General features: G+C 40.8%; 1 long non-coding RNA gene across 1 annotated transcript; it reads left to right on the top strand.

The window, feature by feature from the left end:
• The first annotated feature begins 22,549 nt into the window (after nucleotides 1–22,549).
• LOC132015207 (uncharacterized) lies at nucleotides 22,550–43,891 on the top strand. The gene is made up of 3 exons (XR_009403588.1): nucleotides 22,550–22,697; nucleotides 34,354–34,432; nucleotides 43,773–43,891. It is a non-coding gene; the product is annotated as an uncharacterized LOC132015207 (long non-coding RNA).
• Nucleotides 43,892–72,089: the final 28,198 nt, after the last annotated feature.

Below are 72,089 nucleotides of genomic sequence, written 5' to 3'. Positions count from 1 at the left end.
TCACATTCTTTTTGCCCCCAAACTGAAGAGCTTTTTTAGATAGTTAATAGGAGTACAAATACTTTTCCAGGCTTCCCGAGGCCCTGCTGCTTCTCTCTTTCCTTATCAAGAGTGGGTCATAGGTTGCACCTAGCAGCTGGAAGAAGTGCTCTTCAAATATCAGAGCGTAAGCCGAAGAGAGAAGGATCACTGGGAGCCCCTGCAGATGGAGAGCAGGAAGTTTCCCTGTAACATGAGCATGTCAGCTGGGAGGCAGCCAGATGTGGAGCAGGTGGCCGACCTCAGGCTTGCTGCATTTGGGGATCTCTCTTGACCTCTGCTCGGAGAGGAGACCCGAGAGACAGTGTGGTGCCACAGAGAGGAGCAAGAGCGTGGACTCTGGACGAGAAGGGCCTGAGCTCAGGTCTTGGATGTGACACATGGTGACCAGGTAACCATAGATAAGCCACTTCACCTCTCTGTTTCTCTATTTTTGGTTTCCTCTTCTCTAAAACAGGTATAGAAGTGGGTGGTTTTGAAAGCCTGCCACGATGGACTCTTAGAAACCGTCAGCTATTATTTCAATAGCAATCGCCGAGGCCTGATGCGAGAAAATAGGTTCTTCCATGAGAGGGCACTTAGAGGTTTTTTAAAATTTTGTTTTGTTTTTGATTTCCATCACGAAGCAAAAATATATAATTTCAAAAATGCAGTTATTAAGATGAAGAACAAAGAGAATCATGACTCATGTTTCACAATTTACAGAGCTTATTTATTGTTTCATGTTCTATAATACTTTGGACAGTTATATAACCTCCCCTCCACCTCACGATGCCTGGATATGACATCAGGAAACTAGGGAGGAGGGGGTTTGGGGTAAGGGGATGATGCTGTAGGGACAAGGCATATGCTTTTTTGATATTAATGTCCTGCCACTTACCTTGGGTAAAGCAATCCCAAATGCTGAGTGATACCAGGAAACAGGGTTTTTTTGGTCCCCCCATTATGGTTGTTCTAGCTCTAAAATTCTATGAGATCTTAAGATGACATTAGGAGTCATTCTCAGCCTGGCCTGTTGTCAGGGACTGGTTTTAAGGCCTTGGTTAATTCCCAGTTGTCCTGGCTTTGAAATCTTCCAGTTCTTGAAGTCATAGCTTGGGCTTCTCCACTTCTCTGGGAATAAATATTCCTTGACACTGGTTCTCCCATATCATTCTCCTTTCCAAAGGCCACCCTCCCCCCACCCCAGTTATCTACCCAGGAAGATAGGGATCGTTCACCAGACTCTCCCATCTCTGAACCTTTGCCTCTCACACACCTTGCCAAACTCTCAGCACCTCCTCTCCTGGGGCTGCCCTCTCTGCCAGCCAGAACCATTTGTGTGTCATTTTCATCTGTGTCATTTTCACTTCCTATCGCCTTGCCTTCGTGAGGGTGACTTCTCTATTTTGCTGGTCTCCATCTTCCTTTTCTGGATTCCAGAAATGGAGAGCATTATAATCTCTTGGCGTCTTGGAAGGATATCTGTTACTAGGTTCACTCGTGTTTGAAGGAAGTACTTTGATACACACTGAAGTTGGACTAAAGGTCTAAGGGAAAGCTCAAGTAAAGGAGGAAGATTGTTGCTAAGTTGCATTTTAAGAGGCAAAGTCTTGCTAATGGAACTTCTGTCCAGCTCCATGACAGCTGGGTATGTGAGTGTGTTGCTGCTGCTGAGAGAGTGTTTAGTTGACGATGTTTAGAAAAGTCCAGACCTGATGGCTCTGGGGTTTCATTCACGGCTTCTCACAGAGACAGCACAGGTCATTAGATGCTATAGGAGTTCCCCCTCCCTGAGGCAGCCTTGGAAGCCTGGGGGCAAAAGCCCAAAACAAACACAAACAGAAAAACAAAACAAACAAGCAAGCAAGCAAATGACAGCCCAGGTAAAAATTGGGATTCTGGTGCCATTTCCCAGAGATCTCCCTGGTTCCCCTTTCTGTGCTACTTCCTGCTTTCTCCCCTGTGTTCTACAATCCCCTGATTTCAGAGAAAGGACCTCCCATCAGCCATTTTTACTTTTGTGGGAATCAACATTCTTTTTAACATCTCCAGTGCATTTTGGTATTTTAAGACCTATCTCCGATCATGAAAGAACAATCTTTCATCTTTGACCCTGTGAAGAAAATCTGAAACATCAGCAAGCATTTGGGGGAAAATCTAGAAAGAAAAGAAAGTAGAAAGGGCTATTTCCTGATAATCCTGAGGTTGTACTGTACCAGAAAACCAGTTACTTTGTCTGCAATCTCCACCTTCTCTTTTTGGCTTAATATCCCCACGTTTAACTTGGAGGATCCTACGTATTGTATGACTCCTTTTCCCCAGTGCACACCCACTGTCCCCACTGTGCAACACAGTAGATTGGACCACAGATGGACGATGGACCCAAATGGAATCAATTTAAAGGGTAGGTTAGGCGAAATAGCTTCTTTCATCGGGGAATTGGGGATGGCGACCTAAAGTGACTGGGACAGTTAGCCATGGGAGCAGAGCAGAAAGACCATGTCACCCACGGCTGAAGCTGGGGAAGGTGGGGGTCAGGGGAGTGAAAGCCACAGAGACAGCCGAAGCTGCTGGGAAAGAGAAATCTGCAGCCAAGAGAAGCTACTTACTATCCTTACTATCCGCGTGCTCCATTTCTGTGAATTTGCTTAGCTGCTAAAATTTGTCACCCCCACATCAGTACTCACAGTGCTCCTGCTTATTTCCAGACATGAGCAAAGCGGTGAAAACTTGGAGTTACTCAGCGCCATGTTTCCAGCTGAGGGTGACCCCGGTGACACTCGCCTTCTTGTTTTAGCTCTTATGCTATAAACATGTGTCCTTCCCACAGTTGATTTAGAACCACATTTTCATGATTTTGTGGGTGATTTCATTGCTTAAAATTACCCCAAACATCGTCCTCAAGTGCCATCTAATGTTACTGAGCTCAAGAAGGCTGTGCTACTCTTTTTTTTTTTTTTTAAAGATTTTATTTATTCATCTGACAGAGAGAGATCACAAGTAGGCAGAGAGGCAGGCAGAGAGAGAGGAGGAAGCAGGCTCCCTGCTGATCAGAGAGCCCAACGTGGGGCTCGATCCCAGGACCCTGAGATCATGACCTGAGCCGAAGGCAGCGGCTTAACCCACTGAGCCACCCAGGCGCCCCAAGGCTGTGCTATTCTTTACAGAGAAAATATGGGTGTTACAGAAGCTTCCTGCAGGCCTGGGTTAGAGTGTTGTTGGTTGTGAGTTCAAGGTTAATGAATAAATAATATATATTTAATATGCCTTAAAACAGAAATACACATAAAACAAGTTTTGCATCATTCGGTCTGCAAAAATGCTAGGACCAGAGGCTTGCAGGACCCTAACCCTGTATTTCCCCTACAACTAATTAGCTCAGCATTTATTAATTCAGTGATTGTGTGATTTTAGAGAACATAACTGCTGTGAATAATGAGAATCGAGGATGTCTGCAGAGAAGAGAATGAAGCGAATTCAGAGGAAAGCAGATGACAGACTGAGCTGCTCAGAGAGACAGAGATGTCTTCTCCCTGGTGGCTCCCAGTTTCAAGCTCAGTTCCCTTGAGAACTAGCTGAAATTCATCTCAATGGCATCGCAATATTTTTACAACCTTTATTTAAGCTTCCTGGAGTTTCCTCTCCTTGCAAACAACAAAGATTTTGACTGAAAAGCGTACTCCTTATATTACTACCCTTAAGAAGCTCCCTTGGAAAGAGGCAGGGTCTCTTCATTTGAGGCCTGGCCCTAGGTCACAATGAAGTCCATGTCTAAAGGCTGCTAAGGCCACAATGGCCCCTTCCTGAGTCAGGTGCTGCATCAGAAAACCAACCCTCCCTCATCTCAGGGAGGTCTGTGCTCTGATTAAATGCTCAATGATACTTGAAAAGAGAGTTGGAGGAGTTAAACTTTAAAAAAATAAATCCAAACTCTGGTTTCAGTGTGAGTTATTGATGACAAATACATTACAGCACTTTGTTTTGGCTTCTAATTTGAAGGATGCCAGTTTTAGAAATAGTTTATTTGTTTTCCTTGTTGGGAGACAAACACATTCTTGAAAACAAGTTCCAGTCTGAACACTCCTTAGGAAGGAACTGTTTATTTGGCAAAGCAGTGTGTCCCCACATGGGAAATTATATATAAAGAGAAGCACCAGACTGTGCAGAGAAGAAAAAAGTTTTAATTTTCTCGAAGGTTGTGACCTGCTTGAGGGATCAGGTTCTTCCCCACATACTTGGTTTGATGGCCACAGAAAGTACATATTCTGAGACAGGAAACCATCGAAATCCTAGAGGAGAACACAGGCAGAAACCTCTTTGACCTCAGCCATAGCAACTTCTTATTAGACACGTCGCCAGAGGCAAGGAAAACAAAAGCCAAAATGAACTATTGGGACTTCATCAGGATAAAATTTTCTGCACAGTGAAGGAAATAATCGACAAAACTAAAAGGCAACCAATGAACTGGAAGAAGATATTTGCAAATCACATATCTGATAAAGGGTTAGAATCCCAAATCTATAAAAACTTATCAAACCAAACACCCAAAAAACAAATAATTCAGATTAGAAATGGGCAGAAGACATGAACAGACACTTTTCCAAAGAAGACTAACAGACACATGAAAAGATGCTCATCATTACCACTCCATCAGGGAAATGCAAGTCACAACTACAATGAGATACCACCTCATACCTGTCAGAATGGCTAAAATTAACACAAGGAACAATAGGTGTTGACAAGGATATAGAGAAAGGGGAAAACTCTTGCACTATTGGTGGGGATGCAACCTGTGCAACCACTCTGGAGAACAGTTTGGAGGTTCCTCAGAAAGTTAAAAATAGAGCTACCCTACAATCCAGCAATTGCACTATTAGGTATTTACTCAAAAGATACAAAAAGTACAGATTCAAAAGGGTACATGCACCATGATGTTTAGAGCAGCATTATCAACAATAGCCAAACTATGGAGAGAGGCCAGATATCCAGTGACTGATGAATGGATAAAAAAGAGGTGGTATAGGGGCACCTGGGTGGGTCAGTGGGTTAAGCCAATGCCTTCCGCTCAGGGCATGATATCAGGGTCCCGGGATCGAGTCCCACATCGGGCTCTCTGCTCAGCAGGGAGCCTGCTTCCTCCTCTCTCTCTCTCTCTCTCTCTCTGCCTGCCTCTCTGCCTACTTGTGATCTCTCTCTGTCAAATAAATAAATAAAATCTTTTTTTAAAAAAAAGAGGTGGTATATATATGTGGAATATTGCTCAGTAATCAAAAAGAATGAAATCTTGCCATTTGAAGTGTATTGGATGGAGCTAGAGTGTGTTATACTAAGTGAAATAAGTCTGTCAGATAAAAACAAATGCCACACAATCCCACTCATATGTGGAATTTTCTTTCAAAGATTGTATTTATTTATTTGAGAGAGAGAAAGAGGGAGAGAGAATCTGAAGCAGACTACGTTGAGCACAGACCTCAACTCGGGGCTTGAACACACAACTGCCAGACTATGACCCGAGCTGAAACCAAGAGGTAGATGCCCAAATGACTGAGCCACCCAGGTGTCCCTGACTCATATGTGGAATTTAACACAGAAAACAGATGAATATATGGGAAGGGGGGGGAATGAAAAAAGAGAGAGAGAGAGAGAGAAATAAGTCATAAGCAACTCTTAACAGTAAAGAACAAACTGAGGGTTGATGGAAGGAGGTGGATGGGGGGTGGGCTGGATGGGTTAGGAGTATTAAGGAGGGCACTTGTGATGGGCACTGGGTGTTGTGTGTAAGTGATATATCCCTGAATTCTACTCCAGAACCCAATATTGTACTCTATGTTAACTAACAAAATTTAAATTAAAAAAAAAAAAAAGTACATATTCAATGTGTCCAAGTACCAAGCCCCTGTCCTGTGGCACCTTTTTAGTTCTCTGTGGTCTCTGGTTTGTGATGACTCCACACCACTCCTCCTTATCTCTTGTTCTTCAAATGCACCATCTCCCTGCTAGTCAACAGTGGATCCCATTGACACACCACACTGTTTCTCTGCCCATGAAGTCTCTCCTGTCTGTCTCGTCTGCTTCTGAGCTGCTACATTCTGCCTTTCAGGGCCAGTGCAGTTGCTCTCCACCAGGGAACTCTCATTGGTTTTATGAGCCTCTTTGTGCAACCACTCCATCCCTTCCTCTGATCCCATCTGGTTCTTGAAGACAACTTTCTCCTATAACCTACAGCATTTCCTAATGAAGCTGACTCTAAGAATAATGAATGTGACAATTCTCAACTCAAGAATCGTAGTAGTATAGAGGGGTAATAATAATTTCAAGGCCACTTACGATCCCTAATTTTCCAAAGCATGGTTGATTTGAGGTCAGTCTCATTTCTTGGGGACCCTGGGGTACATTAGCCCTTATTAATTTCCATGGTCATTCCAGCACATGGAATACGTTAGTTTAGCTCATAGGGGTAAATTTTTTATTCCCAAAGAGTAATTTTGTTAGTGCCAACTTGGAAATAATACTACATTGTCTTTGGGGAAGACTTTCCCCAAGTAATGTAAGTCCCTTTTTTGCCAGTTCATTCAGTCTCATAAAAGCTTTCTGAGGTAGGGAATGACCCTCTCTTCTTTAAGGCAAAGAAACTGAGGTCTGACATGAATAGTTTACACTGAGAGGAAGTTGGAATTAAGAGAGAAAAGACTTACATCTAGGTCCTGATGTAGCAAGGGCAATCAGGGAAGTTCAGTCCCACAGGAGGGCCACCATACAAAGTTGTGCAGGCTGTGCACTGCATAGAGCAGTGCTTCCTGAAGTTGACCTCTTTGGCCAGATGTGGTGGCCCTGCCTAGAGGACCTAGCATGAGAAGGAGTGAAAGCTAGAGATGGGTGTGCTTCCTCTAAGACCTCTTCTTGGACATACAGGATTCCACCCTCCATCCATCCTGACTTAGGTCACAGGAAGGGAAGAGTGCGTGAGGCTTGTCTTCACAATGTCCTCTTAAAAGGGTTTTCATTTCTACAGAAGCACCAAGCCAAAAATTCTTAAAGATTCAGACTTTCAGACACATTTGGTTACTGTGCCGCCTGTGTCAGAAACAGAGAGGCCACATCCCTGAGAGATCTGGAGCCAAGATCTATGCATTATGGACTTAACTCTCGACACATTTGGCTTAAGTTGAAAAACGAAAGAAAAAAAAAATCCCACCCACTGTCTCAAGAGGCCTTGGGCAGGAACATACAAGGCAAAATGTTTTAGTTGTAGACAAGAAAATGCTGGAGAGTTAGCAAGGGATGAGCTGGTCAGGAAATATCTACTTCCTGTGGATACTCCCAACGTTCTCCCACTCTGGCCAACCCCAGTTGCAGATGATAGAGCCGACAAAACACTGTACCCATGTGATCACCCTTGGCTCACTCAGCTCCAGTCAGTGGTGCCATTGACCCTACTTGCCCGTGCAGAACCTTCTGGGTTTCTTCCTGAGGCAGAGGATGTTCCTATAAGCCAACAAGAAAGACTGGGATTAGAAATGTGGCATTCAGAAAGCAAGGGCAGGCAGATGTGTAAACTGTGGCTAAAGATAAATTTCCCGACTCTTCCAGGTGCAAATAAAACTTAGGTTGACTTTACTATGAAAAAAAAAATGGCTTAAAGGAAATGGTTTTTCTTTAATGATGGATGTTTTTCAATACCATGGTATAAGAATCTTGTGCTCACCACCACTCAGATGAAAACCTCCTCCTTGAATTTGTTGCATTAATGGGAATTCATATGCTAAGTCCATTAACCACAATCACCGTTTTCAGGGCAAGTCAGACTTGTCTCTTAAATTAAGAATAAAGAAAAAAAAAAAAAAAAAAAGCAATCACAGCGACGAGTCATGCGGAGATGCCCTGCCTGTAGTGAAAAGGGAAGTATGTTTTCTCTGGGCAGCCCACACAAAATCAGATATTTAATATGATTACTGAGAAGACGGAAAAGGTTTTCAGGAACAATTCCTGTGGCTCAGCTCCTAGTAGCCTGCAAAGGAATAAGTGGGAAGTAGGGGAGCAGCCAGCTCCCCCATTAAAAGGAGCATTCCCCATTAAAAGGAGGCTGAGAGCCAGGCTGCCTGATCCCACTGCAAAATAGAGGGTACAGTGGACAGGAGAGGCTGGCAAGAAATTACATACCAACCTACTAAGCAACCAACTTATTTTTAAGCACATACTACATGAGGGTACTCAAATGCAGGGCAACTTCACCCTCAGGAAGTGGTTTTATTTGGGGTGTTTGGCTAACCAGGTGTAGCAAGGGCAACCAGGGAAGTCCAGTCCCACAAGAGGGCCACCATACACAGTTGGGCAGGCTGTGCACTGCAGAGAGCAGTGCTTCCGAAGTTGACCTGTTTGACCGGATGTGGTGGCCCTGCCCAGAGGACCTAGCCTGAGAAGGAGCGAAAGCTAGAGACAGGGTGTGCTTCCTCTAAGACCTCTTCTTGGACATGCTGTCTGGATGGACATGCTAATCAGGAAAACAGAAAATGAACTGGTTCCACAGGTGATAGAGGAGCCAAGCCAGCAGGACAGGAGGACAGCAGGAGCCCGAAGCCTCTGCCGGCCCCCAGGCTGAAGGCAGGAAGGCTTACTTTCCAGAGGTCCAGGGCCTGGGCGTAGGAGGCAGAAGTGAAACTACAGTGGGCGTGGGCCCAAGCCACGAGGAGGGCAGGACTGCGGAGACTGAAGGAAGAAGCCCGCTAGCTTGCGGTCCACCGCACCGCGTTCAGCCGCAGCTGCCATTGTTGCACCAGCACCCGGGGAAGAAGCCATCCAACAATAGCCCGGGGACGGCTCCCCGGGCAGCGCCCCCTACCAGCAGGGCAGGGCAGGGCAGGGGAAAGGCAAAGAAAGGATGGGGTGCAAACAGGCCCCCGCTGGGCACACGCTTGGATCTTTTTTCTTTTTTTTTAAACCTTCAACCACAATGACTTCACCTCGCCCTGGGCCAGACCATGACAAATCAATCATAAGCCTCAAGTGCTGGCTGGAACGGACTCTGGGGTCAACTTTTGCTTCATCCTCTCACCGGCCACTCAACCCCATGTGGGCCTATCTCAAGACCGACTTCGGAGGAACCTAATCCTTGCATGTGTTAAGGAACTCGAGTACACATAGCCTGACACACATGTTTGTCTCTTCACAGATGCCTTGGAACTGACTGTCCTCACTCCTGTTCCCTGTGGACGATCCCAGGATCTGATCAGCCCCATGGCCAAAACAGCACAATTTGCCTGGCTTCCATTTCATCCACGATCAGCTTTGACGAAACAGGCTAAATGAAGATTCGCAGGCTCCAGCCTGCCTAAAATTCATGGTCTCACTGCCTCTGTGATGGCTAACGCCGCCCTCCCATGTGGATATTTCTCGGAGTTGATGTCACAGGACTTTCTTGCTGAAGTCTATGTTATCAGTATTATGAATTCAGAGCTGTTGTTGGTCCTCAACAGCCTTAGGACCTCAGGCAAGTTACTTATCTTCTTTAAATCTGTTTCCTCATCTATACAATGAGAACAACCCTGGGACTATTGACTGGATTAAAGGAGAGTACAACTAGTAAAGTGTCTGCCTGGATGCCAGGCACAGGAACAGTGCTCCACTCGTGACATGGCTACCACTGTTTCAGTCAAGATTCTTCCAGCTATGAGTGGGACAACCCCAGCTCAACATCATTAAGCAAAAAAGTTCTGGGTTCAGAAGCATCTGGAACTATGGCTCACCCAAGCGTCCTCATTGTGGGTTCTCTCTAAATTGGTTGGCTCTACATTCCTCTGATTGCTTCCATTCTCAGACAGGCTGTCCCCATGACATGACAAAATGGGTGCTAAGATATCCTCCCAGCTGAGCAGCCACAGGAGAAAGAGATACCAAGAGAACCCCCTGGAATGAGATTTCATTAGCCTGGTTAGATCTCATGTGCAGCTGTGAATCAGTCACTGGGACCAGAGGATGGAATGTTCTGGTTGGCCAGTCCTAGGTCCTGTGTCCACATGGACTGAGAAAAAAGGAGGTCAAGTCTCCAAATGGAAATGGAAGAGTTATTTTTTTTTTTTTCAGAAGGAGAAACTGATGCTAGGAAGGTGAAAACAAGCAATTTTCACTATAGCAGTTAGTGTTCCATTATTATTACTACAATTTACCATTTATTATGATAGTAAATAATAGTAAATAGATATAGCAAATACATTAATAAATAATAGTATTTATTATTATGCTTCTATCCCCACTACTACACTCTACAACTATGGGCCTGATGGGTAGATAAAAGGGAAAAAAAATCATAGAAAGTTGTAGAAAAGCTGTAACAGGAGGGAAAAAAAGGGAACCTGGATAGAAGGAAATAAGACAAAAGAGCTCTTAGCAATAGATGAGAAGCTAGAGCAAAGCCTAACGTGATCAGTTCTAGTAGATGATGTTAGCATCTTTCAAAAACTAAAGCTATCTAAACGGCAATGCTGTTTTGCAGTTACTAAACTAAAACCACCACCTCCCCAAGATTGTTAACATGACGCTTCAGTGACCGTTGAACCACGTGTGCTGTACGCCTTCTGTGAGCACGTTGTCTTTCAGTTCTGACACAGGAGTTTCTGAACAAGCCAGCAACTTTCCCCTCGCTGGAAACCCTTGTCCACAAACATTTTGATGCAGACACAGTCAGAAATACATTCTTCACATAGAAGCCTCAGGATGCTGGAACATTCTCATTTTTCCTTTCTGCTATCTTAAGTGAAATACGTGTGGGATGCGTGTATTGAATTTCTGGGAGAAAGTTCAGAAGCTATAACATTGGCTTTTTGGCAATACTACACTATCCTTGAAAAATTGGTCCACTCCAGGATTAATCATGTATACAGGTGTATAAATATAGACAGAAGTCGTCGACCAACTGGGTCAAGCAGATCCTTCCGTTAACTGTAAGCAGACTCTATGTTCCCTGCTTGTTTTGATTTTTTTTAAAAAGTTTCTGCAGTGGTTCTATCGCTTAGGCTCAAATGAGAAAGAACACCTATAAGGTGAACACTTTAGATAGCCTCCTTAAGGGTGTGAGGGGAGTGTCTTTTCTTGACTCATGTAGTTTTCTTGGGAAACTAGTCAAGTAGCATGATGAGGTCTGATAGGTTCACCAAATAGAAAAGAACAATGTGACTTCACATTTCTAGAATTTTTACACTTTCCGACTACTGGAGACGTCGTAATTCTCTCAACCACTCCACAGGCTGGTGGGGCCGACACCTAATTTGGTGCTTTCCCCCTTTCCCCTGGCCACACACACCTTCTGTAATAACACAAACAGAATGAAAACATTCTTCACCCATGTTGAGAAGAGAGAGTCATCTGGTTTTCTAAGACTTTTTTTTCTCCTTTCATATTTTGAAGGGTGGTGTAGACCAGATTAAAAAACATGGCTCAGGGAAGCAAGAAGTCATTCCCCCAAGTGTTTATTAAGTGAATCACAAATTCATTCGGCATGACTGCTCACCCAGAGAAACAAAGGCAAAATGGTAACAAGCTGTGAGCCTCCAAGTACCTTCAACTTTAGGTTCTCCCTGGGAAAGGGTCACAAGTGTAATCATTTCCAGCTGTCCCTCCTCGCTTCCGCTGTCAGTGGAAATACCCAGGCAGGATGAATACGCTTTCTGACTAGACTCTGGACAGACCTAGACAGCTTTTTGGAAATTCAGGATATACTTTTCCTGAAGCTTCTTAATTTCTCCCATCCCTCCCTGATTGAAAACATCATTTACCTCATTACAGCATGTGGAAAGAGGGGGGAGGGAGAAGCAGACGGGATCTGAATTCAGGATAAAAATTACTCCGTGAGTTTATTATTCTCATCCATAACAGATGACAATTTTCATGTCATTTAGCTCTTTCCAGAACGGAATCACCCAGAGAGATATTAAGTACTATTTTTCATACTATTTATCTTGAGGGCCCCAGTGAGACATGTACACCTACATTTAATAACGGGATCCATAGCTTGCCTGTTACCTGGAAATGTTTGGTTAGGCATTATTATTTCCCTGGCCACACGTGAAAGCATTCCCCTCCTTTGCTTATGCTGTGGTGGGTTCCAAAGACATGGACAGTGTCTGAGAACTGTCTGGAGCCCTCAGTTCTAAGGAAATTTGTGGACTTGTAGTTTCTGAAGTAACTCTATTCCTCATTTGTTGGAAGACAGCTACTTTAATGCCGTGACTCTCCCAACAGCTCTTACGTAGGCTAGCCGTCTCTGATTTGGAAATCTCTTTGAAACTCTCAAATGATGTGTCATTTCAAGGGCAAAAAAGCAAAACAGTTATAAACATGGGCAGATGCTAGAGTCCCAAGGACTTTCAACAGGCTACAGGCCCCTAGCTGCTGACATCAGCAATGTGGTTCTTATTACACAGTTGGGTTTCAGACTATGGTGCTTTCCAAGTATCATTTCTACTTTATGTAAAGAACATGGATTCGACACAGCTTCTGTTGAGTTAATGGATGAGAGTTGAAATGGACCTTTCTCTCAGCCATTCCTACAAATCAGGAGAGAACTGGACCACAAACCCATTCCCAGGAACTGAGATAAAAGGGTGAGAATCGAACTCTGTCATTCATCAGAACTGAAATTGTCCTTCAGTGGTTGAAACACCCAGCTGGCTCCAACTCTACTTACTGGATAACTTAGAGCTTTCCAAGGCAGCAGCAAAGGGAAATCAGAAGCAACACTTAAAAAAATAAATAAATAAAAATAAAACAACAATAACAAAAACAGAGTAATCAGGTAGAAACTAACCATTCTGTACAGAAGCAACCTACTCTGTGTCTAAACTTTTTTTTTTTTTAAGATTTCATTTATGTATTTGAGAGAGAAAGCATGAAAGAGGGGAGGGCCAGAGGGAGAAGCAGACTTCCTGCTGAGCAGGGAGCCTGATGTGGGACTCGATCCCCAGACTCCAGGATCATGACCTGAGCCAAAGGCAGTTGCTTAACCAACTGAGCCACCCAGGCGCCCTGTGTCTAAACTTTTAAGTGAATGAGTTGTTAATTTGAATGGGGTAAAGATACAGGCTAAATAGTTCTACAAATAAAGCCCTTTTAAAAATCACCTCTGCAGCAAATACTAATTCAGCAGGGTCAAGCTCCTGGCTAAGTTCTTCATAGGTACCATCTCCCATAATCTTCACAATTGTCCTGTGAGGTGGGTACTTACTGGCCCATTTTACAGATGATGAGATCAAGGCACAGCCTGGTTAGGTAACTGGTCCAGTGCCACACAGAAAGTAAGTGGCAGAGCTAAGAACATGAACACTGTTCCAATTGACTCTAAATCCTCTTAACCATTCTGTTACGCTGCCTTGATGATAGAACAAATGATCTGGCCTCACTGGATTAAAACTAAAAAAGAAGTAGCAATTGTCACTGAATATTTCACTCCCTCTGTCATCTGTGGCTCCCCTTTCCCTCTCCCTGGCCTCCTAGGCTTGTAATGATACTTATATTTGCATTTTTCATTTGGCAAATCTCCTTGTTCATGCTACCTCTTTTTCTTATTTCTTTGCATTTGAGTGATGCATATTTCATATTAGCAACAAAATATCCAGGAGAGATCAGTATACAGCAAGGTGGAAGGAGACTTCTCAGTTTTGTTGGCTTGTAAACTTGACACGTGCCACAAGTCCTAATGGAGCCTCCTGCCTGGTAGAAGTCTCTGGTTTTCCACTCCCAAGATTTCTAGGTCCTCCACAGGCACATTTCTTATCTCCACAGGAGCAAGTTAAGGCTTCAAAGCAGAATCCAATTTTATGATTTTTATGCCATTTAGGAAAATGAAAAAAAAATTTGCTCTTTGAAAATGTGTATAATAAGCTATAATTTCTTTTTTTAATAGATTTATTTATCTAGCTATTTATTTATTTATTTATTTATTTATTTAAGAGAGCATATGCACGGGCATGAGGGGATGGGGGGGCAGAGGGTGGGAGAGAGAGAATCTCCCCACCCCCATAATCCCAGAGCCCCACGGGGACTGACCTCATAACCCTGAGATCACAGCCTGAGCCAAAGCCAAGAGTCAGATGCTTAACAGACTGAGCCATCCAGGTGCCCCAATAAGCTAACATTTCTTACTAAAAAAACAAAACAAAACACACACACACACGCACGCACACACTCACTATAGATACAGATATATGCATTGATATGCCTAAACATTGTCCAGAAGGCTAAACAAGGAATTAAAAGCAGCAGTTATTTCTGGAGCTGTTGGTAATGGGAAGTGACGTCCGAGCAGAGGAGGAATAAGGCATTGGGTGGGAGGGAGGTTTCTCACTCAACACCTTTTCCATTTTTTGATGTTTGAAACATGAGAAATCATGGAATACTCAAAAAAAATTAAGTTGAAGGAAAAAAATGCTCTTTTATACTTAAGGCAATCCAAGTTTACAATGTCACTGTAAGATTAGTTAGTCAGGAGTTAGGTTAGTCTAGAGACAAGTTTTCACAGGCAATGAGTCAGTCAAAAGTCTAAAAAGATGTGTGGTTCCCTTACTGCACATATAAACCATGTAACTCCAGTAAGGCTTTAGGAAGCTGAGATAATAAGAGACCAGAATTTGTCAGATCATATTCAATATTAACAGGTTCTCAAACAACAAAACAACAGGTGGGGACAGCTGCAGGACTTCTCAGAGCCCTTAACACGCCATTATGCATTGAGACCTCAAGAGGTCTTGAGGGAGGAGGCAGTGTCATCTAAGTTTATTTAACAACGGAATTCCACCTTTCTTTAAGGAGTGTCTCACATAATTAATGCTCTATATGATACATTTTGGAAAATGCTAGATTGTCAAAGACCCTTCCACATAAGAGATTCTGTGTGGAATCTTGAGTTCTACAGGGAAGTATTGTTATAACTACCACACTCACTAATGCAGTGTATCTTTGACGAAGATCTTCCTTTGGATTAAAAGGTATACATTTGGGGGCGCCTGGGTGGCTCAGTGGGTTAAGCCTCTGCCTTCGGCTCCAGTCATGATCTCAACATCCTGGGATTGAGCCCCGCATCAGGCTCTCTGCTCATCGGGGAGCCTGCTTCCCTCTCTCTCTACCTGCCTCTCTGCCTACTTGTGATCTCTCTGTCAAATAAATAAATAAAATCTTAAAAACAAAGTATACATTTGGTTCACTGCTGAGCAAGTCAGCTGAATGCTGAGAGACCATCTGTGTAAGGTGCTTGGGGTGCTGGGCCTCCAAAAGGGAGTAACTAAGGTGCCTGACAAGGGGGATAGAACCACTTCCCATAGCAGGGAGAGGAGCGAAGCCATCATGAAGGCCAGGTTCTAATTCTGGAAATGAAGACTCCTTAATTTGAATTTCAGAAGTCCTTATTTGGAGCTGGAGGGCCCCATACCCACTTCCGAATCAAACTGAACATGAGCGCAGGCCTTTGACAGCAGCAGAGCTCATCACCCTTCCAAGGCAGAGCCATGGCAGAGGACAACAGAGCCACAATGGCGGCCTGGGGGTGGAGAGCATTTTCATCTCTGTAAATGGGTAACTTAACTCTCCATTTATGGCTGAAAACCAGAGGGGCCAAGCAGTTTCTCTTGATGTGCACTCTGATGAGTCAGGAGGTAAGTTCCCGTGTGCACGGTGGATGTTATTTGTGTCTGTGGTTCAGCCACACTCAAGGTCCACTTAACCAGCAGGGAGAAGCTAGGAGAGGTGAAGGGGCTTCTCTGTACAGAAGCCTTTTAAACTGATATGGGAGATGGAAATAATAAACAAACAGACCACTTTGATACTTAAGAAAACAGGTTTAGATGGCTCCTTGTCTCTCACAAAGTCCTTGTCACATGCTTGAGTGCAAAGGAGCTTCTCATATTTCCATTTTACAGAAAACCAAACAAAAACTCAGAGAACCTTACTAGTGTGCCCTTGGGTCCACAGCCAGGCACATAATAATGCGGGGAGTCCAGGCCACCTCTTCTGGGGCCAAATCCCACACCCATCTTAGAACACCTCAATTCCATGGTCAGAGCTGCCCCACAATGATTTGTTCTCACCTCTCACTACTCGCTACGGGACAGTATCATGAAATCATAAGGCCTCACCCTTCCTGGGAGAGGCGTCTGCCTTCACGTCAGCCATACTTGGTCTGAAAACCTGACAAATGGCGACCAGAAGATGCATAGATGAGGGCCAGCGAGGTATCAGAGTCTCCGAGTAGGAATCCTATGCTGGGTGAGATGGGGACCTGGCTTTCTTCTAGACGGTGGTTCTTGAACATGGGTGAGCAGCATAACCACCTGAGCAGGTGTCAGCAACGCACATTGCCTGGCTCCAACTCTGCAGTCTGCTTCACAAGGGTTTCTGGTGGAGCCCAAGTCCTGGCATGGTTCCTTTCAAAGATTCTATTTATTTATTTATTTATTTGAGAGAGAGAATGCACACACTGTGGGGGGCGGGGTTGGAAAACCAGAGTTAGTTGGGGAAAGAGAATCCTAAGCAGACTCTCCCCTGAGCCAGGGGCCAGTCTTGGGCTCAATCTCATGACTCTGAGATTATGACCTGAGCCTGAAATCAAGAGGCAGAGGCTTAATGAACTGAGCCACCCAGGTGCCCCTGGAGCATCTGCATTTTGATTGAGTCTCCTAGGTGATTCAGTTCCATAGTCTGAGCCCACCCATCCTCAGTTCTAGGAGCCTCCGGTGTCATCAAAATAAGTCTAATGTTTTAAATAATTATTCCTCCTACTCATCAGTAGTTCTTTGAGTGTGTTTAATTGCACATTCGTAGATAGTCAGTTGGTTGGTGATCAATCAACATTCGATTCAGTTCAGCAAATATCTCCTGTTTACTTCTCGCAAGACTCTATATGAGGTTCTCAGTATATACAACGTGACCTGTGAACTCCACAAACTTATCTTATTAGATTAAATATATATATATACACAAATCACATAATCCAGTGATTTTTTAAAAAGCAGAATTATTGTTGCACTCCTGAAACACAGAAAAGAAAGGACTCACCCTGCTTGGAAGCCCTGGAAAACTCCCAGAGGTGACATCATTTAAGCTGAGCCTGGTTCAATGCATACTAACAGAGAAAGGGCATTTTAGCAGAAGGGAACATTGTGAGCAAAGATAAGGAAATAGGAAAATACAGATGTATTTTACAAACCCTGAGAAGATCATCTATGGTAGAAATAGCGGCAGCTAATAAAAATAGTTTATAGTTTCTTGGCTTTTTACACTATTTCATTTAATCCATTCAACTACCTGTTACATTGGAGAATCATTTCTATTTTAAAGGTGAAAATACTTACTTGCTACAGAAAAAAAGCCCACAGGGCATATAACAAAATGCTAATTTGGGGTGATAGAGGAGATAATAGGATCATAGAATGTTGTTGCTGTTCTTGTCAATGTAGACAAGAGTATTGATGGTTGATAAAGCCACATACAGGAGGAAGAGAAGCATATGGAAACATGCTATACCAAAGTGCAAAATTCTATGCAAACTCATGCCTTCTTTAAAAATGTGCATGTATTGGGGGCGCCTGGGTGGCTCAGTGGGTTAAGCCGCTGCCTTTGGCACAGGTCATGATCTCAGGGTCCTGGGATCAAGTCCCGCATCGGACTCTCTGCTCAGCAGGGAGCCTGCTTCCCTTCCTCTCTCTCTGCCTGCCTCTCCATCTACTTGTGATTTCTCTCTGTCAAATAAATAAATAAAATCTTTAAAAAAATTTTTGAAAAAAAAAATGTGCATGTATTATCCCATTCTGTTAGTTAGTAGTCTCACCACCTTTTTGCATTATGCATTGATAATGCTCAGATTTGGGTCTCTCTTACTTTCCTCCATTCAAGGACCCCAAGATCCTTTGGAAGGTAGTTACTTTCATGTCTTGGGGCTCAGGGAAATGTCAGGATGGGTCTGGGACAGTCTGTGCCACCAGAGAGCATGCAAACTTTTATAAGATGCAGAGGCAATGATCAAAGGACAGAAGAGCCAACTGAAAGGGGCTTCCCTTAGCCAGGCTGAAGCAAGGATGAATTAGCCTCTTGTCCCAGAAAAGAGCATTGACCATGCAGACTCAATCCCTTCTCTCTTTGGAGATGAATTGTGCCAACCAGTGCTTCCTCAACTTTTCATTTTGTAGCACATGTAGGGAGGGATAATGTCTATCTAATGAGATATTAATTTGTGACACTCAAAAGTCCACCCTTCCCTAGGGCTCCTGAGCACTGAGGCTTCAAGCAGCTCAGTGTAGAGGGGGTCTCTGTCTTGGCCCCGTGTAATTCATGGGTAACAGTAGGAAATGGCACAGTAGGTTGGTTGCAAAGTTCTGCTTCAGATGGCCCTTGTAAGTATGATAAAATACCAATAAGATTTATATCCAGGTAAGGTTTATATTCATCTTCAGTAATGCCAAGAGGCCAACTCAATATCTCAAAATGGAGGGACAATGTGTGAGATACGGGCAGGTGTGTTCAGTTAAGGAATCATTTTCAGAAAGGCACTAGGTTTGAAAAATGTAAATCTACATGGAAGACAGAAAATTAGAACTCCTATTTGTAAGAAGTGAAACATAATTATAAAAAGGAACTTGGTTGAAAAACCAGAGAATAAGAACCACCTTAGATGCTGCCGTAGGTCAAACGTCAATTCTTTGATTACTCAGACACCGGAACCAGGTCCTTCTCCTTTGGTCAGATGCTATAGAAAACCACTAAAATTATAGTAACTTTCGGAAGGCAAACCTAGAAAGAAATACAAATAAAATAATGGTATTTAAATCTAAAGTATAACATTACAGTAACTAGCTTTCATTTCGGTGGGTACATCAGCTTTTTATCATTTTAATAGTCCTCATGTCTTTTTTTTAAGTGCTTGAATGCTAAAGATAGTTTGTTATGGTAGAATTGTGGTTTTAACCAAATATTTAGAAGTACCTGCACTAATAATCAATATTTAAATATTTGGGAAATTTTAATTTGATAGCTACATATGTTTTCAAATTTTTCACTTTTGAAGTATGTACAAATATTTAAAGGAATATTGATTGTTTAAGGATTAAAGAAATACAAATTATCTGATAATTCACAAGAATATTAAGCTGGATATTAAAGCACAAATAGTAACAAGTCCCTAAGAATGCCCAAATGTTCAAGAATAATTTATTGATGGTTCCTGGGATAGAGCTCATTTAATTTAATGAGCATACTTTAATTAATTAATTTACTTATTATTGAGATATAATCAACATAGAACATTGTATTCACTTTAGGTGTACAACATAATGATTTGTTTTATGTGTATATTGGAAAAGATCACCACAATATCTTTTGTTAACATTCATGACCACACATAGTTACAAATGCTTTTTGTGTGTGATGAGAACTTTTAAGATCTACTCTCCGCAACTTTCAAATATGCAACGCAGTATTGATAACTATCATCATCATGCTGTACATCATGTTACATCCCAAGAATTTATTTATTTTGCTTGTACCATTTGACTGCCTTCACTAATTTCACCCATTCCCTTACCAGTCTGTTCTCTGTGTCCCTAAGTTTGGGATTTTTTTGTTTGTTTTGTTTGTTTGTTTTAGACTCCATATTTAAGTGAGATCATATAGTGTTTATCTTTCTCTGGCTTATTTCATGCAGCATAATGCCCTCAAGGTCCATCCATATTGTTGTAAATGGCAGGATCTCTTTCTCTTTTTCATCGCTGAATAATACTCCTAGGCATTTTTTTTTAAGTGAGAAAGAAAAACTTCAAAATACAAATTAAAAGTCCTATCCCATTTGCGCCACCCCACTCCCCAACCCAACACGTACTCCCACAAATAAAAGACAGATGAGTGAATCAGCACAGTTACTCAGAGCTGTGGCATCTTCTTCAATGTCTCATGCAACAGTGTGACAGAGGTACAGGTAACTGGGCAGGTAAAGGGGACTTCGTCATGGGAGGCCTTGACAATCCTGATCATCTGACACAGGCAGTGAAATATGGTAGAACATGTACTGAGAAAGAGATATGGTTTATTTTCTTAGGTCTGTGAGTTACTAGTGGGTGACTGGGGGCAATCTATTATTTCCCCTATGCATCATTTTCCTCACTGGTTCAATACAGACTTTAGAACTACATTTACTAATGTGTCTTTCAATACTCTAATTCTATGAAATACGATGAAGGAGGCTGATTAACTTCTGGAATAGAGAGAGCCTTGCAAAACTTTCAGGCCCAGCTCCTCAAAATTTATCAATAGGAGTACAAGTACACTCAAGATGGCCCAAGAAGGTCCCACAGTCTCTGTCCGCTTCAGTTTTTCAGACATTAATTGAAATATTTGGTACCATCTTGGTGTTCTTCCCATACTCTTTGTTCTTATGAGGCTACTCTTTCGCAATAATTTTATTGGGCTTTTGGAAGGCAGGCAAAATGTTTGGGTCAGGCAGCCATCTTAACTGGTCCCCTCATCACTTTATTTTTGAGTAGCATTGCCTTACAGGGGCCCCAATGTCCCACATCCTCTTCCTGTCAAAGACACTTCCACATAGTGTTAAAGTAACAGTCTGAAGAAATGGATAAATCTAAGTTTTATTTATTTGAATTTAGTTAGTTGTGTTCTTTAAAATACAAAGATTTCGCTATCAGCCCTCAGTGTTTCAGATGGTGTTTGCTGGTATTTTTTGGTTTTGGTTTAATATTCCCATTTCTGTCCATTTTAAAGCAAGCTGGGAAGAGAAGGAGTATCACGAATTTTAGAGGCTGTGGTAAAATTGCCATCATAAAGGTTTGGCCCATATCTGTGGTTCTCAAATTTTAGCCTTTGTCAGAATCACCTGGAGGGCTTGTTAAAACACAGACTGCTAGGCCCCAACCCTACGAGTGTCTGGCTCAATATGTCTGGAGTGAGGCCTGAGAACTTTCATTTTTAGCATGTTCCCAGGTGGTGTGAATTATGCTAGTCCAAGGAGTCATAATTTGATAACCATAGGCCTACATGAAATATAGCATTTAAGTACTAAAAGTAGATAAATGATTTATTTATTCATTTGATGAATACTGTTGAATACTTACTCTCTATTGTGCATTGTTACAGGCACAGGGTGATGAGCAAAAAAAAAAAAAATATATATATATATATATATATATGCAGCTTCTGCTCTCGATGAACATTTCTTTTTTTTTTTTTTAAGATTTTATTTATTCATTTTACAGAGAGAGATCACAAGTAGACTGAGAGGCAGGCAGAGAGAGAGAGGGAAGCAGGCTCCCTGCGGTACTCGATCCCAGGACCCTGGGATCATGACCCGAGCCGAAGGCAGCGGCTTAACCCACTGAGCCACCCAGGTGCCCTCGATGAACATTTCTGATGGAATTTTCCAGGTTTCTAAAAAGATTTTATTTATTTATTTATTTATTTATTTATTTATTTATTTGAAAAAGAGAGAGTCTGAAAGAGAGCAAGAGCCGGGAGGAGAGGGAGAAGCAGGTTCCCTGCGAGCAGGCGCTCGATCCCAGGACCGTGAGATCAGGACCTAAACCAAAGGCAGATGCCTAACTGACTGAGCCACCCAGGCGCCCCAGGAATTTTCCAGTTTTTAAGCAGAGGTTTTGATTAGAAGTCTGCTCAGCACAGAAAGTCTCCTCATGGTGCAATAGCATATCACATTCATTCCTTTCCTTACACCTCATTGTGGTTGTCTAATCTGTTTTTCCTTTCAGTTTTATTGAAATATAATTGATATTCAACACTGTATAAATGTCAGGTGTAGACCATAATAACTTGGCATATATATATATATAACTACCAATATTTGTGAACCTCTATCACCTTCACAGGGGCTCTCTTACTCCTTTTAAGTGTAAAATCCCTTCTCTCCAGTAGATCCAAGTTCTACTCTGTCTCTTCCTCTTTCCGAGCCCAGCCCTGGACCAGCTTTGTCCACCATTACCACCACCATGGCACGTAAGTGTTCCTAACATCACCTTTATCTCACACTATTCTATATCTCTGGCTGCTTCATTTGTACCACACCATTTGAAGCCCCTACAAGGCCATGGGCCAAACATTACATTCCGGGGGGACAGTCTGTCCGGGGACAGACGTTCCCCGCTCCCCCCCGGCCCCCGGGCCCACTGCGTCCCTGGCAGCCAGGCCTCCTAGCTCTCCGGCCGGGCAGGCTTTTCGTGGGTGTGTTCGAGACAGGGTTTTTTAAATTTTGTATTGTTATTTTTATTATTTGTAACTTAAACCTGGCGACTCGCACAGTTGTCTTTTCCCTACCTGGAGTAGCAAGACCCTGGTGCTGCCTTCCCTGTTGGGGGAGGGGGAGAAGTTGGGGGGCCAGGGGCCGACAAGCTGGCACTTGGGCAGCCACCAGGACCAAGAGTCCAGCCTGGCTTGGGCCGGACGGGTGGGAACTGGACTCCATGACCTCTGGGAACCAAGCCAGCCCCCACCCCCCGCTACTCCCTCCCCCAGGGCCTCGCCTTCCTCACCTCAGCCTCTGGACCTTGTCTTCCGGCCGGAGCCTCACCCTCCCCGGGGGCTGTCTGTAAAGGCCTGCAGCCTCCCCAGGGCCCTGAGCCCTTCTTCCCCAACCGAGCCCAGCCCTGGACCAGCGTTGTCTACCTTTACCTCCACCATGGCACGTAAGTGTTCCTAACATAACCTTTATCTCACCCTGTTCTATATCTCTGGCTGCTTCATTGCAACTCCAACCTTCAGCTCCTCATGGAGTTAGAAACATTCAAGGAGATAAACATGAGCTTACTGATAGATTTGCATGGAATACCAACCTTTCTTTTACAGGAGCTGGGGTAGAATTGAAATCACCATCACCAAAACAACCGGTCAGACCACATGGTCAGACAGTGTTTGTGGTGGCTGGGGTGGAGCAGAGGGATGGATCAGAGACCAGGAAATGAATGGGTGTTTGGGTTAGGATTGTACTAACTGGAAAGAAGCCAAGAGTAGTCAGTTTCCTTGCAGTACAAAATTCACTTTAGGCACTTTGTTCCTAAAAAAAAAAATAATGTGGTCAGAATGAACCAGAGAATAAGTTATGGAATCAAGTGGCCATCTGTGTTTTCTTGAGTAGTTTGTCTTAATTTTACGGAAAATTAGTTCTGAGCCAGTTATAATTGAATAGATAGGTCTGAGATCACATTTTTATCACAATTGGGTGAACTGGAAATTAACTGCCACAATCTGGTCCAAATATATTCAGATAACAAGGAAACCATGTTCATCCTGAAATAGAAGGTGACAGGAATAGAAGAATAGAATCACTGAGACCCTTCCAGACTAATAGTATCAAATAGTGGTTATGTGTGAGGCTCTGATCTGGAGCCTGGTCTTATCCAAAGTGAATCTTTATTCTGCCTCCTACTATCTGTGTGATCTTAAGAAAGTTTCTTAACTCTCTGAGCCTGTTTCCTTGTATGTGCAGAATTAGAGATAAAAAAGCATCACTTATTTAATAATTAGTAGGAGAAATAAATGACAATGTACATGAAGCTCCTAGTACAATGTGTAGCATATAGTAATAGATCAATAAATGGCTGTTACTATATTGTCCAACACTATCATTTTACAGATAAAGAAACTTAGGCTCAGAGAAATTGAAGTAATTCAAAACAGGGCTAAGACAAGAACTTGGAATTTCTGAATTCCAACCCAACACTTTCTTCAGGGTAATTTACCATTTATCACTCACTCCATAATTTGGATCTTTCAAATATGTAATTTGTGAAAACTTGAACTGGGCTGAAATACATGTTTTCCTACTTTCTGTGCAAACTGGGTTCCAAGTTGGATATATATAACCTACCCATGAAGAGGGCTATTTTCAAGCTCTTCAATAGTATCATTTAATAAATCAACCATAAACATCATTGGAATCAAGTCACAGGTCATTCTTAACTGTTTAATTGAAAAATCTTATTCTTGGTAACACTAATATGAGTGTTGACTATATCAGTCTGAGTTGTGGTACACACTTACATGTGCCCAGTTAAAAACTGATGTTGTCCAGGCATACCACCTAGCAATACAAGAAGTCACCAAACTAAGGTGTCCCAAATGGGAATAGCTGTCTCTTGTGAGTAATTTCAGTGAGAGAAAAGTCCCTACAGATAATACATCTAGTTCTGTGTTTTAACTCTTGTGATGGTCAAAATATCCTTCAAGCTCTCAGATAACTTTAAATACAGTATCTCCTTGGCACTTAATATATTCCAGAAGTTGCAACTATCATTGGTCAGCCTGAGAGTTTCTCCTCCCTTTCAGGGACAGAACACACTCAGGGGATTTGTGTCTGGTTTATTTTGCAGTATAAGCATAGCCAGTGAACCCTGGTAGTTCACCTAGTCCATATGGGAGCCAGTTGTCATGGACATAGGTATTCAATATATAGTAGTTGAACTGAAAGTGTCAAAGATGTGTAGAAATCCATTTGTGTGAGGTGTGCTGATAAAAGTGATTAAAATTTCATTTTAGAGAATGGGGAAGCCTTGACCTAATGAAAGAGAATGAAAGAGAAACAGAGAGCTGGACAAATTTTTTCAAAGACAATAGGATTCCACATAAAAGATGTATTGGCCAGAATAGTTTGGGGCACAAGAGGCAGAGACCTCCTGGAGGAGAAAGGGGAAAGGTATTGGCTCATGACCCTATAGGAAGATGGAAGGGGGCTGGCTGAACTCAGGGCTACTGACCTTCTCTCTCCACTCATTCTCAGACCAGCTTTCCTGCAAAGCAGGAGTCACATCTGCTATCAGTCATGGGTCCATATCCTTGACAGCCTTGGGAAGAGAGAAAATAAGTACTCTTCACCCTGTCTCAGTGGAAATAACTCAGGGGAGGACTCTGAACGGCCTGACTTGGACCACATGCCCACCACGGACAATGGTCAAGACCAGGGATGTGAAGTACCCACGAAAGTGGATACCTTTCTGAGTACCCAATTTGTCTACAACTGTCAGCACTTAGTTTATACTTTATTGGTGCCAAGCATAAAAACTCTTTCAATTGCTTCTAAGTTAAGAATCATGAATATAGGAGGCGTCTATAGGGATACATCAAATTGTTCTGAAGGGTACAAGGGAGACTGCCCTGGAAGAAGAGAGAGGAGCCCTAAATCACCAGTGAAAATGAAAAGCTGGATCCCCCATAGCAGGGTACATCCTCTATTCCTGAATCCACAGGAAAAAGAATGAACTCCAAAGGCGACCCCTTTCACCATCACCCCCAACACCTCTCTGAACTGGAGTGGATTCAGGTTTTAGGAGGTGTAGAGTTTATACAAGTTGGGATACCTCTCTAAGAACAAGGAACAATTTACTTTTGCAAATTTTACAAAAATATACGACCATGCAAAGACAGTATGAATGCCCCTTAGCTGTGTCCCAGAATACAAGCTTCATTGCTTTCCTGCCAGATCCATCTCTGGTAACACCTACCCAGCAAACAGCAGTTGTACCCATATCATTAAATGACATCTAGGACCTCAAACACCCATCCCTTTTTTAGAGCACCACCGAGTAGGACCCCTCCCCACCAGCCCTTGTCTTTTGAGAACTTTTTACAATTCAGGCTCTTTACTAATTGAGAATGTTCTTCTACCTCAATTAACTAAAATTCTGAAAATGCATCATTTTTGTAATTATCTGAAATTGACTTCCCACCCATCCCATACAGGCATGATTTCTCTTTCTTTAGCAAAATATGGTCACTGACTAAGGAGCAAGAGGCTTGAGAACACCATTTATTTCAAGGCAAACACTTTGGCCTCCGTGTCACAGGCTTGAACCTGACATTCCAGCCACAGCACTGCTGAAACTGATAGTCTAGTCATGCAGGGGATTTTCCTGACTCCGTGTCTGTCTCCCATGGCTGTTTATTTGTACTGCTGTCTGCTTTGGTTTGGGACACTGACCTTATAAGCTGCTTCCTCAGCCGAAGCCTGTAGCCAGAAAACTAGGAGTTTCCCCTCTGTGCTCCCCTCAGCCAACTGGAAGGAACTGGCTATTAATTCACACTGTGTAACTGGAGAGAGAGACGGAGAGGCAGAGAAAGAGAGTGAGAAAGATAGAGATTGAGAGAGGGGAGTTTTTTAAAATCCACACCAAGCCAGCTGTGACTCTCTGGACAGCTGAGTCATAGACGACCAGGCAGTTCAGCTGGAAGGCGCACTGTACGTGCTAACTCTTGGGTTCCGGCTAGGGCGGAGGATGGTTCAATAAAAGGGGGGGGGGATAAAATCAGAAAGCCACAATTTAATCTCAGATAGTACTTCATTCTGAGACTTGTTGTTATCGGGGGTGAAGGACAAGAAGCTGGTTCCCCTCCAAATGAGATTCCATCCTCATGTGGTTAGTCAAGAATCAATTACAGAAATCTGCGTATTGCTGTTTTGTTTTTTAATACATAAATTACAATAATTGCTAGAAGATGCTGGCTGCTGACTTTTTATTGGAACTGGCTAAAGGTTGTCTTGAAATGTCGGCCACTGAGTCACAAGTTCATAATCAGCTGTGTCATGGCCAGATTTGGCAATCTCACAATGTATAAGAAGGTCATTATTACAGAAATAATTGGAGTGATGGTTACAGGTCTAAAATTTGTCTGAAATGAAAAAATAACCACCGAAAGATGGCAAAGGAGGATTGAAAAGAATGTAAGGAACATAGATATGAGCATAGTGGACTAGCACTGTCCTGGGCAGGGAATTCATTCCAGGTAGCATTTCCTGGGTAATGAAATTAACATGTGCCCACTTGCAGTGGGATCTGCTCATTGGAGTCGTGACTGCTTCGTTGTGTTTGTAAAACAAGGATGATCTTCAGGGACTCTGTCAACCACCTGCTGTCACCTCTTAGTTCTGTGGCTAGAGAGTCCTCTATGTCAATCTTGTCTAGCCAAAGTTCTAAGTAACTCCCAGTTCTGTTCTTTCCACTCCCATGCTGGGACAATGGTGTGTTTCAGAAGAAAAGCACAGGGCCATGCTGATAGGATTTTCATAAATCCCCACCATAAAATCCCAGATGGGCCCAAGGCTAGGCAGTCATCCCTTAGTTCATCTCTTCTTACTGCTGCCTAGTTCCCACAAGGTATTTCTCCTCTTCTTGACAGACTAGACAGATAAAAGGTGTGTGACTATGTGTGTGTGTGTGTGTGTGTGTGAGATGAGGAGATAGGCACCATGGTCTCCTCTTTGTGGATGACCTGAGAACACTTGCCTGAGGCCTCTGCTGCCAATATCCTCTCCTTCTCCCCAATTCCAATTCTTGTTTTGCTCTAGTTTAGTGGTTCTGCACCCAATTTAAACTAGAATCATCTGGGGTGCTTTACAAAGTAAAGTTATCAGGGGCTCCCTGGGTCGCTTGGTCAGTTGGGTGGCTGACTCTTGATTTGGGCTCAGTTCATGATCTCAGGATCCTGGGATGAAGCCATATGTGGGCTCCATATTCAGCCTCCGGGCTGAATTCTGCTCAAATATTTGCTCTCCCTCGACCCCCCCCCCACTCATGCAAGCATGTGTGTGCTCTCTCTCTCCAATAAATAAATAAATCTTTTAAAAAATTAAAAGAAAAAAGTACAGATATCAGGGCACCATCCTTCCTCCAGCTTCTAGATTTAGATCATATAGTATGACCCCACAAGGGTAATCAGTATTATTTTTAAAGCTCCTTACGTAATCACCTAATGTGAAATCTCGATTGCTTTCTTACTGAAGTCACAGCAGCATTTCAGTGTCTGTCATGTAAAGGTCCTATAACATTTAACAGAAGCTCTTATACAATACATGGAAAATCTTGGTTAACAATCGCTCTGGCTGTCAAAATTAAATTCATTTTGGTTTTCATTTTTTTCCCACTTCTAGGGAGAAGGCAGAAAGCCCAAGTTTTAGTCCAGACTCTGTTGTAAACCTTTGGGCAAGTAACTTATCCTCTTTGGAGCTGCATTTCTTCTTCTAGCAAAATGAATTACTTAAGTTAGGTACGCTTTAAGATTACTTTCAATTCTATGCTATCAGGATTATACAATCCAAAGGGCTTTTTGCTCAGTACTATCATTAAATCAGGCTATCATTTATTAGCTGTGAGATTTTGGGGGTCTCATCCATCTTCTCGAAGCTTCTCAGGTCCACAGGTATGAAATAAGATGGGAAGGCCAGGTCCAGGTTTCCAAATCTGTTGTACAGAACATCCCTAGCCCAAAAAAGGCAAAAAGGATTCCCAGTGTGCAGCAAAGAATCTGACCAATCCTGAAGTAACATACCTAGGTTGACTCTAACTCAGAAATTTCTAGTTATTTGACCATGAAGCTACTGTTTCCTTCTTAAGTCCGACTGACATCCATAGAACTAACTGTGATAGGGGATGCTCAGATCTCTTCCATTTCTAAACTTCTAATGCTTTGTGGTCAAGTCCACAAATCTATTAGATAAAAGAATGAATAATTTACTTGTTCCTTTGACATGTAAAATAAAAGATTATTTGCTCACTGCTCCACCCCAGCTTTTGGCTGGTCAACAGGCAAGGACACAATCTGCATGTTTCAGGGCTTACCTACTTTTGAGAAAACAATGTTTAAAATGAGATGAAAGGTCAGAAGTCATTCTGGTTCAAGTCTAAATGGATTCTAACTCTCTTCACTGTAACTTGTATGAAACAGGTCATGTATGAAAGAAGTAAACAAGAGTTGCTCACTAATACACTTCTTTAGTTTGATCAAATCAGATTAATTTCACATAATCAAGAAGTTCAGAATCAGAGAAATCGTCTATGGAGGCAACATAGAATTTCAACAATGAGTCTAGAGTTAGTCTTGGCTGGCCGGGTAAATCAGCCTCCTCGCTTCATTCTTTTGTGCCTTGGTTTCTCATCTGTAAGATGGAGGTAATAATTTTCCCTAATAAGAGGGCCTTAATTATAGAAATAAGTCACTTAATATGTGTAAAGCACCTAGAACAATCTTAGCTCATGGAAGCACTTAATAAATCTTTATTATTGTCTGGACCATGAATCACCACTTTGTGATCAATGTTAAATATATCTTGTAGATCTATTTTATTCTGACCCACAAAACGAGTATAATTTTCACATTTGAATGCCATTAGTGGGGTTATACTCTCTGGTTTGACTCAGACCCCATCTCTCCCTGTTGTCATATCGGATCACTGTAGGCATGTGTTACCTGCTGGGCCCTGAGTCTAGAACGCAGACTTTCTAAGGCATAAACTCTTTCTAAGAGTTCTAAGATTTGCCTCTTTCCAAGGCAGAAATGGTGTTATGTTTCAATGCTGACTCATCAGTGTTGAACAAGTAGATGGGGCTTTCTTAGTATTTGCTGAAGGAACAAATGAGTACATACACGCACAAACATACACCAGATCCTTTCTATGATATCCCATGCAAGGAACTGTTGAGCTTCTGTATCAACATCTCCATGGTAGGGCATTCAGTATCTCTCTGTATTTGGACTTATCTGCTTGCTGGGAATTTATTTATACACTGAACTGTTTAATTCTCATTCAGTTCTCTGATATTTTGAAGTTAGAGGACACAATGGAGAGAATCTGGTCCAGATCTCTTACTTAATATTTGTTGGGAGGCCCGGTGACTCCCAGAAAGTCATGGCCCATCATTGTGATCCCATCCTGTGAGTATATACCTCACTTATGAATCAGCAGCACCTTTGTAGTATGATTGAGAGTCTCTAATGCCTCAAAATGGCAGTTCCCCTGGCAGTCATTCAGCCATTCTTTAAAGCCTGAAGAACTTTACAAACCTACTCAGTCTTTTCTTGAGATGTAATCATGAGTTCCTTCCTTTGTCAACCAATACCTCAGTGATTAATTGCCAACCAATACCTCAGTTAATTAATCCTTGGGTGAGGATGAAGGTGAACAAGAGGGATGGAACACAGGATAGGCCCTGAGGGGAGAGACACATGTTTGGAGGACAAGGGTCTAGAAGGGAGAGTGAAAGAGGGAATGCTGGAACCAAGGCTCATCTTCTTCACAAGAAGTCCAGGCACAGCCCAGATCCACATGCTGCCTGGTCAGGATATTGCTCAACATTCCCTGGGGAAGAGATGGAAGTGGAGGGATAGGCAGTGGCTAACTTCAGATAATCAGCACGCAATAGGCTTCTTCACCATTAAAGGGAAAAGAAAAAAAAAAGGAAAAAAGATCTATTAGTATACTTTCTAGAGAATCTCAGTTCTAGTTGGAAATTGTTTCAGGGAAAGTGAGATGATGCAAGTCCAGCTCAGCTGGAATCACCCTCATTCCTTGGCTTCCCATCAAACAACAGAAATCTTTCATCAGGGATTGCATCTTTCTCTCTCTTTCTCTCTCCCCCTTTCTCTCTGCAGTAGTGACTTTTAAACTCTTTTGATCATCATGGTCTTCTTGAGGCTGTGGTAAAAGTTATAAATGTTCTCCCAGAAAAAAAATTCCCTAAACATGAAGAATTTTGCACATAACCTCAGGCACTGTTCTCACCCCATAAAACCAGTGCTCATGGACTCAAGTTAGGAATATGTGCTCTTTAATGTCTAAGGGATGTGTTGGGGTCTTTCACCTCCTGGCCCCTATATTACCTTGGGCATTTCTGGAGATCAGAAGAAGGCACGTGGTTCCTGAGAACCTTGCAGTAATGGTAATATACCCAACCAATTCTCTAATCCTTCCAGTAGGGAAGGTCCTTATCTTTATGCTCATGCCACCCTATGTCTTATTCTATGCTAGTGGTGACCACTATGTATTATAACTATCCATTAATCTGTCTATGCCACTCTCTGTGAGCAAGGCCAGACTTTGACTCTTGTCTTCATGCTTGTGTCCTCAGTGATTGAGGACAAGAGCTCACGGAAGGAGGGAGAGATAGAGGGAGGGAGGGAAAAGAAAATGGAGGAAGAACCTATGGGGTTCTCTAGAACTTTTCAAAGCTTGTAATTCAATAGTGGGGAAGTAGGTGAGAAAGACGATCTAGATTCACATCACAGATAGTCCTCTGGAATGTTAATATGGTTGACCATCAGAGTGATAGAAGGCTAGACATTGAGCTATATATTTGTTTGTTTTCAACAATATTCATGTCCTTGGAGAAATAATCATGATGTGGGACCTATTTTTAAGCCTGTAAAAAGAAAGAAAAATTAGCTGGAGTAGTTGAGAATGTACCAAATAGGATTAAAGCTTTTGAAGAATTTGGCGGCTGCCTTGCCTTCTCCCTTTCCCATCCCTTGATTCTGTCTGGGTGGTGATGATGTGAGAAGAGAACCTATGGGTGGAGGTAGGAACTCAATGGGAAGGCATGGCTGGTGTGTGGTAGAATTACTCTGAGTCATAATAGGAGTTGGTAGATCCGTGTCCGGGCTTTACTGGCTCATCTCCATTAGCCTCCTTAGCATAAGTGTTGGTTTATTTTCTTAGCATCCATTCGTACCTACACTGGCAACAATACAATAGTTTTTCCTTTGGAGAGTGATTACACTCAAATTCTAAATCCTAGATCTGGATTGTTATGGTCATTTGACCCTTTTTTTCTAGAGATGACATGTGGACCAGATCTGCTTAATCAGTGCATTGCAGCTTTTCAATCATTAACAATCCACTTTCAGGAGCCATAAAACTTAAGCCCAGCCAATGATTCAGTTCTGGGATGCTTGTAGGAATTATTAGAAAGAGAAGCTCTCTCTCCATTTGACTAGAAGACAGGAAGATATTAGCCTGATTCTTCTGGGAGCCATGAATGAAGAAGGCAGGTGTGTGCATGGAGCCAAGACAGAACAAAGTAGGGCAGAAATGGAGAGCAGTTAGTTCTTGGAGGCTATTTGAACCCTTGTATCCAACTCTTCTGAAATTTTCCAGACTGTCTTTTCTTTGGTGAATGTTGAAGCCTAAAACCCAGTTTGAGTTGGCTTTCTGATCTTATAAATAAAGGAGTCTTGTCTGCTATTTCTCTTTTCTGGCCTCTTATTTTTTTATAAGAATCTACCATTGTGACTCTGAGTTTTGTAAATTTCCTCTTCCCTCTCCCTATCTTATTATATTAATGTTATTTCCTTGGTGTCTTTAATAAAGCTATTTCTATTGTGGAATATGGATAAGAAGGAAGTGTTCAGAGAGTGACCATAACCAAAGTGAGGTCTTGGGTTAAACTATCGGCTAGGAAACTGTCCCTGGGGTTTGAAGTGTTCAGGAGTCCAGAGAACCCCATGGAAGGCAGGAAAGATGCAGGGTTCTCTGTCCAAAGTTATTAGTATGCATAACCTCAGTTGAGGAGTTCAGTACTTGTGTTAATCCGTACTGAGCACCCTGCCAATCTGGTATGGAACATAAGATATGCCATAGATTGCAAATTTGAAAAATGGAAAAGTGGAATGTGTCAGGAAGAAAGGGAGAATGGTGGAAACATTTAGCAATTTTTCAGAGCAGAAATACTGGGTCATCAAAACATAGCTTAGAACATAAACAAACAAACAAACAAAATATAAATAAATAAAATGATTGTAATTTATTAAATAAATTAAATTTAATATATTAAGCTTTAAAAAGCACAGCCTACATAATACACTTCAGGACTATTTTTATCTACTCCGACACTGCAAAACTTTCTAAAGATTTGATATGGAAAATAATAAGCTTCGGTTATTTGGAAAAAAACAATACCTCTTTCTCTGAGGACGCCAGATAAATTGAATACTACTACATTAGGCAGTCTCCTGCCAAAAGAGGAATTCTCTAAAAGGTCCTTTGTAAGTCTATCCTAAAGGATCCTAGGGAAGTATTTTTTACATTTTGAAAGCAAAAGTCTTACCTAAAATACTATCTCAGGTGCAAAAAGGAGAGACCCAGGGTCACCAATAGTACTGGGACCAAATGCTAATGATCAGTGGGCAAGGTGATAGTGAGGTGTCCAGTACTGGTCACCCAAACCTGTGTCTTTTCACTCTCAGCCAAACAACCCCTTTCCCATCTAGGTCTAATGAAAACAGTGCCCTCAAAGCCCAAATCCCAGGAAAGTGGGCCTCTGAGATGTGTTGAGATAGAGCAGGACATCTTACTACATCCTCTCACACAAGATCATTAGCCTATTTAAGAATAAGGAAATTAGGAAGCCCACACATCTAGTCAGAGGACAAGGCCTAGCTGAGTCTGACAAGGCCAGACTCAGAAATTCCTGGCTTGTACGAATAAAGTCTGACTCTCATCAATTCCTCCTGCCAACCAAATGGTGACAGATTGAGGCCTTTAAAACACTCCAAGGCAGACGACATGTCGACCAGCACCACCTAGTGGAACAGAAGCTTTAAAAAGACATCAACTCGTAACACTCTTTTTACTCTTGCAAGGTTGTTTATTCATTCAACTACAGACTTGTGAGAGCTGAGGCTGCACCATGCACCTTGCAGGAAAAGTTGGAAAATTACAAGAAATTGAAATGGGTATGCCAAGAGCTTAGAATAGTCTGACCTTTGGAATGCTCCAGAAATGTGGGGAGAGAGAACTGAAATAGTTTATCATCATTGACCATCCTTGGGATTTAAACTTATAAAAAACAAGAAGCATGTATTATAAAGGAAAGTATTATTTTTGAAAGTAAAAGCCATATTTATCATGCAACAAAAGGGAGAAAAGATATAGATATTTAGAGCCTTATTTGGCTCTGCCCATCCCTCTCCATTCAGTGGTCATTTGTATTTAATCAGTATGAGGGAGGCCATGAGAATTTGTTGATAAAGAAGAGATCAAAGTACATAGAAGCTAATCTAGAAGCTTCCCATTGAAAACTGCACTCCAGCCCTTAACACAGAACCAGAAAAACTGTGATTCTTACCTATTGTTCTCTTAATTGTGGTTGGCATGTTGGGGAAAAAATATGTGATTAGATTAATTGCAAACCTCCCTTTGTCCCAGATATCATTAGAATGACCAGATTGATGTCTGGTTATGAGCCATCAAGTAGGTATGTATCATTAGGACTCTTGAGCACACATACACAAAATAACTGGAACTAACTTAGTCCAGGAAAGCGGAGTTTATTGGAAGGTTTCTGGAGATATTTTATATAATCAAAGAAGTAGTTGAATATCATACTGTGCCAATGGGAGCAGTGCCTCTGGATGTCAGGAACACTGGGAACCAGGGGCTGGAGTGGTACCTGGACTTTCTTGCATCACCCTTACCTATTATCTCTCTCTGGGTCAATTTTACTTTTTCTCATAGCAAACCAATTTTTCCTTCATAATGAAAAACATGGCCACTGAACATTCAAATCTCTCTTCTTACAGATTCTGCCACCTGAGAGAGGCTGGCACCCTATCTTCAACTCTGGTTTTTAAAATTCCATGCAGGGCCTGATTGACTAAGGTAAGATGCCTACAGATACTGTGCTGATAATGCTGAAGAAATTATGAAATAATGGCATTTTGGAAACACCTCTACCACTTCCCATGAGGCCTCACACCAACCAATTCCTCTAAGAATTCTTCATTGTGGGGCTCTCTCTCTCAGACACCTCCTATATATTCCTGACCATCCAGAAATCAACAGGGATGGGTCACTTGCCATGGGAAACCAAAATTGCCTATAGGCAACACAGAGCAGCTGCTGAAGTCCAATCCACATCCATAGTCATATGGGAGATCATGATAGTTCCAAACATAAGAAGGTTGATTCAGAACTGAAAAGAATCATAATTTTGCATGTTCCTTGGGCTAAAAAGCCAGAAAGTGCTTCAGCCTGAGCTTTCCCTCATGAGGGGAAAACCAGAAGTAAATTTTTACCTATGCCTTGGCTCCTTGAGAATAAGAGCAGGGAGAGGGGATGTCCCTGGAGGGAGGTTGCAAGGACTGGATTTCAGAACAGAAAACTTAGGCTTTCCATTGGTCATGTCTCAAGGTTTTAAAATCATTGCCTACTGCGAGCTTTTGTTCCCATTGCCTAGAAAGTTGAAGCCCTTTCCCCCTACACTGTTAAGTCTAGACAGTTTTGCAACCAAATTAAGTCAACTTGGGATGAAGAGTTCGCAAAAATGACATATGAAAACAATAGATGGATTCAATCTTCAAGTGATTGAATTAATGTCTTCTTGTCCTAGTTTTCAGCTGGTATGAGTAGCTGGTCCTGAAAATCAATCTAAGATAAGATAACATTCTAAATTGTGACTATGATTTGTCAGGGTATAAAGGACTCTGGGGTAATATCAATTTTCTCTTCTTTACCCATTCAGATCAGGATTTCTCAGTCAGTAATTGCAATGAAACCAGAAGAAGAAGTGATGAGGAGAGGGGAGGAAACCAATTAAGGAATGATACATAAGAGCCCAAAACATGAGTAACTAATTTCACAATCATTGTGAAGAATTATCTAGTCCAAAAACCAAAAACTGTGATATTGAAATGGCAGCTCATGCAAGAATTGAGAAGGTATTAATACAAAGAAAAAGAGATTCTATCTTTGGTAGAAAACACAATACCAGTTAGGCAATAGAATGATGAAATTAACTACAGGAGAATGGAGAGGATTATTAGCAGAAGGGATCTTTGATGGGAAATGGGGCAGGTTGCATCATAGCCAGGAACCCATCAAAATTAAGTTCTGTCTTGAGAGGGATTGTGGTAAAGCTAGATAAGATGAAAAGGTAGAACCATGGATTCAAGTATGGGTTGAACCACCTAAAAGGACAATATTCATGATGGTTATAATTAAATGTTTCACTGCAAGCCCTAATTTTCTTCTGTAAAGTAATTGCTTTCTGATACTGAAGACCAGGATTTTCAATTCATTGGTTGGTGCTAATACATATTTCTGGTTCCAGCATAAGAAAAATAAGCTACCACAAAATAATTTCAAGTCCACTCTTTGAAGATATAAATTTAAAAAGCCTACCACATTATTAAAGATATTGTAACTGGCCCTTTTGGGGCAATAGACCTTCACGTGTTGACATATAATACCCAGAAGCTCCCCTGTATTTTCTTTTCATCAGAACTGGGTGCAAATGTGGTGTGGAAAAGATTTCACTTTTACATAACCTTTTGTGTGTCCCATATAAAAATGCTGAGGAAAATATTCAATGAGAGGAGCTAGATGATAGGAAGTCCTCTGAAGGGAATAGAAAACAGAAATGTAGTCTGGGGAGGATAAACTAAGAACATTACATCTACATTATTGGAATTAAGGTCTAAGTTGAAAAATTTGTATTCATTAATTGCTTATCATAGAAGTACTGGAAAGAATTGCAGTAGACCCTGGGGATACAAATGTAAAAAAGGCACACCAGCACTTCCTCTGTCCTCTAGGACCCAAAAGCATTTATGCAGAGTCACCTTATGTCACTCCCATATTAGTCAGGGATCAGAGTTGCAAGAAACAGAAATGCACTCAAGTCTCTTAAGCAAAGAGAATTAGTAGGATTAGAGCCCTGAAAATAGGAACATCCAAGTCTCTCTCTGTGTCTGTCTTTCTGTCTCTCTCCTTCTCTCTCTCCTTCCTGACCCATCTCTTTTGTTCACAGAGTAACTTATAATTGTTTTCCTGAGATTAGAGCTTTAGTTTTTGAAACAAGATTTATAGTTACAGATTTAGTCTCTTTGTACCCAATTCCAAATCAAGGAGAAAGAGACTGTGATGGAAACAATTCCGGTCAGATATTGATTCCTGGAGTCAACAAATATTATTGAGCACCTACTATGTGCTAGGCACTCACTATTCAAGACCTCAGAGCTGCACCATAGGCAACATGGATAACCTTGTCTGCTTATGTTTAAGGTCCAGATGGGGTAGGGTGCCGCATGGATAATAGTGGATTTTCTAATAGATGCTCAAGGATGATTAAGTGTTAGAAAGATGTTGACAAAGCATCTATGAGGAGCTTTGAGTTGAGCAGGAGCCTTAAGGAAGCAAGAAAACATGCCATGAGAATATGTGGGAGAACAGCCTTTTGGTGAAGGGCCAGCAAGTGTAGAAGCACTGAGGTGGGCCCACTTGGAAGATCCCTGAGCTTGAAGCAGAATGAGCAAGAGCAGAGTGGGCCACAAAGAGATCCGAGGCAGAGCCAGACACAGCCACATAGATGGCACTAAAGTCTTGGGGAGCCATTAGAGAAATTTGAGCTGGAGAGTGCCAAGACCCAACTTTTATTGTACAGTGAAGTTTCTCCAAGCTAACCTAGCCAGGAAATGGCAGACCCAGGATTTAAGCCCGAGTGGTCGGTGCCAGAGCCTTATCTCTCAATTACCATTTGACTCTCTCTACCTACAAAGCAAGGTCTCAGAAAGAGATTTTTACGAATGTTTTCAGACAGTCCAAAAGTTCACCCATGCTTCCAAATACACTGGGCTTGTCCTCTGAAGACAATGAGAGAAAACCTAGCACTTGGGGCCCATTTTATTGTCAAAAGACACAGGCGCCTTTGCTAGGACAACTCCATTCAGGTAACTTGCCAAAGTCCTGGTTTCAGCTGCCAGATATCTATAGTACTATTCAGGACAGGTTTGTTTGGTTTTTTTCCCACCCCCTACTGTTCTGTTACCTTCTCCATATCTTGCACAAACAACATGTGGATTACCTTTTTTAAGCAAGAGGGGAAAAGGATCACTTTAGCAGGGTCACGTAGCAAGGTCAGGACTATGCTGGTGTTTCCGAAATGGTGCAAAAAAGTCAACTGCTAGGTGTTGCACATAACTAATATTTATGAAACACTAAAAAATAATAAATGAATAAATGAACAAACAAACAACAAATAAATAAAACTGATATCCAATAGGAAAGAGAGAAAGAAAGAAAGTCAGTCAACTGCAAATGGAGTTCTGTGAGCAAATTTTGTGGGAGTCTCTCGAGCAGATTCACAAAATATGAGCCTGTTTTCTTTAGAACAGAATCATTTTCAAAGTGCATGTCCTTTAATCAAGAGTGCCTGTGTTTTCATGATGCATGTTCAGCATAAAAGAAGGCATAGTGTAAAAAGACAAGCACACAAGAAAACCTTTCTTTGCTTCGAACTGTAAGACAACTTGATGGACTGATTGCAACTTACCAGAAGCCTTGACTTGCTTAAAATTGTGGCCCTGTGTCCCTTTGTATGAGGAAGAATCACATCAAGTGACCACAGCTTTATTATAAAGAACTTCAACCCTAAGTGTCCTGCAATGGGCCACAGGGAGTCACACACACACAGATTCAGCCAGATCTACTTTAGCAACAGCACTAAATGGTTGAAATTCATATTTAATTGGATTCATTTGTTCATCGCATTAAGTATTGTTTGAGTACTTAGCTACATTTCAGGCACCGTCTTAGTCCTGGAGAAACAACCCTGGATGGGATAAGAGTCCTTCTCCCATGAAGCTTACATTGAAGGGAGATAGACCAAAAAATATAAACAAGTCAATATGTAACAAATCAATTAATGACGTGTGCTTTGACGGGAAAAAGCAAAGCAGTGCAAGGGTGAAAGGCTGAGGGGAGAATGAGAGTGATTTTTTTTTTTTTTTAATATCAAGTGTGATCATAAGAGGGTTCTCTGATTAAGTGGAAGTTGAATAGAGATCTGGTCAAGAGTATGGCATGAAGGGAGAAAAGGTTGCATCTAGTTGCCGTATTCTGCTAAGCCAAGGAAGAAGATGGGTACATTTCAAGAACTGTCTCAGCAAGATTTTTAAAGAAAACATTAACCCTCAGCTAATTAGAAAGCCCAATTAGCCAGAATTCCTCCTCACCCTATTTCCTAGGCATTGCAGCTATAGGAAAGCAGCAATGTATACATTTAAACATCCTTAGCAATTTATCCAGAGACCACATGGTATAATGGAAAAAGAATGGTTTTCAAAATAATTGACAAGAAGAGCTATGTGATTGGTGGGCTCTGCTTAGAATTCCAACTTCATTTATTAGTGGTTGTGAGTCAATTGGCTAATCTACCTAAGTTCTACTTTATCAATGGAAAAATGATCTCAACACCTACTTTTGGACTGGCCATAAGGAGTAAATCAGATGCTATATATAAGATCTAGGATGTACCTAAGAACATGTTAAAACATGTTAATCATTGTCCCCTCAAATCCATAGAGAATAACTAATCCATAAAGAGTGTTGCAGAACAATGTAATAAACATAAAATTTTATTGCATTTCCCAGAGACAATTGTAAATTTTAGGATATCCAGGAAACCAGTGCTTAACTGCACTTAAGATTTGTTGAAATGATTATACTACTATACTGTTGGTATCAGTCTCCCATCTGGACTATTTGTTTAAAATCTTTTATTCCAGCTAAATAATCAGATCAACAGACAATAAAGAGAATGAGTACCACGTCTGGAATTTGACTCTAAGCCCTAACATTATAACAGCTAGTCAAGGATACTGGACAGTATGCTTGGATACAACCTCTCATGGTCTGCAAGATTTTCACTTAGTCTAGAGGGGTGGGTCTGAGATGGACATCCATGAATTTCCACGTAGCCCTCATTATAACAACTTTGGAAACCCAGTACATACTTCATTGAATTTCCCTAAAATGGAATGGATGGGACTCAGTTGTGTATTATTCTTTCCTTTATTGCATATTTACAGCATTAGAACTTGAAAAAAATTCCTGCATCCTGTCTAGTACTTAGTGCAGCATGTGGTGGTTTCTTTATAATATGAATGAGCTATTTTCTCCTTTCTGTTAGTTATTTGAGGAGGCTAGTGGCATCAGAGTTCCAAGGTGCTCATTATTCTGCTCTTTCCAAACTTATTTTTAAGTTTTCCATGGATGAATCTTGCAAAGAGAGCTTGAACCACTGTTGAACATCCCCATGCTATCCTTATCCCAAAAGACTTTCTTCTGAGGTTCAAATCATTTTTACAGATGTGATTCCAGACTTTCTCAAAATAGAAAGTTAACATCTTGCTTAATTATAAACCCACTTTTACCATGGGTGTTAACTGTCCTTGAGTTGGCATTATATGCATACCAGGAATGAACCCCACTGACTTGACATCTGAGGATTTTCTTTAAGATTTCTAGGGGGAGTCAGCCCACTCATGAAAGAACCAGAGCACCTAATACTTGTCCACTATTTCAGAGATGATTGTATGCTTACTAGCCCTGGCATAAGTGGACTTGTCAGCTTTGCTTCCCAGTACCAAGTATGAAGTCAATGGGAAGCATGAAACTAGTTAGATGGACATTCTGTAAAGTGACAATAATCAAATCTATATGAAGTTTATTGCTGAAATGAGTGTCACTTTTAAGTAGAACTTTGTACCTCATTATTAAAGTTTGCACAACACTTTCAAGGCTATTAGCTTATATGAGCGTTGCAAGTCAATGTGGAGGAAATTACCATGTTCATTTAACAGATGAGAAAATCCAAGGCTTAAAAAGTTAAGCAATTACCCCAAGATCACACAACTAGGTGAAACCGGACCCAAGTCCTCAGGGTTGAAATCTCCCGCTCTCCTCTTTCACCCAAGGTCATCCAATTCCTATACTTTATGGATATACTTATTCATTAGTTCATTACATCAGCTACCAACTTCTTTTTCAAAGATTCATTTATTTATTTGAGAGAGAGAGATCGATCAGAGTAGGGGAGATGTTGGGGGAGAGAGAGAGGGAGAGAATCTCAAGCAGATTCCCCACTGATCATGGAGCCCAATTCAGAGCTCCATCTCATGACCCTGAGATCATGACCCAGGCTGAAACCAGGAGTCAGAAGCTAACTGACTGAGCCACCCCGGCACCACCCCTCAACTTTTTTTTTTTTTACTGCTACTTTGCCTTATCACTAGACTTCTGATTTTCAGGTGGCTGGTAGGTTATGGAGCCTCAAAAAAATCTCTATAAAGTTTGAAATGGACTCTCTATTGAAGAAAATGGGAATACGATTTACAGATAATAAAATTATAGCAGAAAAATGTAGTTCTGGGGCTTAATGACAAAAGAAGACATTTAATTTTCTATTTCATTTCTTGTAAGATTTACATCAATAAATCTTACCTCAATAATAATAATATTGTTATTGTTGTCCTGAATTGCCTCTCAACTAGAGGCTAAGCTGATAAAAAGAAAGCAGGAGCCATATCTTAAACTTTTCAAGGTTGCCTATCAAAATATTTATAAAAACGGAACCAGACAAAATATGTTGTTAGAGCTATGGTAATTGGCTAATATAACTCATTTTGTTGGGTGGTCATGTGATTCAAAAAGTCCAGGGAGATTTAAGTAGATTCATACTGGAAAAGATTTTGTTTCCTTTTAAACTGGTCAGGGAGAAGAGAACTTGCTGGCTCATCCTGTCTCTTTTTTCTTGAACTGAATGTGGACATATGCTCTGGCTCTGGTCCTGTAACTGCCATCATGTGACATGAGGCACTAAGCATTAGATTGAAAAGACACCAGCCAAAAATGGCAGGGCTGAAAAGTCAAGAGAAAAATCCTATATTTTTGATGGCATCAACAAGAGCTGCACTAGTACCAGCAATCACCTCCATCTAGTCTTCTTATTAATGAGACACCACATGTTTGCATTGGTTAAGCCATTTCTAACTCCGACTACATATATTCAAAGTTTCCTATTGAAGTTGAACCATGCATCTGTCTTTGAGCTTTCTAACAGACAAGACAACAACAAAAAAAGAGATACTTGATCAGTTAATATTTGTCATTGTCCTTAAGAAGAAAAATTTCGGTTACTCAAGGGAAGTGTTGCTTTTCATAAGACTTAGTTCTTCAACAAATGTCTCAGGAAAGGCACCAAAGAAAGACATTGAATTATGTAGAAAATATATTCAAATCCTATCCCCCACATTAAGCGCAAAAATTATATTTCCTGTTGTTGTTTCGTGGAGCACTTTTTAATGCATATCAAGGACATAATACCAAACCCTCATTCAATGAAAACAATTATATAAGAGATACAGATTTTGTCATTTGTGATGACATGGTTGGGCCTAGAGGGTATTATGCTAAGTGAAATAAGTCAGACAGGAAAAGACAAATACCATATGATTTCACTTACATGTGGAGTCTAAAAAGCACAACAAATGAATAAACAAACAAACAAAAAGCAGAATCAGACCTATAAATACAGAGGACAAATTGATGGTAGGAGTGGTGAGAGGATGGGCAAAATGGGTGAAGGGTGGGGGCAGGCTTCCAGTTATGGAATGAGTAAGTCGTGGGAATAAAAGGCACAGCATAGGGAATACGGTCAATGGTATTGTCATAATGATGAATGGTGACAGATGGTAGCCATCCTTATGGTGAGCAGAGTATAATATAAGGACTTGGTGAATCATTATGTTGTAGCCCTGAAACTAATGTAACATTGTATGTAAACTATACTGAAAAAACCAACAAAAACAAATTAAGTAACAAGGAAAAGAAAGAGAGAGAGACATATAAGGCCTTATGGCCTTTAATGGTGTTTTGTTGGGCTTTGAAGTCATAGAAATAATAAATAATATTTTTTATTTCTTCGTCTAAGGAACTTTGATCCATCTAAGTTGCTGTATGATCGATGGAAGACAAAACATTTTTCCCTATTATATAATTTAAAGTTTCATAAGACAAATCCCTCCTCTGTGGAAATTTTCCAAAATATTGGTATGGAGTAAAGAGGTTTTAGGATCTGTTCAGCTTCCCTAATTTTCTATGACTTCATTAATTAAATCGTTGCTTAACTGTCTTTTTCCTGGTTAGATGAAGTCTGAAGAAGGTCATTTAATTGGGTCTTAGTCTATCAGACAAACCCAGCTGGCCCATTGCTGAATTAGGGAGAGAGGAAATACTGACTCAACCCATTTGAGCAGAAAGCAGCGTGGGCAGGGAGGGTCAACCTTACACATCTTTTATTGCAAAAGAGTTCCAAATCTCTTGAGACTGGATGAGTGGGAGAGAATGGATTATGCTTCTGAAGTAGAAACTATCTAGAAGAACAGGATAACAACCTTTTGGTACAAAAAAAAAAAAAAAAAAAAAAAAAGAATGAGAACCTGCCTTCAACATAGGCCACCCATTTGTTCATTTTGGTATCTGTGCAACAATTGGGAGTTTCTAAGCCTTAAGACTCTGTGATCATTAATACAAAACTGGAATTAATCTTAGCCTTGGTATTTTGTCTTAAGAACAGAATTGGCCCTGTGATCCATAAGTGACTCATTGAGGAAATACTTGGGCATGCCGCACAATATGAGGGCAATATTTTAACAACAGACAAACATGTATTACATGGGGGAGAATCATAAATGAAAGGAAAATAAATTAAAGAGTCAAGAACCAGAGGGAGGCTCACAGCAAGAGGCAGATACCATTACCCTGGAAGTGAAACGCCAGCACTTTGGAAACAAAACATATGTGCTGGAATCATCAGTGAACTTGAAATGAGACTTAAGAAATACCCACACCAGTTCGCCTTCCCTTCCCTTTGTGCTTGCTGCATGCCAAATAGTTGAATATAAAGTGTCTTAATGGATGTAAAAGCATTTTACAAATTAAGTGCTCTGAAAATATTAGCCATTATAATCATTCTTGAGAAAGAGGAGACCACCATGTTACTCAGATGATGATGTCTAATGGCCAAATAGTTTCCCCAGAAGGAAGCTATGAAATTCTAAACAAAATTAAAACACACGCACTCACACACACAATTTTTCAGTGTTTGGTCTTGAACCGGGTTATAACTTCCTACCAGTAAGAATCCCTTTTCACCATCCAGGGTTTCAGATCGTGGTAACCAGGAAGAATGTACTTGTCTGTACTTTCAGAAGAACAGAGAGAAGCTGAGCCATGGCCCAGAGTCCCCAGGCCGGCGTTGGCAAAGACGCGGAGTACCGCCCTTTCACCCACCCCCACACTGCCCCTGCGCTGTGGTAGACATCGATAATCCATTGTGCCATTCTGCTGATCTCATCAGCAGCCTTAGAATTCCTCCCCACATAGTCTTCCGGGAAGCTACTATCAACTAGTCGGTACGCTGAGCTGAAAACCTATTTGCCGTCTCAGCCCTCCGTGAGCTGGAGTGCTATGCTAGCTCTCTACCCAGCCTGATTGGTGGAGCGGCTTCAACTCTGGATAGGCATCCACTTAAGGAATAATAATTATGTCAATGATAAAAATAAAAATAATAATATTTTAAATTATATTTATAATATTAAGAGTAATACCTACCATTACATTAGCCTTTACTATGTTCCAGGCAAAAGGACAAATACTTTATATACTCTTAGGATGACCTCCATTTTACAGATGAGAACACTGAGGGTAAGCTAATAATTTGTGCAGCCTCACAGATCTAAACCCAGCTATCTGACTCCAGAGCCTGCACTATCAACCACGCAATGAATAGAACTTGAGGCACAAGCAGAGGCTTTATAACATGGTTAATTATCTGTATCCATATACAAGCCTCTACTAATTGAAGAAGGAATTCAGCCCTTCCTTTTTTGGGGAGGAGCTTGTAGGTCTGTCTACCTCCTGAGAAGTGACACTTGGTGAAGCTGGAGGTTACTCTAGACAGCACAGAGAGAAATCCAGCCATCTCAGACTTCAAAGTTTTTATTTAAATTCAGCAAAGTTCTCACAGTATACACAAAAAGATTTTTGTAGGAAACGAAGATGTCATCTCTCTACTTCACATGTACAGTCATCCTCCCCGCCTCTGCCCCCCTGCCCGACCCCAACCCTAGGGCTCGGCCAATTATTGCAAAGAGGGAACATGTGCTGATTTCAGGCAAAATGCCTTCAAACACAGTGGGAAAACCAATCAAACTCTCTGGGCTTTCGAGAGCTATTTTAGTAAGTACTCTCTTAGAAAATGAGAATATTATTCCGATACTAGATAATAGTCCAGTCTTGGTCACATCCGGGACATGACTTGAGTTTTGTCTTTTCGGAAGTATCATTTATGGACATGGGAACACAGCCAGGGTAAGACACACACAAAGGTTTACAGCTTTCCAAGTCTTGCTTGTGGTGAATAAAGGCAAAATTAAGGCAACCAACTTCAAAGTGATGACACAGCCCCGCTTTATCACTAAAAACCAACATCTTCAGATTTCCTGCTAGTCCACAAGGATTACTGAAAGGGTGATAAGAAGATAGGAAACAGAATAATCAATCATTGAATCATTCCTTTATTTACGAGTCTTAGAAGGAGTAGGTACATTTCTTACATTTCTTCTGATGGAGTGGGAGAAATAGTTTTTTATTAACTTCCGTTCTTATTTATGCTCTCCTTCCCCCGCCTCCATTGCACATTAACTACCCCCCATGTATTCTTTCTGCTCCTAATCTTTTTTACTCTCTCTACTTTAACATCCCCATCAAACATTGTCTTCCTCAGGGTGCCTGGGTGGCTCATTCAGTTAAACATCTGACTCTTGGTTCAGCTCAGGTCATGATCTCAAGGTCTTGAGATCCAGTCCCACATCAGGTTCCATGATCAGTGAGGAGTCTGCTACAGATTCTCTCTCTCTCTCTCTCTCCCTCTGCCCGTCTGGCTTGTGTGCTCACTCTTTTTCTCTAAAACCAACCAATCAATCAATCAATCAATCAATCTTTAAAAAAAAAAGTTGTCTTCCCTGAGTCCCTTACCCTTTGGTCCTTCCCTTTGCTAAAAGATCAACAGATTAAGTTTGGCCAAGATATTAGTCCAAATAATCTTGGTATTTCTAGCAGCATGTCTGGGCTCATGGGAATATGAATTGGATTAGAGGTAAAGGACTTTCTGATGATCATTTAAAAATCAAACTATTTAGGCAGGCAGCCCCTCTGATGATGAGTAGGGCCAGGACCCATGCTAAGTTGAAGTGGATTGAGGCATTCGGAGCTATCCCTTTCTAACACTGAATTTCATAAATGCAAGTGAGCAAAAGAGACAGCCCCCAACTGTCCTTCACCTCTGACTGGAAATGATGTGGACAGCCAATAAGCTAGAAGCAAAGGTCACTACCAAACCCCTGCCAACTCCGAGGGAGAGAGCAGCTTCTTCTGTGGGCCTGTGCTGCCATGTGGAAAATGACAGTCCCCATCATGCAGGGGATCTCAGTCTGGGACCGTAGTGGCAGTTGAGCTATGAGAGGAACAATTATGAGGCCCTGCCAACGTCAATTCTTGGGAAAGAACTTTGCCTATTTTAAAAAGCTGCTGCCCATTGATTGTATTAAACCACGTCACTTAAGGTAATCAAGGTGATCTGTATGTATGATAATAGCCAGAGTGCCTGTCATTTCTGTCCTTGCTTCCAAAGGACACGAGTGTGGCAAGCTAACCAGAGGTGCTCCGCTCTGAAAAGTTACTACTTCTACTCTGTCTGCTCCTCTCCCTCCCTGCTTGTTGGTCCTAATTTTGAGTACTCCTCGTGTCTCCGCTGACCTGCCTTCAGATTCCACTGCTGTCTCTTACTAAATGTGTGACTTTTTCTCAAGTTCCTTAATCACGCTCTTCCAAGAAATTTTTTTTACATGCATGTGATACTGTTTCGGTTCTGCCTGCCTCTTTGTTTCACAATTGATTACTCTTTTTATGAGTACTATTTCTTCATTTATATCAGAAATGCTAAGCATATGTTTGTGTTCTGCTTTCTCTATTATTTAATAAAATGGACTTTTTTTGATGTAGGGTTTTAAGCATTTTGACACACATACTGATTCATGTAAACTTCACTGTTCCTCCATAAAGAACATCTGAGTAGAAATTTGAAACATTCTTGGACATCTACTCAGGAAATGATGATTAAGCAACTGCAATGAGAAAGAAGTGGGGGTGGGGTGAAGAGTAGAAGGCAGACTGTGTTTTTTGTTTTGTTTTGTTTTGTTTTTTATCAAACAGACCTAAATTCAGTTTTCTTCCTCCATGTCTATACCCAAATATGAACCCTAAGGACTTGTACTCTTTGCAGAAATGCTAACTGGTATACCAGCTATGGAGCCTGTTTGCACAGTACAATTTTAAACGCAGGTGCTATTTTAGTTACCAGTGGAGAAACTAGGTCTCTAAGTGGTTAAGACTAGTCATTTCTTTGCTCTGCGCCAGGTGATGTACTAAGCATTTTCTATACGTGTGACAAAACTTGATCAAGCAGTTCCTGCTCTCAATCTCATTATCCAGATGAGGTAAGAGTGCACCCTGGAAGACAGGATGGACAGAATTCACCAGCAGGAATTTGGAGTCCTTGTGCAGTGTTCTTAACCACCGACCACAGACTCTTCTTTGCCTGGCTCTGTAACCCCACTTCCAGTCCAGGTCAACCCACCTGCCTTCAAATCCTGTGGTCTCTTATTAAATTGTGACTTTTGTCAAGTTACTCTACTCACTCTCTTCCAAAGACCTTTTTCACACATGTAATACCATTTCAGTTCTGCCTGCTATTATGTTTCACAAACTTATTTTTCTTTTTATGAAGGAATATGATTTCTTCATCTGTATCTAAAATGCTAAGTATGAAGTTTTATTTTATTTTTAAATTAACATCCAATAAAACTGACTTCTTTGATGTACAGCTCAATGCATTTTAACACTCATATAGATTCATGTTAAACTTCTCCACAAACAGATTACAGAAAAGCCCAGTGCTGTCAGAATTCCTGGTGCTGCCCCCTGTTTAGTCACACCCTCCTCCTATGCCATTCCCCTGGCAACTATCAATCTTTCCTCCATCACCTTAGTTCAATCTTTTCTAGAATGTCATTAATTAAAAATCATACAATATGTAGCCTCTCAAGACTTCTCTTTGACTCAGCTCAAACCTCTGATATTCAGCCACATTGTTGCATATATCATTAATTTTTTTTAATGATTTATTTGAGAGAGAGACAGAGTGAATGGCAGGGAGGGGCAGAAGGAAAGGGAGACAGAGAATCCTGAGCAGACTTTTCACCGAGTGCAGAGCCCAACTACATGAGGCTCATCTCATGACCCTGAGATCATGACCTGAGCCGAAACCAAGAGTCAGACACAGAACTGCGTTCCCCAGGCATCCCTAACTTACTCCTTTTTATTCCTGAGTGTTATTTCATCACATCACAATTTGTTCATCCATTGATCTGTTGCAGGACATTTGGGTTATTTCCAGTTTGGGGCAATTAAATTCATTCCCACCAGCAATATATGATAGTTCCTCATGCTCTGTATACTTCTTGGCACTGCACATTGTCCATATATTTTTTCCGATTATATTTCTTGATGATGGGATTATACTGGGAAACAAACACAACAAAGAACAATCTTTTGAATAGAGTACTTCACTAAGTGAAACATTCCTTTGAACGTAACATGCAAAAGATTGTCGAATATGTCCATATGGAAGCCCTTGGATTTACACATAGACATCTCAGCAGTAATTCGCACAACTCCACTCCTCATCACCTCCTATTGATGTGTGTGTGTGTGTCAATATTTTTTATTTTAGTTATTCTAATAGGTATGGTGGTATTTCATCATGTGTTTCATTTCCATTTCCCTCTCAATGGTGTTGAGAATCCTTCCTTGTCCTTATATGCCATCTGTATATCATCTTTAGTGAAGTATAGTTCAAGCCCTTTGTCCATTTTTTAATTGGGTAGTTTATTTTCTTACTGTTAAGTTTTGAGAATTCTTTATATATTCTGGATATCAGTCCTTTGTCATATATGTGACTTATAAATATTTCTCCAAGTATATAGGTTGGTTTTTCATTCCTTAATGGTATGTTTCCCAGAGCAAAGGTTTTTAATGGTTTCTTTTTATGAATCATGCTTTTTGTGATGAATTTAAAAATGTTTTCTCTAACTCCAAGGCATGAAGATTTTTTTCTATTCTTCATTTAAAAAGTTTTATAGTTGTACATTTTACCCTTAAATTCATCATGGATTTTGATAATTAGTATGCGGCATAAGGTTTATGTCAGGTTCATTATTTTCCTTAGGATTATCCAATTGTTCCATCACCATATGTTGAAAAGACTATATTTGCTTTACTGAATTGCATTTTCATCTTGGTCAAACGTCATTGACCGTACTTGTGTGCATCTTTTTCTGAACTCCTGTTCTGTTCATGGACCTATGTGTCTATGCCTTCACCAATGCTACACATCTTGACTACTGTAGTTTTAGAATAAGTCTTAAAAAGGGGAAGTTTCAGTCCTCCAACTTTGTTCTTCTTTTTCCAAAATTGTTTTGGCTAATCTAGTTCCTTTGTATTTACAAAAAAAAAAAAAAAAATCATCTGTGATTGCATTAACATTTTAGATCAATTTGAGGACAATTGACATCTTAACTCTTCCAGAGTCTTCCAATCCACTGACAATAATCCAAGAGACTTAAAAGAACACAGTGTCTCTCTCTTTACTTTGCATATTCTTTTATTTCTTTCATCAGCATTTTGTAGCTCTAAGCCTACACATGACTTTTAGATTTATACCTAAATAGTTCATTTTGGGGGGCGGGGATCTATGGAAATTGATGTTATTTTCTTTATTTCTTTTTCAATTTCTGCATTGTTGGCATATATAAATATTATTGATTTTTGTGGTTAACTTTCCAGTCTGCAATCTTGCAAAAACCAGCTGTAGAAGCTTTTGTGTAGTTTCCATGTCATTTTCTATATAGATAATGTCTACATTGGCAGTGTCATCTGTGAATAGGGATGTTTTACTTCTTACTTTCTGATCTGCATATCTTTTATTTATTTTTCTTTCCTGTTTTGTGTTGCCTAGATCCTCCACTGTAATAACAAACAGAACCAGTGAGAGTAGAATCCTTGTTTTGTTCCCAGTTTGGAGGGCTAGGATTCAGTCTTTCATTAGTTAAGTATGATGTTAACTTCAGGATCTTGTAGATGCCCTCTATTTGGTTTAAAAAGTTGCCTTCTGTTGGTAGCTTGCTGATTGTTTTTATCATGAATGGATGTTGAGTTTCAAGAAGTGTTTGTTTTCTCTGCATCAACTTAAATGATTATGTGGCTTTTTTTCTTTTTCAGTCTATTAATATGGTGGCTTACATAGAGTAATTGCTTTTATTTTAAAAGCAATTTTTTGGAAACATTTTATTTAAAAAAAAATTTTTTTTAATTGTAGCAAAATACCCGAAACACAAAATTTACTATTGAAACCATTTTTAAGCATATAGCTCAGTGTCAGTAAGTACCTTGTTGTGCAACCCATACCACATTGATCTCAAAACTGTTTTCATGTTTGCAATGCATTTATTTTCATACTCCCACTTTGCCAACCTTTCCCGATACCCCAGATCTCTGATATCATTTCCTTTCCATTGGATAATTTCCTTTAGCATTTCCTTTAGAGCAGATCTGCTTAGGATACATTCTTTTAGTTTTTCTACCTTGAGAAATGTTACTTCACTTTCATTCTTGACAGTAGAACAGTCACTGGATAGAATATTTTCACTGATTATTAATTTGGAGTTGACTGTTTTTTTCTTTCAGCTCTTTAAAATATTGTATCATTTTCTTCTGGCCTCCCTGGTTTTTGATAAGAAATCTGCCATTCCTATCCTTGTCCCTCTATATGAAATACACTGGTCTCCTCTGACTGCTTTCAGGATTATTCTTTGTATTTTGCTGTCAGCCATTTGGTTATGTCCTGTTTATTTTTTTTTTTTCTTTTTAAATTTTATTTATTCCTTTGACAGAGACAGATCAGAAGTAGGCAGAGAGGAAGGCAGAGAGAGGAGAAAGCAGGCTCCCTGCCGAGCAGAGAGCCTGATGCGGGACTCGATACCAGGACCCTGAGATCATGACCTGAGCCTAAGGCAAAGGCTTTAACCCACTGAGCCACGCAGGCGCCCCTGATTATGTCCTGTTTTGAGATGGACGTCTTTCAGTTTATTCTGTTTGAAATTTACTGAGCTTATTGGATTTTAAAAAAAATGTCTTTTGTCAGATTTAGAATGTTTTCATCCATTATTCCACCAAATAATTTTTCTACTCCATACTCTTTCTTCTCCTTTCCTGAGAGTCTGATGATACAACATTGATGTTAGAGCTTTTGGTATTTCCCACTGTTCCCTGAGGTTCTGTTCATTTTAAAAATCTTTTTCTTCTGCACTGTTAATATTGCATGATTTACATTGATCTATTTTTCCTCTGTCATTTCTCTTTTACTATTGAACCCATTCAGTGATCTTTTCAGTTTGAATATTTTATTTTTCACTTTTAAAGTATCCATTTGGTTTTCCTTAGTCTTTCTATATCTTCATTGAGATAGTCTAACTTTCTATTAGTTTCAAGAGCATTTACCCTTCTTTTTTACAGAAAATCTGTGTCATTTCAGAGTTGACACCTTTTCATTGTGTTTTCTTGAGAGTGAAGATTTCCCTGGGTTTTCTCTCTCTGCTCCCCCTCTCCTAAATAACTCTAGATTGAGTCCTAGACATTTAGAATGTTGTGTTATGAGATTCCGAATGTTGTTTAAATCCCAAGGGAAATGACTTTTTTGTTTTAGCAGGCAATTGTCCAAGTTCCATTCAAGCCACATGTTCTAACTTGCCTTCTATGGGTGATGTTTCCAGTATCAGTTCAATTTTAAAGTGTTTTCAATGTTATTCAGTCTCACATGTGTATCATCCAGTGGTCAGTCTGGCACCTGGGGTGTGGTCTAACCTGTCATGGGGCCTGCTAATCCTATGGTATGCTCAGATCAGTGTATGTGCATATCAAATGTAAGCCCAGTATTCATATACAATGTTAGGGAATTACTCTTGATTTCCCTTCTCTCTGCACTCTTGCCAATATGTTTGAATTCACTGGGACTTCCAGGCAGGAAATTGAATCTTTATTTTTTCTAGTCTGTAAGGGACTTCTTCTGACTAGCACCAAGCAATAAGAGGACAGAAAACAAAAGGAACACACAGAAAAAAACAAAAAACAAAAACAAAAAAACCCACTGTTACTCCTTAATTGCTTAGGGTTTGGAAAGGAGAAAATATGGGCAAAATCCGGAGTGTTCTCCACTCTCTCTGTTCCATAGAATCTTCTTTTCCCTGACTTTTGAAACAGAAATCTAAAGCTTCTCTTAGATCTCTTCCTGACAACAGCTACATTGTCTTTCAGATTTGGGGCTCCATTTGAGTGCAGGCTCTGTGATACTGGAGGAAAAAATTGGAAAAATAACTGGAGGGAAAAACCCATAAAACTTTCAAATTCAGGTCTTATTCCTCAACCTGGATGCTGCCATTTATTTATTTATTTAAAAGACTGATTGACTGATTTATCAAAGAGAGAGAGCACACAAGTAGATGAGTGGCAGGCTGAGGGAGAAGCAGGCTCCCTGCTGAGCTCTATCCCAGGACCTTAAGATCATGACCTGAGCAGAAAGCAGATGCTTAACCAACTGAGTCACCCAGACATCCCTGCCATTTATTTTTTAAAGGTTTCATATAGCAGTCTCAAGGAATCAGTTCAGGACTTTTAGTTGCATTCAGCAGAAGACATGGGGTACTGTGTGTTTATTCCATCATTCCTAGACCAGAACCCTAAGTCTTTTAAAGTTATCTCCAAATGTGCATTATTTTCATTTCATCTGGAGTGAATTTATGGTCTCATTGCTGATTTCGTTGGCTATCCTTCATTTTCTAATAAGCTGTAAATGAAAACAGTCTTGATGTCAATTTTTCCACTTACTGCTGCATGACCTTAAGTAAATTACTTATTTAAACTCTGTATCAGTAAACTGATCTATAAGATAAGGACACAGAGAGGAGGAGGAGGAGGGGGGCAGGGATAGGAGAGGGAGGAAGAGGAAGGAGTAATTAGTTAGAAGGCTATTGCAGTAGCCCTTAAAAAAAAATAACAGTGGTTTTGAACCTAGGTATTAGTGGTGGTAACATGGAAAGCCTCTTTGGCTTTCCTCCATTCCATATTCATAGTCTATTCATCCTAATGTTCAAGATGAATAAGAGGATGTGGTCCAAAAAAAGGGAGGGAACCTAATGTTTCAGTTCTTTTTTTCTGCTGCCTCAAAACAACCTTGATTTATGTTAAATTTTAGTATGAGGAACTGGGTTTGTTCGCTCTAGCTCAAGGGTGGAGCAGAAGGAGCTCAAGATAGGATAGCTGTCTTCAAAAGGCTGAGGAAACACTGTCTATGAGAACAAACACTAACTGTACCATAAGCAAGCCACCAGCACAAATAGAACTACAGGGAGGACATTAATAGGAGTCAGTTTAACCAGGATGAACTTTATAATTAATTACTAAAGCTGTCTAAAACTGGAATGAGCAGTTTTGGGCATGGAGGGAATATTGGTTGTAGGATTATAATACTTTTGACAATATATAAATTTTGGTATTTTTCCCACTTACACTAGCTTTGTCTTCTTCATTTTGTTCCTAGTTGTGGAAACAGCTGAAGTCAGTGACAGCCATTTTGCATGAGAATTGATTCTAGTCTCTCTTTCCCCCCTGGTTTCTTAAAGCATATTTTCTTAAGTGCTTACAAAAGTACCAGACCTTTTGTACCCGTGCTCTAGAGCTCACGTCTTCCACATGGAAGTGCTAAGTACTCTAGATGCATTGACTCATCATATTTTCACAATATTTTGAGAAACCTATTATCATTATCATTGCTGTGCACATTAAAAAACAAGGTTTGGAGATGTAATAATTTACTTGAGTTCATATGACTATGTAGGCAGAATAATCATCCTCCAATGATACCCATGTCCCAACTCCTGGAATCCATGATTATGTTACCTTACATAACAAAGGGACCTTGCAGATATAATGAAGTTAAAGATCTTGAGATGGGACGATCATCCTAGATTATCCAGATGGGCCCAGTATAAATAATCACATGGGTCCTTAAAATAGGAAGGTCAGAGTCAGAGAAAATAGTAGCTATGGAAGCAGAACCAGAGCAAAATTTGAAGACCTTACTTTGCTGGCTTTGAAGATGGAAGAAGAGGCCAAGTCCCAAATAATACAGGTGGTCTCCAGAAGCCGTTAGAGGCAAGAAAACAGACACGTCCTTAAAATGCCAGGAGGAACAAACCTTAATTTCACCCCAGTTAGGCCTGTTTTGGAGCCATGGTTTGAATCATGTGGAAGACATGAGCTCTAGAGCATGAGCATCATGGAGTGTTTGCTTTAATGCTGACCTTGGTTTTAGTGTCCTGCATGTGCAGATAGATCTAAACCACACAGATTGTCTACATATTACAGATGACATTCTTTCTGGAAATTTCATAATCATGGAGGCTGTAAGCAGGAGAAGGAATGCACTGTTAACAGTTATAGGTTACTCGTGATTTAGATTCAGAATTAGAACTTTAATGGGACCATCAAAGTTCTTTCATCTCATCTCTGCTTTTGAGGATTGGCCTCCCTCCCCAGTGTCTTTGTAGTTGTCCAAGTAGTTGTCCAGCCCTGCTTGCACACCTCCGGTGATTGGAACTGCACTTCTCCTGTGGAAAGCCATGCCATCTTAAAGAAACTCTGCTAGAAATGTCTATTTCAGACTGACCACAAACTCTTCCTTGCAACTGCCATCCATGGGTTCCAGTCCTTTTATTTACTGGCACATCGAATTTGTTTTTATTGGTTCTGTATAAGGAGGAATGTTAAAGTGGATAGCCTGTAAGCAGTCTTTTAACTCTTAAGATTCAAGTCTGACCCTTATCTAGGACATGAATACCAGTCTTGTAGGGTTGCTCTGAGAATTAGAGCTAATGTTCATAAAATACTCAGCATGCCAAGGATTTTCATAAAAGGTGATGATGATGACAGCACAGTTTCACAAATCTGAAGTCTCTCATCTCTTGTAGTTTTTTAAGCACCAAATTAAATCCCCTTCCCCCAATCCCAGAGCCCTCGAATGCCCATGTATGTGAAATTGTGTCAAGAACCCCACCCTCTTATCCTTGAAATATGCTCCAGTTTGACAATATCCCTCAAAGTATGAGTCTAGGCCTCATTGTGAAGTATCTTCATTATCTTTTGTGCTTTCATAATATCTAGTTAGGTGGAATGAGCAGACTGGAAGAGATTGACTAGTCGAATAAACTTGAACAGACTGTGGTAGTGGAACTCAGGGGGCTTAGGGCTGCCTACGGCAAGAGGAAGGCAGTTGTGATTTGCATAAGGAAGAGAGAGTAAATTAGAAGATCCAAATGGTGCAAAAGGTCCAGAATAAGTAAGTGGTGGGGATTCAAAGACAAATTTCACTTGCTTCATAGGCTTGTCTTTAATGTATAACTTAGGTATACATGGACATTTCAGCTGGAGGTATCAGGCAACAAAGCTGTTACAAAATTTACTGGCAATAAAGAGGAGAGTTGAACCTCACAATGGGAACATCCACCTTCATAGGCTTTCACTTGTCTAAAACCAATTTAAAAGAACTTGGCTCACAACTTGAACTATCTCTTACATATTGTTCTGGCTGCCCCCTCTCTTGATAACCAAGCATTCTTCCTTTTTCCCATTAGAACTCAATATGCACTTGAACAGTCATTGACTCCAAACACACTCCAATCATACTTGAGACAGTACATGACCGTCTCAGATGTTCTTTAGCTAATCTTCCCATTAGGCATTATTAATCATGAAATACCATCTTCTACCACACTTAGTATGACCACTTGACAATATTCAGCGAATCCAATCTTTTAGGTAAAATCACAAATTGGATTTACTTTTGATTATGAACACTATGCAACCCTATTCATTGGGAGCACCCAAATTCTGACTAATGAGCTTGCACCAAAAAGTCATAAAATGGACTGGCACCATAGATTCAATATCCTTGATCAGACTTTCCCTTCCTTTGAATCAAATGAAGAGAAAACTACCTAACCAGCTTTTTGTTCATCTTGGTTCCTCACCCTTTATGCAGACTACAGTAAAAATTTGTGATTAGCAAAATCAACAGCTATGATGAAAATTATTTTAAAAACCCATTATGCTCATAACAATCCACAAATCTAGAAATATCATAAATTACCTCCACAAGATAATTCTCGGTGAAATGAAATGAACAGACTAAACTTGACTGAAATAGGGTCAATAGGGTTACTTGTGATGGAAAAAAGGCTTCGGAAGCCTCAGAGTGAAATATTTTCAAGTCATCAGCCAAAAAAATTAATAATTATTAAAACGAGTCTGACAATTTGCCATATGTGATGCTTTTGATAGCTAAACTAGATATTCCAGTCACCAATTATTCACCAGGACAAAGAATAAAATTAATAAAATTAAGCACTGGAGAAAGAGATCTAAGAGTAATCGGTTCTGTAATTTGAACAAATAATGTTTCAATGTTACCAAAAGCATTTCTGTGCAAGATAGATCCCATTGCAACTAAAATCCTAAATTTAAGACTGTGATAATTTCTCAGCAACTTGTACATTGTGTCCCAATTGTAAAAGACAGGTAGAGAGCCATCAAAAAAGAGTGACCAAGGCTTCAATTTGTGCTAAGCTTGTGCTAAATGCTATAGGGAATCCAAGAAATTTATATTTCAAGGAGGTTAGGACACCTAGTTGGTTGGATCAGTGACAAAACTTAACATATCTTTTGTGCTATGTACAGGGACAAAACAAAATAATTGGCCAAGGACAGGTTAAGTGCCACCAGATAGGTCAGTCCAGGTCAAGGTGCATCTAGGAAATAAAGTCAGGGTAAACTGGGGGTATGAATCAGGGTAATGTCCATTAGTCTTTACTTTATATGCCAAACACTAATTGCTAGACTGAATTGTGTCCTCTCACCCCCAAATTTATATGTTGAAGCCTTAACCCCTAATATGATATTTAAAGATGGGGTCTTTGCAAGGTTATTAAGTTTAGATGAAGTCATGAGGATGGGCCCACATGATGGAATATAAGAAAAGATCAGGGAGATTGCTCTTCCTTTTTACCAAAGAGCATGTAAGGAGGAGTCACTTGAGCACACAGAGAGATGGCAGCTGCCTACAAGCCAAGAGAAGAGGCCTCAGAATGAAAACTACCTTGAAAACACCTTAATGTTGGGCTTTTCAGCTCACAAAACTGTGAGAAATAAGTCTCTATTGCTTAAGCCCTCAGTCTATGGCATTTTGTTATGGCAGCCCAAGCTAAGGCACAAATTAAATACCTACCATTTCCCAACACTCCCAACCTTCCAACAGGGAAACAAAGATGAGTGGAACACAGTCTCTGCCACCCAAGGATGGGGCAGCTTAGAACAGGGAGGCCAGGTAAGCCTTCCCAGAAAGATGGACATTTAAGTAGGATCCTGAAAAATGCACAGGAGTTCATCTGATGCTCAAGGGGTTCTAGTGAGGTAAGAACATCATAGACAGAGGGAATGAGCTATGTGAGAGTGCAGTGGGGCAGAAAGGAAACATCAAAGACTGTATTTCACTCACTGCTTCTAGGCCACATAATTTTTCCTATTTTAGCATCTCAGAAGTTCAGATTTAGCTTACAATTGATGACGAGTGGTAGTTTACATGATAGTGTTCTTTCTCCCCTCATTTTATATGCAACATAAAATAATTTCGTGTGTTACAACCAATGGTGCATTAAGTTTGGTGCAATAAGGCTGTTCATTTTAGCTTGAACACAAAGACATGGTACAAAGGAGGAAATCAGAAAAGCAGTAGGGCTCATAACTAGAAGCACTGTGCTCTTTGTCCTTGAAGAACTGGGGATTCTCTAAGGTTTGTAAGCAGATTTATGTACCTACCATGTATGAGGCAGAGGGACAATTAGAAGGCTAATGGCATAAACTGTCCTGGAAGAAGTAAGTGGCCTGATCTACAGGAGCAGCAATGGCCACAGACAAGAGCTATTTAGGTTGACTCAGTAAGGACCTGTGGCCCACACACCAGAGGGCATGTGGGTAAGGGATGGAGGTTGATTCCCAGGTTTCTGATCTGGAAAGCTTGAAGGATGGAGACAGTCATGAGGATGGACCACATGAAGAGAAGGATGCGGCCATGGGGAGGAAGACGAAACAGGTTGGCATTGCGATGCCATGAGAAATACAGTGGGGCTACAAAGTTGGTGTTAGAAATGGGGGCAGGACATCACAAGAGAATGATCACAGCAGTAGGAGCCTGGAGGGCCACTCAGGAGCTATAGGAATAGTAGCAGCAACCATAGGCATGGTGGGGTTTGTCCAGGAGGAAAATGGCTTGTCCAGGAGGAGGGGGAATATCTGGTGCATTGAATGAAAGAGGAAGGGCTGCTGATGAAATCTGGAGAAATCCAACATGAAAGAAGCAGATAAAGGAAAAGGTAGTTTACCTAAAGCCCTCCCTAGACTCTATTTTGCATAAACAGAAAAATCTACAGACAAAACCAATTCTGGGGAATTTGCCTCAGAGGTTCACCCTGTTTACTTTTTATCAGCTTGATTTTGTCTCCAGTCTCCTCATTTATGAACTACGGGTTTGGTACCACAACTCTAGTGGAGGAGAAGGGTAAAAACAAGAGGGAAACAAACAAACAAAAAAATGAAAGTCACCCTTAAAGGCAATAGCAAAGAGTCAAGAAGACAACAAAATTCAAAGATTAAGAGCAGTGAAGAGGAAGATACCAGCACAGGTAAGAAAGGTGGGAAGCTTCATGAAGTCAGGATATCTAAAGAGAAGTTCTTTTAATCTCATTCCTCAACAGGACCTGCTGAGGCTGAAAGGAATCCCCATTCACTTATCTTTCCTCCAGTAGCCACATAGTTGAAAGAGTATATGAACTTAGCATTTTCAGTGCCTTTCCCACCATGATTATGCTCATTCTTTTCAGTCTCCCTGGGGGTAGAACCTAATGGGAAGAATAAGGACTTTAGAGCTAGCAGGATCTGAGTTCTGATTTAGGCTGTGCTACTATTCCCTGTGTGACCTTGGGAAAATTTTGTAATCACTTCAAGTCTTCACGTTCCCATCAGTAAAATGAGGAAACCTACCTCATATAACATAATATACCTCATATAATATAATAACCTACCTGGTTATTATACCAAGTGAGTTACCTTGTATTAAGAGAGTATTACCATTAATATTTGAACTGAAATCAAATCATCTTTAGAGCCAACATTCCAGTTCCAGGAGCTTATGCTTTCACTTTCACTTCCTCATGTACCAATCCCATCCTGCTTCAGTGCTGTTTTTAGGAAAGTGCTGGTTTTTTAGACTACTATAAAATGGGGGAGATGAAACATCTGTAAACTCCCATCCCTACCCTCTGGGGGTTTATAATCAATTAAAAGATAAAATACAGAATATTAAACAATAATTAACTGGAGAAGGAGTAAGAGGGCAGAGGAGTAGGAGACCTAAATATCATCAGGTGCCAGGAGTTCAGCTAGCTAGTTATAAAAAACCATTCTGAACACCTATAAACTCAAGAGAAGATCAAAGAGAAGAAGAGCAGCAATTCATGGAACAGAAAATTGACCACTTTCTGGAAGGTAGGACTTGTGCAGAAGTGAATCTGAGGTAACAGGAAGATAGACTGTGGGAGGAGGGGCCAGCTCCTGGCAAGTGAATGAGCAGCAGAGCACAAAATCATAACTTTTAGAAGTCTGCTCTACTGAGGGACATCACTCCAGAGGCTAAGCAGAGAGAGGAGCCCTTGCTGGGACAGTGTGGTCTCAGGACCTGCAGGGTCACAAAGCACCAGTAGTGTCTGAGTGTGGCACAGATCCCAGGTATCAGAGCAGGGAAACCAGTTGTGGAGATGGAACACTCAGCTCAGGATTACCTTAAACTATGACCTGAGGCACAGTTGGGCCATTGCTTTTCAGGCAGGGACACCACAAGTGGCAGATATGGGGATACTCACCTTCCTCCTCTGGGAGAAGTGGCGCAGGAGCGCACAGTAAAAATCAGCTGGGTTTGAGACTCCAAACAGGGCCATGAACCAGAGATGGAAATGCTCAATCACAGGCTGGGTGAGCTCGGAGTGCGGTCAGAGACCAGGGAGATGGAAGGGATTGACTGCTTTTCTCTGAGGGTGCACTGTGGAGTGGGGTCCTGAGCTCTTGGCTCCTATGGGGCCAGAGATTGGGAGGTCACCATTTTCATTCCCATCCTCCAAAGCTCTACAGAAAGCCTTCAGGAAGCAAAAGCTCCCGAGAGTGAACCTGAGCAGATTACTTAGCCTGGCCCCTGGCAAGGGTGGTGCAATTCTCCCTCAGGCAAAGGCAGCTGAGAATCACAGCAGTGTGATCCTCCCCCAGAAGATTAACAAAAACATTCAGCCAAGACCAAGTTCATTGATCAAAGAGAAGTGCAGAACTCCAGGGCTAGGGGAAAGCAACAGATAGACTTCATGGCTTTTTTCCCTATGATTTTTTAGTTTTTCAAAGTTAAATTTTTTTAATTTTATTTTTTTCTTATTCTATTTTTAAAATTTTCCTTTCTTATTTTAACGTTTTTTAACTATTTCATGTTATCAATACCTTTTTAAAAATCTTTTTAAATTTTCATTGTCATAGTTATATTCTATACCTTCATTGTATTTAACCTTATTTTTTGTATACATAGAGGTTTTTCTTTCTTTAAAATTTTGAGATACAGTTTCTTCTAGTAGATCAAAATATACCCTAAATCTAGCACATGGCTTTATTCTAGTCTCCAGCCTGATCACATTCTTCTTCTTTTTTTTCACCCAACTTCTTATTTTATCAATTTCTTCCTTAGAATTTTTTTAAGTTTTCATCTTTACAGTCATATTCCATCCCTTCAGCATGTTTAGCCTTGTTTTTGTATATATGTATGTTTTTCTTTCTTTAAAATTTTGGGGGGCAACTGGGTGGCTCAGTGGGTTAAGCTTCTGCCTTCGGCTCATGTCATGATCTCAGGGTCCTGAGATCAAGCCCCACAACAAGATCTCTGCTCAACAGGGAGCCTGCTTCTCCCTTCTCTGCCTGTCTCTCTGCCTATTTGTGATCTCTGTCTATCAAATAAATAAATAAAATCTTTAAGATTTTGGGAGGCATTTTCTTCCAACAGACCAAATGCACCTAAAATCAAGTGTGTGGCCTCTGCTCATTCACCAATCTAATATACATATATAAAGTTTTTCCTCCTTTCTTCTCCCCTTGGTTTCAGGTCTCTTTTGATTAAGTTAGTATATATCTTTCTGGGGTCATTGCTATCCTTTTAGTATTTTGTTCTCTTATTCATCTATTCCTAACTGGATAAAATGACAAGGCAGAATAACTCACCACAAAAAAAAAGAAAAAGAGACAGTACAGATGGCTAGGGACCTAATCAAGACAGACATTAGTAATATGTCAGTACTGGAGTTCAGAGTGACAATTATCAAGGTGCTAGCTAGGCTTGAAAAGAGCATGGAAGATACTAGAGAATCCCTTTCTGGAGAAATAAAATCCCTTTCTGGAGAAATAAAAGAACTAAAATCTAACTAAGATGTAATCAAAAAAGCTATTAATTAGGTGCAACAAAAAATGGAGGCTCTTACTGCTAGGATAAATGAGGCAGAAAAGAGAATTAATGATGTAGAAAACCAAATGATGGAGAATAAAGGAACTGAGAAAAAGAAAGACAAACAACTACTGGACCACAAGGGGAGAATTTGAGAGATAAGTGATACCATAAGATGAAATAATACTAGAATAATTGGGAATCACAGAAGAAGAAGAGAGAGAGTGGCTGAGGGTATATTGAAGCAAATTATAGCAGAGAATTTCCTTAATTTGGCAAATGAACAAACACCAAAATCCAGGAGGCATAGAGAACCCCCCTCAAAATCAATAAAAATAGGTCCACACCCTGTCATCTAATAGTAAAACTTACAAGTCTTAGTGACAGAGAAAATCCTGAAAGCAGCTCGGGATAAGAGGTTTGTAACATAGAGTGGTAGAAATATTAGATTGGCAGCAGACCTATCCACAGAGACCTGGTGGGCCAGAAGGGACTGCCATGATATGTTCAGAGAACTAAATGAGAAAAATATGCAGCTAAGAATACTATATCCAGCTAGACTGTAATTGAAAATAGAAGGAGAGATCAAAAGCTTCCAGGACAAACAAAAACTAAAAGAATTTGCAAACACCAAACCAGACATACAAGAAATATTGAAAGGGCTCCTTTAAGCAAAGAGAACCTAAAAGTAACAGACCAGAAAGGATGAGAGACAATATACAGTAACAGTCACCTTACAGGCAATACAATGGCACTAAATTCATATCTTTCAATATGAATTTAAGGGCTAAATGCCCCAATCAAAAATCATAGGGTAGGGGTGCCTGGGGGGCTCAGTTGGTTGGGTGACTGCCTTTGGCTCAGGTTGTGGTTCTGGAGTCCTGGGATCAAGTCCCACATCAGAGCCCCTGCTATGCAGGAAGTCTGCTTCTCCCACTGACCTCTCTCCTCTCATGCTCTCTCTCTCTCATTCTTTCTTTCTCTTGAATAAATAAATAAAATCTTAAAAAAAAAAAACAGGGTATAGAATGGATTAAAAGAAAAAAGACCCATTGATATGCTGTGGCAAGAGACTCATTTTAGACCCAAAGACACGTCCAGATTTAAAGTGATGGGGTGGAAAACAATTTACCATGCTAATGGACATCAAAAGAAAGCATTGGCAGCAATCCTTAGATCAGATAAATTAGAGTTTAAGCCAAAGACTATAATAAAAGACATGGAAGGACACTATATTATACTTAAAGTGTCTGTCCAATAAGAAGATATAAAAAATTTTAAATATCTATGCCCAGGGGCACTTGGGTGGCCCAGCAGGTTAAAGCCTCTGCCTTTGGCTCAGGTCGTGATCCCAGGGTCCTGGAACCTAACCCCACATTGGGCTCTTTGCTCTGTGGGGAGCCTGCTTCATGCCCCCTTGCCTGCCTCTCTGCTGACTTGTGATCTCTCTCTGTCAAATAAATAAATAAAATCTTAAAAACAACAACAACAAAAAAAATATGCCTGTAACATGGGAGGCACGAGTTATATAAGTCAGTTAATAACAAAGTCAAAGAAACACATCAACAATAATACAATAATAGTAGGAGACTTTAACACTCCCCTCACTGAAATGGATAGATCATCTAAGTAAAAGATCAACAAGGAAAAAAAGGTTTTATATGACACCCTGGACCAATGGACATCACAGATTATATTTAAAACATTCCATCCCAAAGCAACAGAATACACATTCTTCTCTAGTACATGTGGATCATTCTCCAGAATGGATCACATCCTGGGTCACAAATCAGGTTTCAACTGGTACCAAAAGATTTGGATCATTCCCTGCATATTTTCAGACTACAATGCTTTGAAACTGGAACTCAACCACAAGAGGAAAATCGGAAAGAACTCAAATACATGGAGGCTAAAGAGCACCCTGCTAAAGAATGAATGAGTCAACCAGGAAATTAAAGAAGAATTTTTAAAATTCATAGAAACAAATGAAAATGAAAACATAACTGTTCAAAATCTCTGGGACACACCAAAGGCGGTTCTGAAAGAAAAGTATATAGTAATAAAAGCATTTCTCAAGAAACAAGAAAGGTCTAAAGTACACAACCTAACCCTACACCTAGGGTTGGAAGTGGAGAAAGAACAGCAAAGAAAGCCTAAACCCAGCAGGAGAAGAGAAACAATAAAGATCAGAGCAGAAATCAATGAAATAGAAATTAAAAGAACAATAGAAGAAATTGGCAAAACTAGGAGCTGGTTCTTTGAAAGAATTAATAAGATTGATAGATCCCTAGTCAGACTTACCAAAAAGAAAAGATAAAGGACCCAAATTAATAAAATCATGAATGAAAGAGGAGAGATCACAACCAACACTGAAGAAATACAAACAATTATAAGAACATATTTTAAGTAACTATACACCAGCAAATTTGACAATCTGGAAGAAATTGATACATTCCTAGAGACATATAAACTACCAAAACTGAACCAGGAAGAAATAGAAAACCTGAACAGACCCATAACCAGTAAGGACATTGAAGCAGTAATCAAAAATCTCCCAACAAACACGAACCCAGGGCCAGACAGCTTCCCAGGGGAATTCTATCAAACATTTAAAGAAGAAGTAATACTTAGGCTTCTGAAACTGTTCCAAAAAATAGAAATGGAAGGAAAACTTCCAAACTCATTTTATGAGGCCAGCACTACCTTGATCCCAAAACCAGACAAAGACCCCATTGAAAAGTAGAATTAGAGACAAATATCCTTGATGAACATAGATATAAAAATTCTCACCAAAATACTAGTCATTAGGATCTAACAGTACATTAAAAGGATTATTCACCATGACCAAGTGGGATTTATTCCTGGCCTGCAAGGTTGATTCAACACCTGCAAATCAATCAATGTGATATAATATGTTAATAAAAGAAAGGACAAAAACCATATGATACTCTCAATAGATTATGAAAAAGCATTTGACAAAGTACAATATACTTTCTTGATCAAAACTCTTCACAGTGTAGGGATACAGGGTACCTACCTCAATATCATCAAAGCCATCTATGAAAAACCCACAGTGAATATCATTCTCAATGGGAAAAACTGAGAGCTTTTTCCCTAAGGTCAGGAACACAGCAGGGCTTTTCACTATCACCACTGCTATTCAACATAGTATTAGAAGTCCTAGCCTCAGCAATCAGACAGCAAAAAGAAATAAAGGCATCCAAATTGGCAAAGAAAAAATCAAACTCTCACTCTTTGCAGATGATATGATATTTTATGTGGAAAACCCAAAAGACTACACTCTAAAGCTGCTAGAACTCATACAGGAATTCAGTAAAGTGTCAGGATATAAATTCAATGCACAGAAATCAGTTGCATTTTTATACACCAACAGCAAGACAGAATAAAGAAAAATTAAGGAGTCGATTCCATTTACAACTGCAGCCAAAACCATAAGATACCTAGGAATAAACCTAGCCAAAGAGGCAGAGAATCTGTATTCAGAAAACTATAAAGTATTCATGAAAGAAATTGAAGAAGACACAAAGAAATGGAAAACTTTCCATTCTCATGGATTGGAAGAACAAATATTGTGAAAATGTCTATGCTACTGCTAAAGCAATCCACACATTTAAGCAATCCCTATAAAAATACTGTCAACTCTTTTTTTTCCAAAGAAATTGAACAAGTAATCCTAAAATTTATATGGAACCAGAAAAGATCCCAAATAGCTAAAGGAATGTTGAAGAAGAAAACCAGAGTTGGCAGCATCACAATTCCAGACTTCAAGCTCTATTATAAAGCTGTAATCATCAAGACAGTATGGTACTGGCACAAAAACAGACATAGATCAGTGGAAAAGAACAGAGAACCTAGAAATGGACCTTCAACTCTATGGTCAACTAATCTTTGACAAAGCAGGAAAGAATGTCCAATGGAAAAAGACAGTCTCTTCAACAAATGGTGTTGGGAAAATTGGAAAACCACATTCAGAGGACTGAAACTGGACCATTTCCTTACACCACACACAAAATAGACTCAAAATGGATGAAAGACCTCAATGTGAGACAGGAATCCATCAAAATCCTTGAGGAGAACATAGGCAGCAACCTTTGACCTCAGCCACAGCAGCAGCTTCTTCCTAGAAACATCACCAAAGGCAAGGGAAGCAAGGGCAAAAATTAAGTATTGGGACTTAAGATAGAAAGCTTTTGCACAGGAAAGGAAATAGTCAACAAAACCAAAAGACAACTGACAGAATGGGAGAAGATATTTGCAAATGACATTTTGGATAAAAGGCTAGCATCTAAAATCTATAAAGAACTTATCAAACTCAACACCCAAAGGACAAATAATCTAATCAAGAAATGGACAGAAGACATGAACAGACATTTCTGCAAAGAATGGTCAACAGACACATGAAAAAGTTCTCAGCATCACTCACCATCAGGGAAATACAAATGAAAACCACAGTGAGATAACACCTCACACCAGTCAGAATGGCTAAAATTAACAAGTCGGGAAACAACAGATGTTGGTGAGGATGTGGAGAAAGGGGAACCCTCCTACACGGTTGGTGGGAATGCAAGCTGGTGCAGCCACTCTGGAAAACAGTATGGAGGTTCCTCAAAAAGTTGAAAATAGAGCTACCCTACAACTCAGCAATCGCATTACTGGGTATTTACCCTAAAGATACAAATGTAGTGATCTGAAGGGGCACGCGCATCTGAATGTTTATAGCAGCAATGTCCACAATAGCCAAACTATGGAAAGAGCCTAGATGTCCACCAACAGATGAATGGATAAAGAGGAAGTGGTATATATATGCAATGGAATACTATGAGCCATCAAAAAAAATGGAATCTCGCCATTTGCAATGATGTGGATGGAACTAGATGGTATTTATGCTAAGCAAAATAAGTCAATCAGAGAAACACAATTATCATATGATCTCTCTGATCTGAAGAATTTGAGAGGCAGGGTGGGGGGTCGTGGAGGGCAGGGAGGGAAAAAAATGAAACAAGATGGGATCAGGAAGGGAGACAAACCATAAGAGACTCTCCTAATCTCAGGAAACAAACTGAGGGTTGCTAAGGGGTTGGGGGGAAGGAATTAGGTGGCTGGGTTATGGACATTGGAGAGAATATGTGCTATGGTGAGTGCCGTGAAATATATAAGACTGATGAATCACAGACTTGTACCCCTGGGGCAAATAATACATTTTGTGTTAATATAATTAATTAACTAATTAATTAATTAACAAAACAATATTTAATTGTATTCACAAGCGTGTAAATATCTACAAAAATGCATGCAAAGACACACGTCAAATTAATAATAGTGATACTTCCAAGTAAACAGTGGATTGGGAGAGTTTATTGTACAGTCTGAATTTTACACAAAGACAGTGGATTTAAGAGTTAAATAGAGTTAGAGGGCCAGGAAGAAAAAGGATAACTAATGATAAGTGTAGCAGCATAAAGAAAAGAGGGTTCCTTTGGCCAATGCCAAGGGCACCTCTATCTAGGAGCCTCAAGACAGATGGCACAGAGGTGCGACAGCACGAATGAGTTTCATGGACAACGAAGACTGAGTAGATGCAGAGTGGGAGATAGGCTGCTAAACTGTTGACAAAATGGAGGGAGTTGAGTGTGAGGCTAAAATACTTGGGTTTTTAGTGCCTAAACAAAGCACCATAAATTAAGACCATAAACAAAGACCATCATAAAGCCTTCAGTCTCTTTCCCACTGCATAATTAATCCTGAATTCCCTTCAGATCTTAATCAATTTCAGCTAAGCCATCAGGGATAGCTATAAGCAAGAAAAGCCTACTCTCGGCGTGGTGCCATTGTGAATTCCTAGGCAGTGGGGAGCCACTCCGGGTTCTTGAGCAGTAGAAAAAATATATTAGGAATATTTGCCTACAGAAACAAAACGCTCTCGTGGGGCATTGTTGTATGATAAATATAGCTTTGTTGAAAGTTTATCTTTCCTTTACACTTGCCAAAGTGTAAAAGGGTCTGTTTGTGGTGTTTTCTGGCCTGAACCATCACCCACTCTTCAGTCGGCCATGAGTTTAGCAGGTGTAAGAGTCGAGGTCAAAGCACAGACTCAAGTGAGCTCCAGATTCTATGTGACTTGAACCAACTAAGCCTGTGCCACTTAACTTGCTTTTGAGAGTGAGACAAGATTCTGTTTTCTGAAAGAAGACAATAGGTAACCAAGTATCCTAGACTTGAGGTGAATAATCTATAAAAATTCCCTTCTATCTCTTTGTGTCTGAAGTGCTTTGTGTATAAAATGCTTGTGTGGAATCTTCCTTTTATTACTTCTATATATAAAACTATATTCCTATCGATTCAAATACTTTATATTACTCATAGTGCAAATCTCTGAGTTTTCAGTTTAAAACGCAATTCTCTTAGGAGTCAGAGAGTTTGTCCAGCACATTTTTTTTTCCTGGCCTGAATGCAAGCATCAGACAGTGTCTGACAGGATCTCAGCTGGGGTTTGCCACCGAATGGGACCAGAAACATTTAGTCACCACAAGGGCATCAGATGCTGTGGGCTGGTTCCCTGCATTAGACAAAGGGTTAAATAGGGGGAAAAACAAACAGCAAAGCAAAAACGCACAGTGTGGACTGGCTCCAAGAAAGAAGTTCAGATGAGATGTGTTCTCTTAGAGACTGACTCAATTAAATGCTTGATAATTCCCTCACATTTTATATAGTTCTTACTATATGCCAGATGCTGCCATAAGCATTTGATACCTACCTATGCATTCATCCATCTATAGGTATATAAATACCTATATAATATTATAGGTATTACTATTAATATAGGTACTAGTATTAGTAGTAATTAGTAGTAATACAGGTATTACTATTCTTTTCCACATTTTGAAAATGGTGAAACTGAGGCACAGAGGCTTAAGTAACATGTCTGAGGTCACACAGACAAGTTAGGGTCGAAGTGGTCATTGGAACCCTGGTGGTCTGAATCCAGGGTCCACGGCCTTGGCCACTGTGCCACGATACCATTAAGATTTTATACAATGAGAAGGCATATGCATTTGGGGGTCCTCTCATCCCTACCTGTTTTCCTTTCAAGGTGAGATTCTCCTTACTTGTTGTTAATCTGGTTCCTTCCAGCTCCTTCAGTCCTTCTTCCCTGAAGCCCCTCCCCCAACACAGACTTCAGACGACCTCCCGTCTTAAAGAGCAAAACCGTGTGGGTGAGCTTGGTCTCTCATCCTCGCTGGTCCCTCGCATCACCACCAGTCTTGGAATAGCCAACAGAATCACCTGTCCGGGACACCCCAGCACCTGGCAGTCAGGTGTCTGTTTCAAGGTTCTCCTGCACTCACCTTCTAGAAGCCATGTCAGGCTTGCAGTCACCGCCATCTGGTGGCTTTCCCACGGCTCTTTTCTGCCCAGTGTCTGTGTTGCATTTGACTCCACAGGTCACGCCTTCCTTCAAAGCCCCAGCTCCCTCGAGGCCTGTAGTGTGGTGTTTCTTGCTCATGTTTCCCAGTCTTCTGCCACTCCTCAACTCCTCCTAGGCGAACCTGGGCCTCCTGGTCCCCTTGCCCTCTCCTCCAGTTCCTGTGCCCACTTCCCCAGACGGCATCCACACCCCACATCCATGCGACTTCAATGATGACCTCCCTCTGAATCTCTATTTCTCGTCTGAGCCCCCACGGACACCTCCATCTCCCTCTCCAACTCTGTCCAGGGGCCCTGAAGGTGGCAGAAGCAATCCAGACATTCTCCCAGAGTGCTCATTTCTGGTGCTAGGGTCTCCCTAACTGCGCATTAACACCTCAAGGATCAATGCAGGTGTCATTCTGCCTGCAGGAAGGACCCTTACAAGGGTGATTCACTTCTCATAGACCAGTGAACGCTAAAAAAAAAAAAAAAAAAAAAGAACAGGGAATATAAAGTGTAAACGTGAATCAGATGGAAAGGAAAGAGCAGATCATATTTTATGTCGACTGTATAATGACTAACCAGGACACCCTTTCATGTATTGCTGATGTCTTCATTCCTTTCCCTTTTGATGGTTTCGAAAGAGCCACTGTCTTTTACCCTATCCTGTAGTTTCCATGGTCTCCTTAGATTGTTCCTTGAGATTCCACCAGGATTTCTGCAGGTGAAAATTTCAGGGCACCTTCCTTTCTAACAATACGTTTGAGACTGTTTCCTCTTCTTGGAGGAAGATCAAGTATGATGGTTCCGAACGTGTCCTCCTGCAACAAAATTAGAGTTTAGCAGCGAACCTGAAAAGACTGGAATCGTTAGGAACCATCTCTTAGCACAAGCAGAAGTCATAGAACAGAACTGAAAAGAGATCTGGAGGCAAAAGAAACTCATCCAAACCTAGAGTAGGCGATCCTCCTTGTAAAGATCTCCAAGAATGGACTGGACACATCCTTCCTTTGTAATGCATCCCATCCATTCAACAACAGTTACAGACATGCAGAACTCAAAGCAACAGGCATAAATCGCCTGCAGGGATATTCAGAAGTGTTTTGGCCGCATGTCTGCGGGATCTGTTTCAGAACTATCCAGCACACACACACACACACACACACAAGAGGAGCACAGCAGGTGGAAGGAATTCCAATTATCCTGTGCTCTCTCAAGTGGGCAAGCTCTAACGAACTACTTTTTTTTTTTTTGCCCTCATAGTGTCATTCTTTGTGGCACAAACCCTCAGAAACTTGTCCCCAGGCCTCCTTCCTCAGGGGAGAGAACCAGGCCACATGGAGCCCTCGTACACATTTCTGTTTCCTGAATTTGCATGTGGCTTTTCTGACTGAACTGCTCTTGCCATAGGATGGAGACATAGCAGGGAAACCCAAAATGGAGGCTGCCCAGCGCCTTGACCCACATCTTCATCCCATTTGGTCACTGTCCTGACTCACTTCCTGACTACCCTCGCTTTGGCGTTTAAAAGTGCACATCATTCCCTCCCACCCTGCCCCCCGTCCCCTCTGTCTTTATATGGATCCAACTGCTTTTCTCCCACTTAACTATAATTTCTTCCCCATCCCATAGATTGCCCCCTGCAAAAGCTTTGCCCACAGTGGGCATTTCACAGACACTTTCTCAAGGAATAAGCGAATGTTCTAAAAATACCCTCGGTTATGTCAGCACAACCTTCTGCTTGCTCAGCCAGGGTCAAATCCATCCCCCCTCACTTACTGAGAGGGCGTGTGTTCTAAAGCTCTGTAGACATAATAGCGATTTTCCACTTCCCTCCTTCCCTCCCTTGTCTTTTCTTTTTCCAACTCGACATTCAGAAAACCCATTCTGGAAGATGACAGGCCCTTTCCTCAACTCCATTCGTCTCCAGGGATCGCCACCAGGGAATGGAACCTCACCTAGCCTCTGGAGGCCCAGAGTGTGTGTGTGTCTCTCTCTGAGAGGAGTTCAGGTCAGTTTGGTGGTCTCAGTGCTCACCCTCCAGAGACCTGGCTTTACCTCCTCATTCACACACTCCTGTCTTCCTCAGCACAGCACAGCCAGGAGCGCGGGGGAAGGTCACAAGAAACCAATAGTTCGAGATGGAGTTTCCTGTGACCCACAGCCTGAAGTTGACGGGCAGAGGATGGCCACTGTCTGGAAGTCATCCTCGGAGATCAGCGGCCCTGAAGTCTGACTGCCCGCCAAGTGTCCTGCCAGACCTCAGCAGAGGACATGAACTCTGACCCTTCGTCTAACACCAACCAGTGGTGTGACCTTAGATAAAGAATTTAACCTCTCTATTTCTTCTTCTCTGAAATGGGCATGAATGGAATTTTCTTATACTGACATAGATGTTCATGTTTCCTCATCTATGTTTTCTGGGAAATCTGAAATGACACGAAATCAAAGCCTGGTGTGAATAAAGCCCCAGAAGTCTACGCAAGGTAAATGGTTTGCCCAGGTCTACACAGCATTTTCCAGAGTCTTGTCCCACCTAAATTCCAGGCTTCAACTATTGTACTTGGAGGGCCTCAGACTCCCAGCTGTTCCCTTTGCTCCAGACTGCAGGTAAAAACACTTAGAAACTGTTAAGACACTAGGTCGGATACATTGTTATTACTGTAATTATAATCAGTATAAGGATTATTGTGGGTTCTTGTCCTATAACATTATGGCTGATTTATATGCTCTTACCTTAGTTCTTTAAAAATAGAAATGACAAAATTTTATTGCTTAAAAAACCCCACATTCTTATGCTTCCTTAGCTTTACTTTTAATAGACAAAATGTGAACAGAAACTTTTAGGTTGTGAAGCATATTTCCATCCTACCTAACTCCTCCTATGTGCAGATACTATGGTTCCAAGGAGAATCATATTAACTTGAAGATAGAAATTACTGCCTACCATTTTCCCCTCATCCCCCAAATCCTTCACAAACTTTGACCCAAGTCTATTGAAAGACAGGCAAAGAACAAAGGTAGAATTCTTGGTGAGAGCTGTGCAGGGTGATCCAAAGGGGGAAAAAAATCTGCCAGCAGTCCTCCTGGGGCTTGCACAATTACTAAAATGAGAAATAATAAGGTGAAGGGCGGGAAGACAAAACATCTGGGGATGATAAGGAAGAAATAAGCAAACTCGAGAATTAAAAAAACAACAAAAAAAAACCTGTTGTCCAGAAAGGAGCACAGCACTTCAAA

This window comes from Mustela nigripes, chromosome 4 (assembly GCF_022355385.1).
Source record: "Mustela nigripes isolate SB6536 chromosome 4, MUSNIG.SB6536, whole genome shotgun sequence".
Taxonomy (NCBI): Eukaryota; Metazoa; Chordata; class Mammalia; order Carnivora; family Mustelidae; genus Mustela; species Mustela nigripes.
Note: the sequence above shows the minus strand (reverse complement) of the source record. Positions and strands in the feature narration are given on the sequence as shown.